Here is a 72,089-nt window from a genome sequence, read left to right on the forward strand (position 1 = left end):
ATTGCTATTCCTTTGAGTAGACTATTATAACAACCAGTGTAGTTACTGATAAAGAGACACGTTCATTTTCCTTCAGTTGCTTCCAACTATACAAACTTGTGTCCTCTATTGCTGCTTCTTTCTCAGGCTTATTCTCAACACAGAGGTCAAATCTGAAAAGGCATTTTTTAAAATTAAACAGTGAGGGTGATTAACCATGGAGACCAACTACCAAGAGAAGTTTCTCAATCTCTTGCTATCTCCAGGTCAAGATTGTATGTCTTTCTGTAAGAGATGCTTTCACCAAACTCACATTATTGGACTCAATACAGGGGTAACTAGGTGAAATATAATGTCCTGTAACATATAGGTTGTCAGACTAAATGATCTAATGGTACCTTCTGGCATTAAAAATCTATTAGTAAGTTTAATAAAATCCATTTGGTTGTTTTGTATGATATTTGAGCGTGAATCATAGAATCATAGAATCATAGAATATTAGAGTTGGAAGGGACCTCAGGAGGTCATCTAGTCCAACCCCCTGCTCAAAGCAGGACTAACCTCAGCTACATCATCCCAGCCAGGGCTTTGTCAAGGCTCAGCTTCAAAACCTCTAAGGATGGAGATTCCTCCACCTCCCTAGGTAACCCATTCCAGTGCTTCACCACCCTCCTAGTGAAAAACTTTTTCCTAATGTCCAACCTAGACCTCCCGCCCTGTAACTTGAGACCGTTGCTCCTTGTTCTGTCATCTGCCACCACCAAGAACAGCCTAGCCCCATCCTCCCTGGAACCCCCTTCCAGGTAGTTAAAGGCCACTATCAAATCCCCCCCTCATTCTTCTCTTTTGTAGACTAAACAAGCCCAGTTCCCTTAGCCTCTCCTCATAAGTCCTGTGCTCCAGCCCCCTAATCATTTTTGTTGCCCTCCGCTGGACTCTCTCCAACTTGTCTACACCCTTTTTGTAGTGGGGGGCCCAAAATTGGACACAATATTCTAAATGCGGCCTTACCAATGCCGAATAGAGGGGAATAATCACTTCCCGTGACCTGCTGGCAATGCTCCTCCTAATGCAGCCCAATATGCTATTAGCCTTCTTGACAACCAGGGCACACTGCTGACTCATATCCAGCTTCCTATCCACTGTTACCCCCAGGTCCTTTTCTGCAAAACTGCTGCCTAGCTCGTCGGTCCCCAGTCTATAGCTGTGCATGGGATTCTTTCTTCCTAAGTGGAGGACTCTGCACTTTTCTTTGTTGAACCTCATTAGATTGCTTTTGGCCCAATCCTCCAGTTTGTTTAGGTCCTTCTGTATCCTATTCCTACCTTCCAGGGTATCTACCACTCCCTACAGCTTAGTGTCATCCGCAAACTTGCTGAGGGTGCAATCTACCCCATCTTCCAGATCATTAATGAAGATGTTGAACAAAACCGGCCCCAGGACCGACCCCTGGGAACTCCCCTTGTGACCGGTTGCCAGCTAGGCATGGAGCCATTGATCACTACTCGTTGAGCCCTATGCTCTAGCCAGTTCTCGATCCATTTTATAGTCCATTCATCCAACCCATACTTCTTTAACTTGCTGATAAGAATACTGTAAGAGACAGTATCAAAAGCTTTGCTAAAGTCAAGGTATATCACATCCACCACCTTCCCTACATCCACAGAGCCAGTCACCTCATCATAGAAAGCAGAAAGTTGATCAGGCATGACTTTCCCTTGGTGAATCTGTGTTGACTGTTCCTGATCACCTTCCTCTCTTCCAAGTGCCTTAAAATGGATTCCTTAAGGACCTGCTCCATGATTTTTCCAGGGATTGAAGTGAGGCTGACCGGTCTGTAGTTCCCTGGATCCTCTTTCCTCCCTTTTTTGAAGATGGGCACTAGATTTGCTTTTTTCAGTCCTCAGGGACCTCTCCCTGTTGCCACGAGCTTTCAAAGATAATAGCCAATGGCTCTGAAATCACCTCAGCCAACTCCCTCAGCACCCTCGGGTGCATTGCATCCGGCCCCATGGACTTGTGTATGTCCAATCCTTCTAAAAAGTCTTGGACCTGTTCCTTCAGCACTGCAGCATGTTTGCCTCCTTCCCATTCTGTGCCACTCAGTGAAGCAGTCTGGGAGCTGATCTTGTCTGTGAAGACAGAGACCCTATATCAGGGTCCATCCAGTTTCAGCAGGGTCTAAAAGCTAACTGGATGTGGTGGTCTACCATACATATGAGGAAACAGATATTTTACCAACAAGATGATTTTATCACAAAAAACACCACCACAAATTCACAACAGACACACACAAACACACACCCCATTAAGGTACTATGAAGTTACCTCCACAATACCTTATCACAACACAGAACAACGCACACACACGCTTAATTAACATTTTTCCAATATGGTTTGTGTATGACTAATTTTAATCATGGGTTGAGCCTGAGCCCATTACCCCGTCTAACACTTTGTGCAGTTTGCCCTTCACAAGGAAAGTGTCAAAATAGAACAAATGTTGAATATAACTGTAGTAAGAAGTGAGAGCTTAAGGCCTGTAAAACAGGCTAAGGCCTAAATGGAAAAAGCTGAGTGAACAGAAGTATAAGGGGTCACTCAAGTTAACTGAGACTGGTATAGGAAAGTGCTGATTCTGCAAGGTTGTAAGACTGCCAAAATATTATTAAAATATGTAGTAGGTATAAGAGGTACCAAGATACTAACTCTCTGAAATGACACTTTGATGGGTAGAAATGATACATGGAGTGGCGGTGCCCAAATCAGCCAATCAACGGAAAAAGGTGGTATTAGACTACGTCGGGAGGGTGGCAACTACCTACGTGAAAGGGGGCAGACCGAAAGTGTATGTAACAGTGTATAAAAGAGGGTGTCAGAGGGAATACCGGTGTCCGGTCTAGGGGATAACGGAAAGTCCCGCCGTTGGGCCGAGACCATTGTAACGCCGCCAATATGAAACTGACCCAGAGATACTCTGTAAGTCATTTCTCATTGTGCCGCACGCAATAAACCTCGCTTGGGCGCCTTCGTTACTCAGCTAATCTGTGGTCGTGTCGACTCATTCGATCGTGAGAGCCGTCTCAGTTCCCTGGCCAGAGCTGGGACAGCATCTACACAGGGACACACGCACGCAGCCTACACTGATAAATACCGGTGACAGCATCTACCAACACACCGAGTACAACAATAACAATGAAAACTTACTTTGTACTCTCGACTAATTCAGACTTTCATACTCACCACTTATATCTGGTGTGTTACAACAGCATCTGAAACTAAAACAATACTTAGAAAAATGCATTATCTTTGCTCTAATTTATGGATGTTCTCTCTTACCATAAAGCCATTTCTTTTAAAACTGTTAGATATATTTGTAATACAGTATCATGAATAATTTAAAAAGTAATTTGTATAAACCCAGCTTATAAATGTAACAGCAGGTACAGTACATCTGATTCAAACAGATTGTGCTCTGATAAAGTTTAGCTATCAAGGGACAAAGGAATACTTGGACTCTTTCAGATCATGCTATGAAAACTTCCAGCAACCTGAGCTTCAGAAATCCTTCCCTTGTTTCTGAAAACACTGGAGTATTTGCTTCATCATGAAAAGATCACAAGTTACACAAACTTCCACTGAATAACTACATTATTCAAATAATGGAAGGTGTGGTTGGAGAAAATAAGGAAAGTCAGCGCACCACGAATTAAAGAAAAAACCCAACAGCACAGTCACACAAGTTTATCTCCAAAATTAGAAGACCCTTATGTGATCTATATGTTCCCATGTTTTAACACACACCCATTTTCCTCCTTCCAAAATAAAAATAGTACAGCATCCTAAGAATTTTTAAAAAATAACTGCTAAGAGAGGGGACTCTGATCTGAGCTGATGTTCCCACTTCTAAGTAAACAGAGTTATCTTTATAGCAAGTAATGGCACCAACAACAGGTTTGCAGATAACACTCTCCCTGACCGGTCACAGTGCTATTTCAATAAAAAATATTCTCTTTGCTGGCATCTTGTGGGAGATGAACTCATGCAAAAACAAGGGTCTTTAGAAACTAAACCATTACCACCAACATTAACTCTTCAGTAGCAAAAAAATTAAACATCTTAAGTAGTACTTATTTCATCTACTGTTACAGTACAGAAACATAGTAACAGCTTACGTTAATTCCCAATGGAAAGAAGCTTCTCCCTCTTTTGTGTAAGACATGCACCTTTATTCAAAGAAGTCTGAACAAAACAGTGTCTGTAGATGTGGTACTTAAAACACAAACTTGTCATCAAAGAAACATATTAACCAGTTCATTCCCCTAATTAGAGGAATAAGTTATATAAAAATGTGTAGTAAAATTATACCATGTTCCTACAAGGGAGTATTCTTGCAGCACTTTCAAGGCTTATTTATCCCTGCATTCCTGTTCAAGTATGATCATACTGCATCAATTAGGAGTAAGGGGCTTGCTGAGTGGATGCGTGAAAAATTCATAGATATTAAACATGCTGAAAGACTGGAAGTCATCAACAAAACTAGCCTGAAAGTCACAGAGACAATGATGCATACTGATGTACCTAATGTCTGAGCCAAACAACAAAGGCACAATTTGTTAATAGGAGAGTTTGATCTTTTTGAAAAATCAAAAACAGTGACTATTTAGATTAGATGAATATCCAGGCTTTAACATCAGGACTTCTTAACAGTTATGCCAAAGCAAACCGGCATGTTTCCTTTTGTAAACATCCCTATAAAATACATATCATCCATATTTTAAGTCAATTTTTGCTTTTAGATGACTAACATATTTTATGTAGTCTTGTATTTATACTCTAGAAGTTGCTTGTACCTTGATGCTTAAGAAACCAATCAGTGATTTAACGAACAGAAGATCTAGAAGGAATCGCTTTGATTTAGTATTTGTGAAGGTTAATTAAACCACCTGAAAAGTACTATTTGAGCAAAATTTAAAAAAACACTCAACCAGCGCCAAGTTTTGGTAAGAGATTTAGCCTCCTAATAAATTAAAGTGTTATCAAACTCACCTTTCAAACACCTTTAAAAAAATATAGCAGCCCTGTCTTGAACAACTTTTTAACCTTTTTATGACTTTTGAGGAGTTGGTACAGTTCTAGCCCATTTACAGAGCACATAGAACATTCATTAATATTATACATCTATATTATTATTCATCTGACTGTCTTCAAAGTCTGTCCCAGACAGTTTTGGATACACAAATTATACAGTACTATGAAATCTGTTCTGATCTTGAACTCAGATAGCACATGCTGCACCTTGGCTAAGAAAACAGTATCAAAGCAAGTTGGCTAAAAACCACAAATGTGCCTTCCTATGAATTGTTGATTTCTGCTTTTGTGCAATAAAAAGGTTTTGGATATTCCCTTTTTTAAAATGGTTTTCGGAGTTCATAAAAACCAATCCAACTAACAAAGAAAGCCTGTCTACACAACTTACGGTGTTAGGAAAATTATAAATGTCAAACACATGAAAACAGCAAAAACACTTCTACCTTTCAAAATAATCATTGAATTCCAAGTGTTTTTTGACTCTGGAAATATAGCAGAAAGTCTATCATCATCTAAGAAACCATAGAAAAATTCCAGTCTTTGTTAGAAAGACCTGCAATAAACTGATATCACACATGCTTGCAAACAACTAAACCATCACTCAAAACATTTTATATACAATGTTCTACAATCCAGCTCAGTTCCTTTTTTAAATTTAGGAACATACAGTCAGCAGGTTTTTTTACACCTAATTGCATTTGCCACAGCTGAAGTTTGCATTAAGCCAGCTGCTATTAGGTAAGACTGAAGTGTTTCCAAATACAGAGGATCTATACTAAAATTAAAAGAGGAGATTATTTATTAAGGTCAGACACCAAAGTTTAAGGGATGGTTTCAAAGGTTTGCAGTGTTTCCTCAGTTTAGGTGACATCTTAATATTACAAGAGAGGAAGAGATAAATAAGCCTTTAATGTCTTTAACACCTTATTGATGAAATTCAACATTTTGTGACAGGGTACAGAGAATATGTGCAAACTATTTTCTATTTTTTGCTTAGTAAATTCACAACAGATTTTGGGGGGAATATTTTGTATTGCTTTAAATAATATTACTCAATTTAGCTTGCAAACAGCCCTGCTTCATACATGACTATCTAAACCGTTAAAAGAAAGTTGCTTTCCTTGAAAGATCATGAAGTGATCAAAGAGTGTAAAGAACAGTTCGTTTTTACACAGTATTTGTACCTCCTAAACTTTAAGAGCAGCAGGGATGTTTATTACTATGAAGTTTCTGTTCACAAAATTATATAAACTCTCTGCAATATCATTGAACATTTTAATCCATCAACCATCTTCTCTCAACTCACCAAATGAAAACTTTCAATGGCCACAGTAAATTTGGAATCCACTGCAGAAGCATGAAAAACTGATTTTAAAAAGTTCCTAATCAACGCTACTGTAGTTTTAAAAGCACAATTACAATTTCAGTCCATTAAGATATATCCCTAAAAACATGGTACAGTATTTTAATCAAATCAAAATGATGCATACTGAAGAGACGTTTTATTAAGCAGAAGAGAAATGACTACGTTCTTAAATGAAAATTTAGTAAAGCCAAAAAACATTTGAAATAATTTAACTCCACCCTAAGTAAAGTACATTGATTTAAACTCACTATTTAACAGTGTAAAGAGATGTAAAAAACAGCAGGTTTTTCTTCATGTGGAAACTTTAAACCTATATGCTTTAAAGAACCAAATCTAGTGTACAGAAAATGAAAGGTAGAAACAAATGATCAGACTCGCATTTTAGAGTCATTCTGACTTTAGTTTTAACAATGAAGATTGAATGTTACTAGAAATATGTCAGACTTTCACTTGGTTGTTTATAGAATCCATACTATTCTATTAACAGCAAAGAACTCATTTTTTTCTCTTCCACTGAAGATAAAACCAGTTGATTTTATTCTTCACTCTTTTCAGCCTTTTTCCCTCCTCCACTTCTACTAACACAATTTTTTTCATTAATTATTTAGTCCAACTCTTTAGTTGGATTCCCTTTACTTTACAGGAAGAAAAACATTTTTCTCCCCTGAAATACTGGTTCTACAATTAAACCAGCAACTACGCATCCTCATTCCATAACAGTTCCTATGTTCACATTTTAACGCGTTCTGCTTCATAGTAACAGCATCATCACCATTTCCTAACCCTAAGCTAATGATTCAGACAACCCTTTGTCCTGATTCTGATACTAAAATGACGTAACATGTGACTTTACACTTTTTGTTTGTGTTAGCATAGATTAGCTCACTCTTTCTTCCTATGGACGCTAATCATAATCATCTGTTGATAACCTGTAAAATATTCCTTCTCTCTTATTTCCAGTGCACCGGATTAACATTAATTCCTTGAACACTGAAACATTTCATAGTCAGTACCTAAACTGCCCAAAAGAATTATGTAACTCACAAACTAATCACATATTCTTATCACAAAGCGTATTAGGAGACATTAATGTTCATGCTACACATGTACAGTGAGTACATTCATCAGGATTTTTACTATGCATCCTGAAATATGAATCCAAAGATGCCAGCATGCACTATTGTTAATAAACATTTGAAACGTAAAATGTGGGCTGTATGTATGGAATAATGCTCAAAGCCAAGATAAACAGATTCATTTACATAGTTATGGGTCCAAAGCAGCATTACACCAGGTATCATACTAATGGTATTTTTATTTTGGGTGTCTAATTTTTAAGGCATCCCTTTCAGCTTTTTTCCTCCATTAAAACCCTAAATGTAAAGAAACTACAGACAAATTTCAATATGCTCAATATTGGTGATCTTACACAGAAAAACAAGGACATTCTAAGATGCATTAGGGTGCATCTTAAACCTGCCTCAAGGTTTGAAGGGTCTCCCCCAAAACCTGGCCATCTTACATACTACAAAAGCTACTACACCCACGCACAAAGTTTCTCTCAGTAATGGATTTCTTCGCTCTTCTGACAAAACACTGCTATACTGTGAATATCTTTTCCCTGTGTGTTGATGATCAGAACTTTTCCTTTTAAAGTACTTGCATTTTAAAGATTTTTTTTTGTCATTAAATCTCATCTCTTACTGATTTAATTAATTAGTTTTCTTCCTGTTGTAACTCCTGTGTATTCCGATTTAGGAATGCCTTGCTTGTTTGACCAGAAATAGAAGTGCCTTTTAGCTCTGACGTTATATATATAAAAAAAATAAAAATAAGATTAACCTTCCTTCCACTATTGTGAGTAGAGGAAAGAATATGAAGTGATGCAAACCATCTGTCTGGGGGTCATTTTTTCCCTAACATCAAACTTCTTTCAGTAATAATGGGTGAAAACAAAGGCTATAAAACTGCAAACTACAAAGCCAACAAAATTAGAGGCAATATTCAACTAAGACAAACATCTCAGCGTGTTTTGTCATACTGAAATGCCTGGATCTTCCTCAGAATAAAATATTTCATGCAAGGTGTTAACTGAATCATTTTAGCTAGATGGCCCATACAATCATTTCAAAGGAGGGAAAACTAAAATCGAATGTGTTGCTACTGCCTGCATGCAGAGAATGTTTCTCCTCTCAGCCACTTTTATTTGAAAATGTTCTGGACTTGGTAACAGAAATGATTTAAGAACACAGGTCCAGTGTTTTTTTCTTAAACTGATAGAATAAAAGTTTAATTTTGTACCCCCATCATTAATCATGTTTTACCTTGATTCTTCTAGCCACCACACCATCTCACAGGAAAAAAAGCAAGCACTGACTGTTTTGTTTTCAATCCTAAGGATCAATCGCCTCTCTCAAAAGCAGTTCTAGCTAAAAGGGTCAACTTATCCAAGAAAGAAAACTCCCCCAACCCTTGCTGGCCCAGGATTGACAATGTTAAAGGCAAAGCTGTGCCCTGACTTTTAAAGACTTAATTGGCATTCACTGTCTAACAAAATACAATATTACTTAACATGCCTGACAGATTCCATCTCCCCTATCCTTGTCCAAAACATTTCTACAACTGGTTTAATTGCTGGTCCATCCAAATAAGTTATTTTCCAATCTAAAACTACTATTTAATCGTTTGTAGGTATGTTTTTGGTTTTTTAAGTCTCAGGAATTTCCTCACAGTGGAATGGATGAAATGCATTCTCTCCTCCTCACAGCTTTTCCAAAACAACAGCTGGTTCTGTTGATCAGTGGGTTAGAGATGTTTAAAAGAAAAGTTAAACCATTCAGCTAGTAGGAATGGATCTAGCAGGAAGGAAACCTTCTGTCTGCAGAAACACTGCAAGGCGAACAGAGGGAGACCGAGCACAATGTTAAAACGGTTGAACTAAAAAGGCCCATTTAACGACACCCTCAAGTCTCCCCACCGCCCATTGTCAAAAACTGAAGGGAAGGTTAAAGGTAAAGTTAGGGAGCCAGCCATCCAATCTAGACAACCAAAGAAAAGAAAACGGATCAGCAGCACCTGATTCCTATGTTGCTAATTGCAATCTAATCCATTTCAGCTTCCACCGCTTCTATTTTGCCCTACAGCCAAAGGGGGCCGGGAACGATCTCATCATCATCCTGGGTTTGAAATTGGGGATTTTGCAACTATCGAACAACACAGACAGAAACAGGGTTACTTACCAGTAACTGTTGTTCTTCAAGATGTGTTGCTCATATTCATTCCAATATAGGTGTGTGCGCGCCCCGTGCACAGATTCCTGGAACTTTTTTCCCTTAGCAAGCCCCGTAGGGTCAGCTCAGGTGCCCCCTGGAGTGTCGTGCTCATGCCGCAGTATATAGGGTACCGCCGACCCTGCGGGCCCTCAGTCTCTTCTTTCTGCCAACTCTGACAGCGGGGACGGAGGGTGGGTTTGGAATGGATATGAGCAACACATATCAAAGAACAACAGTTACTGGTAAGTAACGCTGTTTTCTCTCTTGGAGTGATTGCTCATATCCATTCCAATATAGGTGATTAAATAGCCATACCTTGGAGGTGGGTAGGAGTTACCGGCAAGCTGCTCTCATCAGCATGGCCCTGTCGAAGCCTGCGTCCTCTCTCGCCTGCTGCACGATGGCGTAGTGGGACGTGAAGGTGTAGACCGACGACCAGGTCGCTGCTCTGCAGATGTCCTACAGGGGCACTCGCTCCAGGAAGGCCGCGGATGAGGCCTGGACTCTAGTTGAGTGCGCTGTCACAGCTCCTGGAAGAGGCACCTTTGCCTGCTCGTAGCAGGTCCTGATGCAGGCGGTGATCCAGGTGGAGATGCGATGGGTGGAGAGAGGTGAGCCTTTCATCCAGTCCGCCACTCCCATGAACAGCTGCGATGACTTCTGGAACGGCCTGGTCCACTCGATGTAGAAGGCCAAGGCTCATCTGACATCCAGCAAGTGCCATCTCCGCTCCTCCTCCGAACCGTGTGGTTTAGGAAAAAACACGGGGAGGAAGATATCCTGGTTATAGTGAAACTGAGACACCACCTTAGGCAAGAAGGCCGGGTGGGGTCTCAGTCGGACCTTATCTTTATAAAAGACCGTGTAGGGGGACTCCAACGTCAAGGCTCTTATCTCAGAGACCCTCCTAGCCGATGTAATGGCCACCAGGAAGGCTACCTTTCAAGAGAGGACTAGCAGCGGGCATGTAACCATGGGCTCGAAGGGGGGTCCTGTTAACATGGAGAGGACGAGGTTCAAATCCCAGGGAGGCACCGGGTCGTGAACCTGCAGGTATAGCCTCTCCACCCCCTTAAGGAACCTAAATGACATGGGGTGGGAGAATAGCGACCACCCTTCCATTGACTGGTGGAAGGCCAAGATGGCTGCCAGGTGTACCCTCAGGGAGGCCAGTGCTAGACCCTGGAGCTTTAGATGGAGGAGATACTCCAAAATTGCCTGTATGGGCGAACAGCTCGGTTGGATACCCTGGGACTCCGCACAACAGGTAAAACGCTTCCACTTGGCCCGGTACACCACCTGAGTGGAAGGCTTTCTGCTGCCCAGCAGAACCCTTTGGACTTATACAGAGCAGGCTCTCTCTCCCTCTGTCAGCCACAGAGTCTCCATGCCATCAGGGGAGGGAGTCCAGGTCCGGGTGCAGCAGGCGACCCTGGTCCTGGGAGAGCAGATCGTAGCACCTCGGGAGCGGGAGCGGCATGGCGATGGACAGGTCGAGCAGCATGCTGTACCAGTGCTGCTGCGGCCAAGCTGGTGCAATCAGTACGATGTCCGCTCTGTCCCTCTTGATTTTCAAGAGGACTTTGGGCAGGAGAGGGATGGGGGAAATGTGTACATGAGAGTCCCCGTCCAGTCTAGAAGGAAAGCGCCGGAGAGGGAGCCCGGCTCGTGACCTCGGTCCAAGCAGAACCTCAGTCACTTCCTATTCCAGGACGACGCGAACAAGTCCAGTTGGGGAACACCCCACTTGTAGAAAATGGAAGTCACCACCTCCGGGTGCAGTGACCAGTCGTGGAGGGGTAAGAACGACCTGCTGAGGTGATCCACCTCATCGTTCCTGACCCCCGGGAGGTGAGAGGCAGATATGTGGAAGTCGTGCCTCACCACAAGTCCCAAAGTCGAGTAGCCTCCTGGCAAAGAGCTGAGGAGCGCGTTCCCCCCTGCCTGTTCATATAGAACATGGCCGCCGTGTTGTCCATGAGGACCTGACCCACTCTGTCCCTCAGGAACCTGAGGAAGACTCTGCAGGCCAAGCAGACTGCCCTGAGCTCCCAGACATTGATGTGAAGAGCCCTCTCATCTGGCGACCAGAGCCCCTGGGTGCTCAGGTCGCTGCTGATGTGGGCCCCCCATCCCACATCTGAGGCATCCTGAAGGAGTAAGTCTCTGAAGGGGACACCCCTCAGAACCTCCCCCGGCTTCCTCCACCAATCCAGGGAGGACAGTGCCTGGGTGGGAACAGTGACCACCCTGCTCAACGAATGTCTGGCTGGCACGTACACCGAGGCCAATCACCCTTGGAGACACCTGAGTTTGAGGCGAGCCAGCCTCACCACATACATACATGTTGCCATATGTCCCAACAGCTGAAGGCAGTGCCTGACTGTTGTCGTGGGGGACCTGTGTAGATCAGCAATTATGGTGGCCATGGCCTCGAAGCGAGGCTGTGGGAGGAAGGCTCTGGCCTGGGTGGCATCCAGGGTGGCCCCGATGAACTCTATGCGCTGCACCAGGGTGAGTGTGGACTTCTGCTCATTGATGAGCAGCCCCAGTCTGGTGCATGTGGTGCAGGTGAGTGCCAGGCTGTTCCTCACATGGGTCCTGGACCTGCCTCGGATCAGCCAGTCGTCCAGGTATGGGAATATCTGGACCCCTCTGCGGCGCAGGTGGGCTGCTACCACCGCCATGCATTTTGTAAAGACCCTGGGGGCGGATGAAAGGCCAAAGGGCAGGGCTGAGAACTGGTAGTGGCAGCCAGCTACCACAAACCTTCTGTGACCGGGGAGTATAGTAATATGAAAATACGCATCTTTGAGGTCGAGGGCAGCTTACCAGTCCCCTGGATCTAGAGCAGAAATGACGGAGGCTAGGGAAACCATGTAGAACCTGATGCGTCTGATGAACCTGTTCAGACTGCGGAAGTCTAATATCGGCCTCAGGTCCCCCTTAGCCTTGGGGATAAGGAAGTACCATGAGTAAAATCCCCTCCCCCTTTCCTGTGGAGGAACCTCTTCCACCGCACCGAGCAGGAGGAGGGAGTTGACCTCCTGTATGAGGAGTTGCTCATGAGAGGGGTCCCTGAAGAGGGACTGGGTAGGGGGAGAGTCCAGGGAGAAGGCCGTAAGCTGAAGGGCATAGCCCCTGAGGACTACGCCGAGGACCCATTGGTCCATGGTGATGGTTTCCGACTCGGCATAGTATGGTCGGAGCCTGTGGGCAAAGGGCCCGGAGAGATCCAGGGGGAAAGGAGGAGTGCCACCCTCGTGCGCACCATCAAAACCTTTTATTGCCAGCATTGCCCTTGCTTGGGCCTTGCTGGGGCCCCACCGAGGGCCCTGGGCAGTCGCGGCGGTTGGGCGCCCGGTATTAGTCCCGACCCCTCCTGGGCTGAGCGGGTCTGGGGGGCAGCCTGGGTGGAGGCTGCGGCAGCCTCTGGGCCTGAGGCCGAGACTGGTGCCTCAAGGCCTGCGTTGTGTAGAGCCCTAGGGACTTTAGAGTGGCTCGCAAGTCCTTCAGGGCATGAAGCTTCTCATTGGTTCTCTCAGAGAAGAGGCCAGCGCCAACAAATGGGAGGTCTTGGATGGCTTGCTGGACCTCATGGGACAATCCTGAAGCTTGAAGCCAGGAGCAGTGGCGCATGATGATGGCCGAAGCCATCGCCCTGCTAGCGGTATCCACCGTGTCACTGGCAGACTGCAATGCCGCATTTGCCACTGCTGCGCCTTCCTGGGTCACAGTGGCAAAGTCTGCGGCCTGGTCAGGGGGCAATATCGACTGAAACCTCTGCAGCGAGGACCACAGATTGAGATTATACCTCCCGAGGAGCGCTGAGTGATTAGTGACCCTCAGCTTCAGGGCCACATTAGAATAGACCTTGCGGCCAAACAGGTCTAGTTTTTTACTATCCTTGTCCTTTGGGGTGTTGCCCTGGCCGCCCTGGCAGTCCCACTGGTTAGCGGCATCCACTACCAGTGTCCCTGGGGCAGGGTGGGTGTATAGAAAATAAAATCCCTCCTTAGGGACATAGTATTTTTATTCGGCGCCCTTGGAGGTAGGGGCCACTGAGGACAGGGTTTGCCAGAGGGCCTTGGCTATTTTCATTACCCTCTTGTGCACTGGCAGGGCGACTCATGACGGCCCTGCTGACCCAGATACCCCAAAGAGGGGGTCCTCCTCCTCTGACATCTCCTTAAGTTCAAGGTTGAGGTTGCCCACCACCCTCTTCAGCAAGTCTTGGTAGGCCCGGAAATCAAAGAGGGGGGCCTTATGGTTCCTGGCAGCTGCCTCATCTGGGACGAGGAGGAGGACTGCGGAAGCGGCCGCGTGGAGGGACCTTCCTCGGGGTCTGAACCCTCATCCGAGGGGTGGCCCTGGTCTGGGTGATTCGGAGGTGGGGACGCTGACTGGGCCACCGAGGAGTGGACAGACGTGGTCCCTTGGACCATCTGGGTACCCCACAGCCCCCAGTATGGCCACTGCCAGGGGCCTTGGGGCCACGCCATTGCCGGCATCGGTGCCTGCTGGGTCATGTCTGGATGGCGCCCGTGGGACCCAGAGCGGCTTGATAAATACTTGCAGCTCCTGGGAGGTGAATGGCCCCGAGATGACGATGACGAGGATGGCCGACGGTGTCGACGTCTACGGTGCTGACGGGGGACGAGCTGCTGGAGGAGCTGTATGTAGATCGCCTTCTCTGCCTCGACGTCTTATGGCGACATTTCCCACCTCAGGACTGGGAGCAGTGTTGCCTATGTCGCTGCGGTGCCGACCCCGAACTTGATCGATTCCGTGGTACCGAGGCGCTCGGTGCCAGAGCTGTTGGTGCCGAGGCTGTCGATGCCATGGCAGTTGGTGCTGAGGCTGTCGGTGCCGGAGCAGTCGGTGCTGAGGTGGGCTGCATCGGAACAGGTGGCACCGAGGCAGTAGGTACCAAGGCAGTTTGTGCTGGAACAGACAGTGCCGAAGCAGGCAGTGCCGAGATGGTCGGTGCCGAGATGGTCGGTGCCGGACGATGCGTTGCACTGATGGGCACCGTCACCCGCGGCGGGCTGTATGCCGGGGATCTTGACCGGTGCCGCCTGTACTGCCGCACCGGGCTGCACACCAGGGTCAGGGATCGGTGCCGAGCAGGGTTCTATACCGGGGTACGAGAGCCGGAGCTGCAGCCCCTGCGCCAGGTGGAACTGGAGCGGCATCGTCTTGCGTGTGTACCTCTCGACCGCCCCCGGTGCCACGGTGTCGAGGAGCTCAACGACTCTGAGTCGGAGCTAGGAGGGGAGCCCGCACTCTTGACCCTCCTTGACCGTCTGGGGGGAGACCTCGACTCCTGTCTCCTCCACCCACCAGGGCCACCCAGCGCGGGTTTACCCCGAGACGCTGGTCCCGGAACCCTCGGCCAAGGGGGGGGATGGAGGCGTGGGCGCGCCCAAGAGGGCGTGTTCCTCTGCGAATGCCTCTGGCATCGATGGCCCTTGCATGGGCACTCCCCCACCCCCAGGAGTCAGGGGAGGCTTCCTGCGAGGAGATTCCGGTGCCGGAGTACTCTCCACGGCACGTGGCTGGGGCATCTCCTGAGTCACCCCCTGCTGTACCGGTCGCAGGGGGGAGTCCATGTGGGCGGCCTCGGGTTGCTTCTTCTTTTTCTGTGCCGAAGGCTTCGGTACCGGTGCCAATGGAGCGCTCCACACCGAGGAGACACTCAGTGCCACTGGAGAACACGATGTCTCGGAGTCCGGGCGGAGTGTGGACTCCATCAGGATTGCCTTCAGCCGGGCGTCTCTCTCCTTCTGGATACGGGTCTTGAAGGGCTTAAAAATAAGGCATTTTTCTTTTCTATGCTGCTCCCCGAGGCATCGGAGGCAGCGATCGTGAGGGTCACTCACAGGAAAAGCTTTTACACATGGGGTGCAGGCTTTAAATCCAGTGGAGCCAGGCATGGCTCAACTGTAGCCTCTAAGGGCACTATCTAACTTATTAACTTCTCTACTATCACTAACTATCAACAACTATTAACTCAACAATGAAACGCACTAGAATTGCTAAGGGAGGCTACTTGCGATATGCAAGAGGCAGACTTTCCAGTAACCGTCACAGGCGGAAAGAAGGAACTGAAAGCCCGCAGGGTCGGCGGTGCCCTATATACCATGGCATGAGCATGGCACTCCAGGAGGTGCCTGAGCCGACCCTATGGGGCTTGCTAAGGGAAAAATGTTCCGGGAAATCTGTGCACGGGACGCACACACACCTATATTGGAATGGATATGAGCAATCACTCGAAGAGAGACCAGTGCGATCCCGGAAAGAGAAGCAGCAGCAAGAATCCAGACCAGACTTTTCGTGCACTGGAAACGTAACCCTTTGCAGAGCGCGCGCACACAAGGATCCGCCTTTTCCACAAGGCGGAGTGTAAACACACACAGAGAAGGGAACAATCCATGCTGTGTTAACGTAGCAAGCGCAGAGCCTCAGCTCTAGGTAGAATACAGAATCTGGTTTACAGATCACTTCAGTTTTAAATGGCCAATCCTTCCAATCCGCCCCCCCCACCCCCCGCTACACACTGCATCTATCTGTGATGTTTGTGTGTGAACACAAAACCCTTTTACCACAGTGTATCCCACGCTTTGCAAAACACACACACACACACACACATACACACACAATGCAACCTGCTTATGTACAGCATTCCTTCCCTTCTTAAAAGTGGATGATTCAAGTCACCGTGTTCCCCTGCACACAAGTGCTCCTGCGCCTTTACACGTTTACACACTTGTGTGCTTGAAATCGGAGTATCAGGAGGAGGGGAGAATCTGAGGTGGCTTTAAGAAATTCACAGTTGCGGGGGAAGCAGCAATGGCTGGAAATGGGAAAGCGTCTCCACCCCGGCCCAGGGACAGACGGGAGAGCGGCATCGCCCTCCAAGGGAGGCGAGAGAAAGGAGCAGCCTGAGCTCAGGGCACAGCCTGGTCAGAGGAGCGAATAGAATGGCAGGCTGGACACGAGCAGCAGCAAACCCCGAATCATCCCTGTCGAGCCCCCGCCCCGCCCCGCCCGGAGCTTGCCGCAGACCCGCCTTCTGCGTGTGCTGCCCACACACACCGAGCGGCAAAGTAGAGCAGGGACCCGCACAGCGAGACCGGCGACGCTCCTCGGACACCAGGCGGCATTCCTCGGGGTGTGCGAATGAGGCACAAAAATCCCCTGGTCTTCCCCGCTCCCCCAAAAGTGCAAAGTTCTCCCCCCTTCCACTCAACACAGACTGGAAACAGAAACAGGGTGAGAGCTAGGCAGAGAGGAGGAAATCACTCCACCCCCGCCCCACACACACACAGAACAACACAACCCCTGTGCGTTTGAAAACCAAACGTTTTTTCTCTCCCTAGCCACTGATGTGCCGGGCAAAGACTACGGGGACAACGGTGCAATTCCGGGAGGGGCTCCCCCACAAAGGGCGCTCCTTGGGGAGGGAGGTGGGTCTGTGTGTGCAGGTTCCATTTGCAAATGCAGCGCGTACACGCACACACACTGGGTGGGAAAGCGGCGGGGCAGGGGAGATGCAAAGCCATCGTAGCGGGGGAAGGCAGAAAAACTTCCCAGCACTGCAGAGGGGCTGCAATTCCTGCACCTGATGATGCTCCAGGAGCTCGTCTATTGCTGTTCCCTGTGGCGGGCCTTGCACCGCGGTGGCGGCAGCAGCCAGGTCTCCCGCTTCTTGTGCGGTGTGTTGCAGAGCTGCCGCTGCTGTGCTGGGAGTGGAGATCCGGGTGTGCGCGGGAAAGGTGCGAACGCAGGCATGTGCTCCGTGGCGCCTCGTGCTCAGCAGTGGGATGCGAGGGGGGTGGAGCAAGCGCGAGGCAAAAAGTTTTTAATATTGTATTTTCTTGGCTTGGGAGTACAAAGTATAATTATATTTAGATAGGTGTTTACGTATATTATATTTGCAGAGGGATTTATTAAAATGTATTGTGGATAGTATATTTTTAGTTCAGTAATAGGTGTTTTTCTTTTATTAGACAAAATATTTTTATGTAGTAATAGTTAAAATTGGTTTTGTTGTAAATTATTTTAGACTGATTTTGATATTATAATAGTGTATTTGGGGGGGTTGGTTTAATTTACTTTGTATAAATAAACAAAATTATTTAGGCTAGTTTTTTTGGCGGGGGGTATTTATTTTGGTGATATTAATTGTGAGTTGTCTCTTAAAATTACAAAAAGTTATTATTTTAAGTTTTAAAGGTTGTTTTAGCTACACGGTAGTGGGCAGGGGTATTATTTTATAATATTTGTTTGAGATTGCATTTTTTGTTTATATTAATCTGGTATAGCAAATATATATAGAAAAATAAGAATAAAATTATATAATTTTTATATTGTATATTTTGATTTTGTGGTTTTGTGTTGTGGATTTATGTGATATTTATTTCTAAATAAAACATAAAACAAAAGTGGGATTTATAGATTTTAATTAGTATTAATTATTTATTATATATATTTAATTTTTATATTTGTTGCTTTTTAGTGGTTTGTAAAATTAGATGGTATAATAAAGGAATTGTATTGTGGTATTTTATAAATTGTTTTGTTTGTAAATTGCATTGGTTTTGTGTTAGGAAGGGTCGGTTTTATTAGAGGGAATGGACAATTATGTTTAGGGTTTTTAATTATTAGGGCATATGGGGTTTGGTTGAAAGTTGTAGGTGGTTGGATTTTTATATTTTTATTTATTAAAGTTATGGTTTATTTAGTTAATTTAGGTTGGATATATTTTTTTACTTTTTTTTTTTTTTTTAGATATTCTGTGTTTAAAAGGAGTCTGGGTTGTTTGCAAAATAATTCGGGCAGAACTTGAAAGGTATTGCTAGCCCACAAGGCTTATATTAATGTTAATATTTTTTTTATAAGGAGTAAAGGTGATTTTTGGTTTTTTTCAGTGAGAGACAAATGCCACTGGCTTTTGATTAGAAGTTTTTTGGGGGTTTTTTGGCTTTAAATAGTTTTTATTTTTAGGGGGGAATGAGTTAATTGCAACACAAATGGTTTAGTGTTATTTGGGTATGCTAGTGCGGGGTGGAGATTATTGTTTGTTTTAATTTTAATAGGGTTTGATTTTGTTTTAGGCGTTATTTTTAGGGTATTTTTTTTAGTAGTTGATACAGTGGCTGTACTTTTAAGGCAATTTTTTTTATATGGTTGCGGAGTCATTTTGTAAGAATTGAGAAGAAACGTAATGTAGAAACATTAGTGGGTGTTGGCAGTTTACAAATTTTATTTTTTGTTGATTAGGAATAATTTATTTTGTTTGAATATTGGTATAGGTATTGGACCTTTTGTTGACACAACTGGGCTTTTTTAAAATTAATTTGGAAGCCTGCTTGCTTAATTAGGAAGATTATTTTATTGAGCAAAAGCAGCTGGGCTTTTTGGGTTACAGTTTAAATGAGAAAACATTTATTGGTGCTGTGCACCTATTTTATAATTTAATAACATGGGCATGGCAAATTATGAGGGAGCAGTGTAGCTTTTGTGGAATACGTGTGAAAGTCAGTTGACGATTTTTGTAGGTAAAAGTAAATGTATATTAGCAGTCAGGATGCAGAGTAGCAAAGAATACATTTGATATATTTAATATTGAAAACTATTTAGTTTTTATATTTATTGCAGTCATTTTTTCTGGTAATTTGGCTATTACAAGGGCTGTTTTAGATGTATATGTATTTAAAGCTTTGTAATTTACTGTAAGTCATTAGGTTTTTTGTTTGCTTTACCGACTGGTTATATGGGGGAGTTGTTTATGCTATAAGTTTTTATTAATATTATTTGCTGCAAGAAAGCAGTAATTGTGGGTAACAATTTTTTTTTTTTTTAAGCTTTTTTGGGTATTTGTATTGTTTTTGCGGTGGTGGATTAGGTTTTATAATAAGAACACAGGCGTTTACTTGGCCACAATTTAATTTATTTTTGGTTTATTCTTGTGGGTGTGCTTGTATTATGTTAGTAATATTTAGGGAATATTGTTTTGCTGTAATTGATCGTGGCTTTGGTGCTTTAAGAGCTGTGACTTTGTGTGCAGCTGTAACAATTTTAGGAATTTTTAATTTATAATATTTAACTAGTTAAATTAACAACAACCTTCATTTTAAGCATATAATATTTATGTCCAAAATAGCTGCTTTTTTAGCATGTGCTAAACTAAAAAAAATTGTTTTTCTTTATAATGGTGTAAGTAAAGGGATGAGAGAGGGGCATATTTATGCTAGAATTTTAAAGAAGTCTCTACCGTTTGCTGGTGATTTTTTAAAATTTGACCGTTGCAAGAACTAAGCGGTTATTAATTAATAAGATAGTGGCACTAGTATTTACAAGCATATGCTGTTTGAACACCCCATGTTTAAAATTTATTTAAATTGTGGGTTGTTTTTATTTATTAGATGTTAAAGGTGCCTCATAAATCAGGGGATTTACGGATGTCCGGCCCTACCCCTATGCCTTTGAGAGCTTTTTTTTTAGGAGGCGGGGTCAGCTATTGATTTTTATTAACACCTTTTTTTGGAGTATGAGGTTTTTGTGGGTTTTTTTGACAAATCAGGTTAGTTAGTTGATTATTTGATTTGCTATTAATTACAGCTTGATTTTACAGTATTTAGTGCAGGGGAATGAATTTTTATGGTCTTGTTTTTGGCCGCGCCCTCTGTTAACTTTTTTAGGACCTAAATTACCTTTTTTGATTTTGAAAGGTGATTTGAGAAGCTATTTTTGTTTTGTTTTGTTTTGTTTGTGTAGCAGCTTTTTTGTGTGTTTATTAGGGAGGCTTGGCTTACTAGTAAATGAGCTTGTTGAACTTTTTGTAACAGTGTTTTATACATTATAGCTCTTAAATTTAGAGTATTTAAAGCAATTTTTATTTGCGGATGTAGTTTTTTTATGAAATGCGTTGGAAAATTTGTGTTTATAAGGTTTTTATTTTTATTTTTTTTTATGATTTATAGCTTGCCATAAGATTTTTTTATGTTGTAAGTAAGCATTAGGGCGTTCCCCTAGGGCTTGCCGTTTTAAATGAAAACGTATTTCAATGTGCTTGTTAGGATTTATTATTTTAAAACTATTTTTATAAGGGTATTTTTTGTGCTTCTTTTTCTATATTTACAGGAAGTTTTAAGAAGGTGTTTAATGGGAGACATTTTTTTACGAATAAAGCATCATTATTAAAATTTATCTGAGGCAATGTGGTAAGTTATGGAAATTATGTATTTCTATATTTAGGAGTGATGTTTTTTAAAGTTTTTTTTAGTGCCTGCGCTTGCTTAGGTTTTAGTATTTTATTTATTTGGGTGGTCGTGTGTGTGTGTGGGGGGGGGGTTGGTTTTTTTAATAGTTTTTTGTTTTCATTTTTATAATCACAGGAGCAGTAGCCTGCAGCACTTTTTTTTTTTTTTTTTTTTTTTTTTTTTTGTTAACTGTTTTACTATTTGCTTGATGGCAGATCTTGTCACAGCACATTTAATGCAATGATAAATAGAGAGGCATCCTTCATTAAAAGATATGGGGAGATCTATTTGAATACGATATTCTATAAATCTGAAATAATAACATAAACAGTTAATTACCAATCAATATTAACAATTCTTTATTTCGCATTTAAAAGAACTCCTATTCTAATGAATATACTCTGATAACATGTATCACAGTCACATTCCATTCAGCTCTATTTCCAGTGGGCTCAATTGTGTCACTTAGGTGCACTCTGCAGTTTGGACAGAGAGCACGGGGCAGAAAGGCACCAGGCTTTCGGAGCTCCCTGGTTGGGCAGTGGGGACTGCAGCATACTGTTGCCAGTGGAGGATGGAGCCATTGGTCCCCCTCATCATCGGATGATCCCTCTCTCCCCCCTGTTCAGTTAAACACTGTTCCCACAAACTGTAGCAGCCCCTCTTCACATTACAGCCAAGTGATTCTCTCTGTTAATACAATTATAAATCAGGAGTAGAAGCTTATCTTGCATTTGAGTCTGAAAACTGCAATCACCGTGGCCTCAGACTCTCTCACATCCTTTCTTCTTCCCTCTTCCCTCCCCAGTGAATCCACTGACAATCCTTGGCTGTATGAACTAAAAAGGGTCCTTACAAGTAAAGTACTCCAGGAATCTCCAGAGATATTTTTCAATTGAGAAGGAAAGAGTTAATACTTTCTGTCAGTTGAGTGCCTAAGTCTCTCTTTGTTGAAATAATAGCCTTTCTGTAGTAAAAGCACGGTGAGCCTGCTGCTTTTAAGTGGAGCCAGACACCGCTCTTCCACCTATTTGAAGTGTTTTGTTGCAGTATTTTGTTTGGACCTTTCCCATTGTGGAGGAGCATGTGAGGAAGGCAACAGGAGAGATTCTGTTCCAGATTTTTATGGTAAACGGGCTTCTCTAACTGCCAGGGCTTGTTTCTGGTCTGGACCCTTGGTCCTTTTGCAGGGATAATGCGGACTTGGGTTTCATTCCTCTAAAGCTGCAGTGGAGCTTCGGTTCCTGAGCCGACTCCAGAAACCACTGGGGTCAGCTCACAATGTCCTCCATGGAATGAATTTCTTTGGGTTCAGCTCAACACCCCCAAAGCCTCCACTCCCTGCAGTGACTAGCAGCATGCACTTGTGCTATTCACCTGCAATAATGAGGTGGGAGAATTGGTGCAAATGAGAGCTGGGCCCTTGTTCTCAAGGCGGGGCAGAAGGGATGGTCGTTCTGACTTGGGGCCCATCTTTAGTGTACGTGGAGTAATACTGAGAGGCGTGTTTTGATGGCGATCCTGGAGAAGGGGCTGTGCGAAGTGCAGGGCCGGCAGTGTCCCAGAAAGGGGATAGGCATGAACCTCCATCTGAATCGGAGCTCTCCTGCCTTGAGGTAGCTCTGTACAATGCCCTGTAACATAGATGACTCATGCTTCCTGATATGGGGAGGGGAGGGGCAACAATGTAAAGGGGGAACAAGTGACCGCCTTGGGTGTCGCCTCTGGGAGGAACTCCCATCCCCACCTCCCTGGGCCGGGCCAGGCCAGCCAATCCCACTGGCTCCTGGGGGGCTAGGGCCACAGGAAGGGGGGAGAACGTGCCTCTGGGCCCAGCTGGGGGCCAGCCCCACGCAGGGAGACTCACAGCACCAGCATCTCCCCAGAGCTCGTGGACACGTCAGCTGGGGACCTGGGCAATGCTTCTACCCCAGGCTGAGCAGAGGCTGCAGCACCTGTTCCCGGCGCCTTTCCCAGCAACCCCCTGCCCTGCGGCCAACCCGGGAACTGCTGTGCTCTCCCCACCCCACCAGCGTTACCTCTGGGGGGGAGGGGAGTTCTGGACTCCCGCTGCACCTCCCGCCGGCATGTTTCTGGACCGCTCAGCTGCTGTCCCTGGCAGCGGGCCCAGGTGGGGAGCAGGCCGTAGCCACGTTTCACGCCAACTGAGGGTGGCCGCTCCAGGTCGTTGCCTCCGTGCAGCGCAGCAGCTGTCCAAGAAAGACTCTGGCTGGGCAGGTGGCGGGTGCCCGACCCTTCTGCTCCCCACCTGAGCCCGGCTGCTGGAGTCAGGGGCCAAGTGAGCTGGAAACGTGCCGGGGGGGAGGGGTGAGGGTGGGATTCAGCTTGCTTAGCCCCTGTCCCTGGCAGCCAGGCAGGGCGGGGGTTATGCTGCCACTGCCTCCCCAGCCGGGCTCTTGCAGGCAGCCACACGCTGCACAGAGCAGCCACCTTCAGCTGCCTGGAGAAGCAGCTCCATCCTGCCCCTTCCGCTCTCTGCCCGGGCCTGGCTCCTCTCCCTCTGCAGCCCCGCAGGCTGAGCAGAAACCTGGGGCCACTTGACCCTGCATGCCCCCCTCCGCATCACCTATGCCCTGTAGGTCAGTGGAAGCTCTCTCACATGGGCCATTTATTTCCTAGCCGTCTTCGACAGCAAACTCAGCTGCCGTAAATAGCCGCAGCTGGGGGGCTTCAGTAGAGCTGTGCGGATTTACACCAGTGGGGTGTCTGGCTCGGTTTGTTTTCACAGTGCTCAGAGCCCAGGACTGTCCTCGGGGCGGGGAGGGGGCTGGGAGGGTGAGAGTCTGGGACAGCCACGTAAGTCTCGTGCATAGCAGCACAGGTCCCATCGTGACTAGCGTGATAGCCAGCCACTTCACCCCGGGATTAGCCCTGAAACTGTTGCCATGTGAACAGCCCCTGCCCTGCAGCTGTGGAATACATCCCACTCACAGCCTCCCCCGCCCCCCTAACCCCCCGGCCAAGGGCACTGCTCAGTGCAATGATTTGAGGAGACGGGGCAAAAGGAAACTTTGCCAGGACGCCCATTGGCTCGTCATTTCCAAGACTGCCCATGTGAGGGGGCTGGGCAGGGATGTTTCTCCGTCTCTGGCTGGCCTGTCTCATGAGCTTGATGACTCCTTAGGTCCCTTTAAGCTGCTAACCCCCTGCCTTTTCTTTGCTGTTTCTTCTCGCGAGATGCCAAGACCTTGTATATGAACATGGCTGCAGTACAGCTTGATATTCTGACAGCAAATACAGGGACCATCCCAGCAAGTTTAGTCAGCCCGGAAGGGACGGCGCACACAGAAGGTGTGGGGGGGAGAGGGTCATTAAACGGCTGAGACAGAGTGTCTCAGAGACCAGGGCCCAATTCTCCTCTCACTCACACAGGTGTAACTCAAGAGTTGGCCCTTCTAAATCAGTGGGGGCTACACCAGTGTGAGGGGAGAATCGGGCCTCAGCTGTGTGGGGCCAGCCCGGGGGGGGTTGTGGATGGATGGACATGCTGTTGTGCTGCATAAGTGGCTGGATGCTGGAGGGTTCTCGATACAAACCTGCCTCGCATTAACACCCCTGACAGCCAGATCTTGCTGGTGCCACTGGACCACTGTGATTCATGGCTCTGCCTTGTTCTTTCAGAGGAAGGAAGAAGCCTGGAATGATGAAGACGGCTCCTCTCCCACGCCCTCAGCCTTCCTCTCCCTACTCCTTCCTCTTGGGCTGCGTCCATCTCCCCTGCAGACCCTGAGAACTGGATGCAGGCTGTGAAGATGTCCCCACCCACACACACGGTCGGGTCTGCAGCCTCTGGATTCGGTTCCTGTCAGTCACATCAGCGAACGTCTCCCTCTGGGCTGCTATTTAGAACCCGTGTGGCCTGGCTGCCCTTATAACCTCTAGGTCCTAACCCAGTCACTCGTTTCCCCTTTGTGTCTACGGTATTCTCCAGCAGTTCATCAGTCACCCTGAGCATAGGGCGAGTCGCTCTTGCCCTGGCAGCATCTCTGCATGCTCTGGCTCTTCAGCTTGTATGACTCTTTTGTCTTTTATTAAAGATTTCTCTGCGGAGGAATGTTTGTATCTAATTTTCTGAGGCTTCACTCTGCTGAAGCTAAAATAAGAGAGGGGGGAAAAAAACGTCACAGTCTCATGCCTAGGAGCTGTTGGATGGGGATTAGTGTTGCTTTTTGTTGCTGGTTCTTTTCGAAGTGCTTAGATGTTTTGATGTTTGCTGGGTGTAGATCACTGATGTGAGGCCCTAAACCTTGGCAAATGCCTGAGAATCAAAGGTGTGAAATCAGTGGGAGGCTGCTGGGAGGCAGCGCTCCGGTTTAGTGGGGAGTAACCGGCAGCAAGGAGAGATGGGTGGAGGAAGGCATTTCAGCTGGGTCTTTTTCTCCTGGAAAGGGGCAGTGCAACAGGCACATCCACCCGGAAATACAAGCTTCTTCAAAGGAAAACTGCATAGAGACGTGGACTTCACAACCCGCTCTCTCTACACAAGCCACAGTGCCCCTCCTGGGGTCTGTCCCCTTGGTGTGCCTATACAGGAGCTCTTCCCCAGATGAGCTGCCGAGCAGGGGTCTTCCTAGCAGTCACCTCCTCTTCTCCTGTCAGCCAAGGGCCCAGTGCTGCAGGCTTTGAGAGCAGGGGCAGAGGTCTCTTCGGGGCACTGAGAGTGAGGGACAGAAGTGGCCTTGCCTGGATCGGCTTCCCAAGCAACCTAATGTGCATAACGCCAGTGATTGTCACACTCCAGCAGGTCCCTGGACAGAGGGCTGCTTGCAGGGGCTTGAAGAGCTGCTCTTTGCTAACAGACAGCGATTGTTCTTCTACATAGCTTTCTTCATGACTGCAGGTAGCCAGCCGGCCCTGGCTCACCCGACTCAAGCTGGGGGCTGCTTCACTGCTGTGTAGGCCTCTGGGCTCGGCCTGCAGGACCTGGGAGAGTCCCCAGCCGAGCCCCAGCTCCATACAGCAATGAAACAGCCCTGCAGCCTGAGCCCTGCAAGCCCCAGTCGGTCGGTACGTGCCAGCCGCAGCGAAGACACACCCTAGGTAGCTCAAAAGTGGGTCTCTTTCATTAACAGAAGTTGGTCTGATACAAGATATTACCTCACCCACCTTGTCTCTGAAGGAGAGGGTCAGCTGTCAGAAAGCGAACGCAAGCCATGTTTGCTCTGTAAGGGCTGGCAGAGGAGCAGGAGAAATGGTTTGACACGGTCGGTTGGCTGCACGTTAACTACAGAGCCGAACCAGCTCTTGCATGTCAGCAGCTTCATCTGCCCCCAAACTTCACATTGACCATCACGTTATGACAGTCTCTTATTTACATCTCCAAGGTGCATTGCGCTTAAGACTGGTTTCCATTTGTCGGTCAACTTTTCTAGGCCCTATAGATCCGATTGGTTGTTTTGTGACAAAAGCCTGATTCTTCTCCTTTCTGCAGAGAATTATTACCTTCTGTACAGACGTTGCTCCTTCTGTGCTAAGGGGATTGGGTACGCTGCTTGCTCCTACTCAGATGATCGGTTTATTGCAAGTAAGAGAATTCTTGTGGACGGGGCTATATTGAAGTGTGCGGTTTCTGTGCAGAGAGATGGGGCCTGAGTGAGTGATCTCCGTCCTCGTTAATTCCCAGCCATTTGCTAAAACTTGCCCCCATCCTCCTAAGCTTCAGGACTGTGTGGGGTCCAGACCTGCCCTCCCACTCTACAGTCTCGTGAAGTGCAGGGTTTCACAGCCCTAGCTCCAGGGTGCATGGCCCAGCTGAGTTCTTCCTCTCATTTTCCATGACTGCGCTTGGAGCCTCCTTTTAGACTCACCTGAATCCTCTCTTGACTCTTCCTATGTAGATCTACTATCCCCTGCCCCTGTCTCCACGGACTGGGAAAGAGGGGAGCCTTGCCCCCTCCTTCCACCAGACTCCTGGGCCCAGGCCCTTCAGATGCCAAGGCTCAGATCCACAAAGGGATTCCGGCTTAGTAATGGTTTTTGAAGCACCTCCCGTCTAGGTAAATCTCCTCCACATTAGGCGGCCCTGCGGACGCTGCTCTCGTGCACTAAAAGTTCCCACTGCTCTTTGATCTACCCTGTTTTGAAACAGGAACAGATTAAAGCACACTGCAAACTTTTAGTGTGTGCAGCACGGTCCCCATGGACATGGTGCATGGCCAGCTAGTGCAGGTAGATTTAGACACTGGCTTGTTACAAACTGCTGAAGCACTAGGCCCTGGTCGCTGCTAGAGATGAGCAGAGCTCGACTTGATCCCTTCCCCTCTGAGCTGTGGCTGAAGTCTCAGCATTTGCGGCTCACCGGCACCATTTGCATGACCTACAGCAGCAGAAGTGTGTTAATTTCTAGATCTTTGCTGCAGGCAGCTCTCTCTTAATCAAGGCTGGAGTTAAGATGAGAATTCCAGCCTGGCCGTTTTCGGTGGTCATAAGCTACTTGCTGTAATAGCTTACACAGGGACGTAGGGCTGCCCCATTCTACCACCAGGAGCTCGTTCTTCTATACGCATGTTCAAATGAAAACTTTAGATCAACTCTTCAGAGCTTGCTCCAAGTCTTAACACCCACCCCTGTACCCAAATTCCATCTTTTAGATGTACAAGCCCCTGAGCAGCCATACTAGCTAAAATCAGAACTGGAAGTTCTGGTCAAGTCATTTGCTCAACTGCCCACTATGGTGTTTGTAAGGAAAGTGCTATCAAGAGGATTTGAGGTATTAGGGGCTGTAGCCGACTCTTTGTTACAAGATTCACTAGTCCAAGGAATTACCCCCAACTGCCCTTCCAAAAACCAAGAGACAAGAAAGATACTTGATTTTAATTTATTTTTTACTTAAATACAAATATCAAGATTTTAATGACCAACCAGTCCCAGAAGCCAGTATCTGCTACAAAGGCCAGTCTGTTTTGGACGGACGGTTTTCAGAGAATTTCATAAAGAAGTGACCGTTGACAAGAAATATTCTAGTCAGAAGTTAATAAAGCCAGGAACATTTAGCTGTCAGCCAAACTTCTTAAAAAAAATACGGATTTCATTAGGTTCTTTTTACAATTAAGTCAAGTCCATTTCCTTTCTAAAACAGCTAGACTTGCAGGTCTGCACCATTTCACAGTACACTAGAAGCAAACATTTCTGTACACTAGAATATACAAGTTTATCTAGTTACATCAGAGCAGATCATTCTGTCACAAATGAAGGGATGGGCATCTAATGACGGGAAAAAAAGAATTACGTTTCCTCTCCCCTATTGTAAAGAAGGCATTCCCAGAACAATTACCGCCAAGACCCAACAAATACTAGGTCCTGCAGAGTGAAAGGCTGCTATTCTGATTTGTTGTCTTTAGGAAGGACTGAGTTAAGTATACTTTATTGTCTGACATTTACAATAGGAAGAGTTAACAGAAACCACAGACAGATGTGGCAGACAGAGGAAAAAGATGTTTGTGAATCAGGTCTTGGTATATTTACTGAGGCCTTCTGTTACTCATCTGCTTGCTGGCTTGCTCCTCCAGCTGCATGGCAAGAGCCATGGACTCCACGATATCTGCAAAGATGTTTGGGAGTTAGGTGGCAGATTGACATGGACACATGAGGACATCAGCTTTTGAGACCGTTTCAATTTCATGTTTGGTCACAAAACCCAGATCCCAGCACCTGGGACGGAGGTTGAAGAGGGGGCGGAGAGGCAAGAATACAGCAGGAACTTGGGTGGCTGGTGAGAGCCTGATCCCTCACTCCTATTCCCGCCTCCTTGTTGACCAAATGCAGCCCTGTATTCACCTCCCCCCACACACACTATTGTAATAACCTTTGTACAAAATATGCCTTGTGAGGCATCGTTTGAAAACTAACAACTCACTGGTCAATAATATGGTGAAATGTGTATAGCAAGCCTGTGGGTAAAGTTACAGAATTCCCTCTGTATAATGTTAAAGGCACCACGTAGCCCTTAGTAGGCAGAACTGGTCAAGCAGGCCTGACAAACAAACAGTTTGCATCTACACTATGAACAGAGTCCTCAGACAGCAAGTGTGTGTGTGGGGCGGGGGGAGAAGACAAGGAAAATCTGCATTTCAGGACACACAGGTGAGATGAAGCAGGATGAAGCCTCCTTCCCCTTCCAGACTTCGCTGGAAAGAACTTGAACTGGCGGTCACACTCAAGAAACTGTTGTTCAAAGAGTGACAACTATAAAATTAAGGGGCAAAAAACACCAAGTTCTCTCTCCCTATGCATCTTTTTTTTTTCACTTCATGTAACAAAAGGAACAGCCTTTGGACTTTGGGAGCAGATTTTGGCCTCAGAGTTTGGTCAGCAACATACTGCCAACATGTGGTAAGAACTTCACTTTGATCCATGTTTAATTTGTTACGTTTAGAAAGAGTTTTACGTTTATTTTTCTTGTAACCATTCCTGACTTCAGTGTCTCATTTTACTTGTACTCACTTCAAATCTCTATGCAGTTAAATAAAGTGGTTTTGTTCTTTAATCAAATTAATCTGGTTTAATCAAATTAATCAAATTAATCAGCTTCATCTCCCAGCTGCAGTCTACATTAGGCTACATTACCTTGTGCTGCGACTTGCTCTCCCTCTGCCTGACAAAGCAGCCCCCAGTATCCACACCTTTCCAGCCCCTCCAGGAGAGGAGACGGGGCGGTTCCCACCAGCCACTGCAGGTCACTCTCTGCCAAATCAGCTCCACTAGCTGACTATCAGGATCCTGCCCTACATCACAGGGCTGAATCTAGGGATGTGGGGCCTCTGAGGGGAGGATCTTTATGTTCAGCAACCACCCTGCTCCCCCGATGTTTAGCTTCCAATCCCGCATGGTTTTAGCCGGCAGCATTCCCATGTGCTCCTGAACAGAGATGAATGCCTCGTGCCCTTTGGAACAGTCTGACTGCCTCTTGGATGACATTCAGGGTTTGTTGTAGCCCTAGTGATTCCAAATAGGGACCATTAAAGTCAAGTCTGTAGCAAAGTGGAGGCCAGAAGTCAAGACAAGAATATTCCAAATACTGTTTAGCCAGTTTGACACTCATCTGACCTGGGTACAAACATGGCTGAAGCGTAAATAGTTTCTCAACATCACCATGTGCCAGCCAGCCAAGCGTGTACATTCACACTGTGCTGCCTTGGTCACGGTCTACTAGGGAATTCTACGAAAAACCAAGGTAGCTGAGATCGCTCCCAGGAAATGTGCAGAACAGTATCAGAACACACAAGGCAACGCACAATGATGTTCTACTGCAGAGCTGGGAAGAAGGGCCAGCAAGCTGGCTTATACAGGCATAGTGGGGGGAGGGGGGGAACTGAGTCCCTACAGCAAGTGTTGTGGCCTGGATTAATAAAAGTATGCAGGCAGCCCTGATGCGGGCAAGACACGTTTGCTGCCATGGTGACGAGTACTGCCTTATGTAGATGGCCACAAGCCATGTTCAGAACCCACCTGTCAGCAACTGTTACAAGTTAGTTAGTTTAGACTGAGTCTCAGTCCGATATTTCAGTAACTCCCAGGAGTAGAAACAAATGGCATACATCAATGGAAGGCAGAGATGCCAGGCTTTCCAGGGATGTGTGGCATCCATTCCCATACCTTGAAACAGTCTCTGATCCCTTTGGACATGGGAAAATGTAGAGATCATGCACCAGACAAGCCAGCGTTCTGTCAGCCTCCTTGGCTAGGCTTTGCTGGGTACTGCAGCTCATGGAGTTACAGAAAAATCCTTTCCAAGGGTGCAGTGTAATTACTGGTTAGCAAGAGGATGAAATCACCCAGAACATGGCTTAGGAAAACGTAGGCAACAGGACACTGTCATTTGCTTAGACAATCATCTCAACTCTGCCCCCACCACATGAAGTGTTGGAAGCGAAGGAGTTGCATCCAGAAGGATCCAAGGTGCAATGGCCTTCTCAGCCTGCACAAGAACTCCACTAACAGTGCTTTGAAGGTATGCACTGACAGAACGCTCTGAAGAAGCCCCAGCTTACCTCCCATACTGATGACGTTTCTTGATCCTTCTTGTATGAAGCATCTGGCTCTGTTCACAAATGTCTCCAGATCATAGTCTGGCTGCTCCGTCATTTCCAACAGTTCAGTCATCTTCTAGATTTAGAAAAGGGACATTGATTAGGAATTGGCTTTTTGCAAGTTTGGAATTTTTCACGGCTTATCCTACACTTCTGTTAAGCAGATCTGAGCTTCTGAAGACAGCGTTGCCAATGCCAGCAACAACCATATGAAGGCTGTAACTCGTGGGGAACAGGCATTACCACAGGCCAGTTATATCTGGAGAGGCTGGGAAAGAAACAGCTAGAAGATGTCAGTAATGAGCAGAAGGTGAATGTTGTTTAACATTTAATTCTCCATGTGCATCACAATCCCAGTTCCTAGGACATCTAGATAGTTTACTCAAACTTGGCAAGTTGCTATCAATATGTAGAAGGCAACTTGGGCTTGCTTGCATCTTCAACATACTTGTCTCATTTCTCTAAGTTCTTCTACAGCCTTCTCCTCTAGCTCGCTAATACAAGTCATGGCTCACGGAAACTGGACATATGGGGAGACAGCGCTTCTTCTTTCTTCTCCTCCGAGAGCTAGTGTTTATGGGAAGAAACAAACCTTTGATGAGTAGAGAGAAATTGTTCTTTGAGCCTCTAAGTTCTGTTCCCAAAGCAGGTTACTCCCAGCTAGTTGGCTACTGTTCATTTTCTGATGCTTAAAATACTGTGGTTATTTTTCATATTACCCATTTCAAACATATTTCAGATCTAAATAATTCTGAAATGTAAGAAAGAACTTTAGAATTTGAAGTTTAGTTTGAAAATACTAGACTGCAAAGTAGTTTTTTGCCCATCCACTGTGTTTGGTGCACATTCCTGATAAGATGCTATTATATTAACAAAGTACACAGTAATGAGAGATTTGCTTTTACACAAAAACCAAGTTTAGCCATACTTTACTGGGAGATTTATTACATAAACTGATTTTGCTTAATGTACAGTTTAATAACTGTTAGACCTGGCTTGGCTAGCAGTCTTTAGAGCGCCCTTTTAGTCAATTGCATGTCAGTTATCTGTATATGGTAGGCTGAAATGAAGTTGGAACAGTTCTTAATTTATAAACACTTTTTTCATTTCCATGCCCAGGGATTTATTTTTTTAAACTGCACTGATATTTTCTGGTGTTTTTGTTTGTGGGATGCAGCCTTACAAGTTTTAAGCTGGTTACCATAATAACAACAAAGTTTATTTTACGTTTCTTTTGTTTATAAGAGCCAAATTTATAGACAGATGAACTTTATTTACAGCATAATAGGGGCCACCAAATCATTGATCATACAAGCTATGGTTTATTTTTATTTTTCAGCACTAGCACAAATATAAACCGATTAGATGCTTTTGCAGTTTTTTGCATCAAGACATGAATTTTTACTTTAAAATGTGCATTACTAGCTTTTCGTAGCAGAGTCCTACTAACACAGGTTATTTGGTCTCTGAAGTATATTTCAGAACAAACCAAAGTCTGGGCAAGCCATTAGCTATACAGTTTATCAACATACGCCGTGCTGAAGACTTGACTCTTCTACACTGGTCTCCAGTTCCTAGTTCTCTGTTTCCATACAGTTCTGCATTTCATCCTTCCCGCCGTTGTGAGGATTCAGCTCTTTCACTCTGGACAGGAAGACGATGGTGTTATGCCATAGTCTGCTTTGCTCCCAAACAGTTGCTTGGTAAAGGTCACCTTTAATAGCTACTGCTACTTCTCCAAGTGAGCATTCAGTTCCAAGAAATGTGCCAGGTTGACAGCCCTGACAGTCGTCTCACCAGAGCAGACACACGGGTAGCAACAACCCTCAGAGGAGGTGCTAGCCCACTGGGGGCCCTAAGAAGGAATATCCACGCCCGCTCCACAAACCCAGAATAAAAAGCAAACAGGGGCCTCGTCAGCTGCTCGGGGCCCTCAGCAGTTGTTTAGTCTGCTTATGCCTAGCACTGGCTCTGCTCAGAGGGGTGTTGTGAAGTTAAATACATTAGAAATTGGGCAGTGCTTCTCCCAAGGTGCCCCATCAGCACAGGTCTATCTGACTTCCAGGACCCATGTCTAATCAAGCCAAACTACCAAGGTGGTTGGCAACACTGAAAACTGTCAGCTGAGCTTTACGTGGAGACTAACTTCTCACAGGTCACCAAACTGAACTGTCATTACCACCGGGGACTTGAACCAGTCGTTCTGAGGTTAGCTGGCCTCAGTGCTAAACATTTGCTTTATGAGTTGCTTCTAGACAGAGGCTGGGACTTGAATACTCAGTGCTGCATTAGCTGTAATCTACCTGGTTAGTCAGTCCCCCATTATGCCTTTGCCATTTAGGGCAGCGACGAAGTTCCTCCACTCCTGTCTCTCGCAATCTACCTGGAGGGGGTCACTAAATCAACCCACCAGCTCCTTTTCCCAGAATCACGAATAATCTGAGCAAGGGACACGTGTAATTATTGGAACCATTTATCCCAGTGTAATGGATCCAAGGTGGAACTCTGAAAAGCATCATAACCCTGCTTCTCTCAGTTCCATGCCATGAGTTTCCAAATCTAGATATTTCCTTTAAAGCCTCTTATGGCAGTTGAAATTGCCATGGTAGATGTCATATTGCACGCCCTCCCTCCCTCCCTCCCCACCCCCCCAGGCAGGGAATTGGACACACAACTGGCATTGGACGGCTATAGTGCAGTTACCTTTTCGCAGCATTACACGTAGAAGTTGTTTGAATGGAAAGGCTAGTTCAGTTTCCTTATGCCAACGCAATGTTAAGTAAGGTCAGTAAGAAAGAGGATCCCATCTCAAAGCAGCTATAGCCGCTACCATCACCTCCCAACACCAATATAGGCAACACAGGAATTTAGAGACTGGGAAAAAGCAAGTATTATGATCAATGACCAGCAAGTGAAACATCAGATTCGGACCCATGTAGGAACACTTGTCAAGATTAGCAATATTCAATTTTTACCAATCGAAGAGATTATCCAAGACAAAAAAGATTTCTATTTAATGCCCCAGTAAAAAAAATGATAGCAGCAGATTTAACTCCATGAACTAGAGACCTACGGGTTTGATAATGAATGGCCGTTCATGGGGCACTGTGGAAAGTTGTAGAAAGTGTGGCGAACAGCCAGCTTCTCCCTAGTGGGTCTCACTCTTCAACCCCTTGGAGTGGGTCAGGGAGTCCCCAGTAACCCTGTCTCCCCTTGGAGGTACCTTGTTCCAGCTTCTTTCTGCTGGCTGGGGCAAAGGGTTCTCCTGTAGCTGCTGAGAAGCACTGCCTCCTGGCCTGGGGAGAAGTTTCTCCTCCAGCTGCTACCAGCCTTCTGGCAGCTTCCTCCTCCTGTGCTTCTCCCTCTCACTTTAGGGAAGGCAGGGTTTAAGTACACCTGAACTAGCCCTTCATTGGGTCCAGGTGTCTCTAATTGCCCTGCAATCATCTCTCCCCTGCTTGCAGGAAAAAGGGTTTTTGGCCTTCTAGTGCTCACACTCTGGCCCTGGTATGCCCTTTTGAGGCCCTCTGGCCTGACTGTCACATATCCTCCCCCCCCCCGCTCCACACCATGGGGTTGAGCTACTTGGGTCGGATAAACATTGGCATCCTCGCTCCTGTTTTCTGGGTCGCTACCCATTGGGGAGTCTCCCACAAGGAGTAGGGACCCAAATCCTGGGAAGTCCTGGCCTACGAGGATTGGGGTAGGGAAGTTTCGGGATGACACCAACCGTTACCCTCGCGGTCCGTCCCTGAAACCCAATCTGGACTGGAGCGGTCGGGTACAAATTGACCGCACCGTGCACACAGGTTATTCCAGTGCGTTTGGCCCGGGACAGCTAAAACCTCCTCTATTGACACAATCTGGGACGGTTCCCTCAGATGTGTCACCTAAAAAGACTAGCTCAGGTGTAGGACTCTCCCTACATCCTCTACAGGGAAGGCTAATATCTCTGCAATGACTTTGTCACCCTTGGGTGCTCTTTTGGCATCTTGACCAACCAGCAGCCCACTGTCTGTTTGGGAGGCTTCCCGGTTCTGATGTACTTAAAATGGCTGTTCATTTGTGATTTTTTCTAGTTACTCTAGAAATTCTTTTTTGGCCCATCTAATTATACTCTTACACTTGACTTGCCAGAATTTTGCTCCTTTCTATTTTCCTAAGTAGGATTTAACTTCCTACATGCTCCAGTTATACTAGTGGAAGAGAAGAATGTTATCACCATATGATGAGACCACATCATCTTTTTTCCCCAAATACAGAACAAGAAATATTTCTATTTCTTGAACATTGGCTTTTCTGCATTGTTATTAAGTCTACCATTTCCATTTATTAATGGACCAATACCATTGTCAGGATTCTTTTTGTTCTCAATATATTTTTAAAGCTCCTTGCTGTCCTTCACTCTATTGGCCATAGATTTCTCCTTGTGGACAATTGATACGGGAAAAAAGGACAGTTCCTACTATGTGACTTATATTAATTACTACCAGCTTCCCCCCTTCTTCCATTTGTTATATATTTTTTATAGTTGACTTCATTTCCCACTTAAACCAGGTTGGTTTAACCAGTACAGCCTTCCTCGATTGTGGCTCTTTGTGCATATATTACTGTTATGGATTTTATTCTGCTTGCACAACATAAATGCGATCAACGGACGATCACTTGTATCTGAGCTACCATTAACTTTTACTTCTGTGATCAGTTCCTCTTTATCTGTTAGGACTTTACACAGCCAAGATTGAACGTAGTACAGACTAGAGAGAAGTAAAAATTCAACTAGTCACTGAACTGAATGGAAGAGAGCAAAGATAGTCTAACGCTAGCTGCTGGACTGACTCCTAAGACCCAGGTTCAATTCCCTGCTCTGCCACCAACTTCCTGTATGACCACGGGCAAGTCCATCTCTGTGCCTCATTTTCCCCTATGTGAAATGGGAACACCACCACCTCTATGGGGCATTATGAAGACAAGTACATTAAAGATCGTGAGGCAATCAGAAACTATGATGAGGGCTGAAAGTATTTAAGTTAATGTGAACCCCGCAGCTCAAACAAGTCTGAGACAATATCTACTGTTTAAAAGTCAGCAGCATTCAAGACTTGAAGTGGTTTGATTAGCTATGCTGCCAACATCAATCACCATCTAACTACCGATCTTTTTACCAACTACGTCTCCCAATCTAACTGGGGCTGCCGAATGCCGAATATCAGCAATTGAGGTTTAAAACAAAACCAAGAACACCCAAACAGCTTGGCAAGTTAACACATTCCAATTTATGGGCTACACACAACCCTTTAGCCAGCTTCCCAGGGGAAGTGACCATTCAGGAGATTTGGCATTATTCACATGTGTGTATCTAGAATACTCCAACACAACTTGTCTGGTACATTAAATTTAATGTCATTTGAAATTGGATAGTTCCTCTGCAGTTTGCCTTTGATGACCTGCAACAAGGAAACTCTAGAGTTTGTGACCTTTTGTTTCTTTATGACCATCTAGAAATGGCCTGAAATATTTGGGTTTTTCCCAAAAGAATTTGCTTATTTTGTTACCAGAGAAATTCGAGTCTTGTGCACCCTGTTTTTCCTCTGTAAATCAGCCTGAAGGGCTAGTTGGTACAACACTGGGTACCCGGTGAAGCAATTTGTATCCAGGCAGCTTAAAATTAACACTGATTTTACTCAGACCTGACAAAATAGTTGGAAGAAAAAGTACAATCAAGCATGGCCTGAGCATTTCTGAGTTCTCCAAGGCCGCTATTAGCAGGACAGGGAAGGCAAGACTTCACATTCCCAATCCTTCTAAGGTAAAGGCAGGCGAATTTTAAAAGAAATAGCCCCCTCCTCCTCCATTGATACAACTGCAAGAATCCTGTTCTCCCTTCTCAGGTTATTTTTGAAGTGCAGTTCTACCAAAAAAGGTATGAAGCCTGTTAAAGGTTTCTTTCAAGCATTCTCTTTATTGGTGATTATGCCCTAGCCAGGAAGAATCCAAGCTGCTTTCAGACACCCATTTTGATTGAGCAGATTTGGCCCAGATAGAAAACGAAGATGCCCTGAAGAGTGACATAAGGCAGGCAACCAAAATGTTTGCTCAAAAGTTAATGAGTCATGATCCCCATTGCAACGGGAGAAGAAATTCTCAAGTGAGAAAGGCCATTACCTGTCAGCATCTCTCAGGGTGTTTAAGGTGTACTCACACGAAGTCATGCCTGGGGAAATCATCGCAATCTGAAAACACATGGGAGATAGTAAGCACGTGTCAAGCTTTGGCTTGCTGTTAAATGCTTTGCCTGACACCTCATCCAAACTGTTCAAAGATGGATTAAGACAAAGGCTCTCTAGAAAGCAGAAAATATTTCTAGAACATTGCACGAAGTCTTGACAGCTACAGAAAGTCTTGACACTGGGGACCCGGTTCCTACTCCTAGATCTGCCACTGGCTCACTGTTGTGACCTTGGGCAAAAGGCATGCCTGCCTTTGAAAAAGCATTGAGAGGTACATCAGTCAGCATTCAAGTGCTAATCTACTCAAGCCCTCCTCCCAAGCATTATTCAGAATCATCATGGACTTTGACTCAAGAAAAGTTCATCAACTTTTATTCCTGTAATCGCTGAGAGCTATGGAATGGGGAGCTGGTTTTGCTGACTTTCTGGTTCATGCATTAATAAAAGCAATATCTAAACCCTGAATGCACAGCCTTTCTGGCTCATCACCAGCCAAGAATCAGCTTTCTGATGCAAGGAAAGAAGGTAAGCATCTTTTCACTCGTGAAGTGATCCGATTTGATCTGGAGTCACCAAGACAAATACGAAACCACAGAGGCACCTAGAAAGTCACTTGTCACAGTTGGTCTATTCTTTAAGAATTATGAACCCCAGAACTGATCAATTGAAGAAGAATAGGAACATGTATTTAAGGTGCCCGTAAAGCATTTCTACTTACCATACACGTCCTGGAGTTTGCCCCTATGAATGAGTCTCTCAGCACCTGGGTCAGCTTGCTCTCCCTGAAAGGTGTATGAGATTTCTTCTGGCCTAGTGCTCTGTTACATTCCTGGAGGGGTGGAAATAGATCTCATTAAAGTAACGTCTGTCATCTTGGTTGGCAAGGCTCCACAGAATAGTAAGCTATTGTAGCAGCACCTAGAGGACTCAATCAGGATCAAGGCCTCATTCTGCTAGGTGCTGTACAGACACAAAGGAAGATATGGCTCCTGCCTCAGAGCTCAAAGTTATTTGACACTTACAGGTACTTCTTGATTGTCTAACTGCTTGGATTTTTAAATAGGCTACTTGGGCATAGCTTCAGAAAATTGTTATAGCAGACTCTGTGCCGACAAGGTTTAAGCTATTAGATGCCTGACAAAAGGATTCTGACTGGAAATTCATGCATAACTGTCAATGGCCAGAGCTGCACTTTGGAGGACTGTACAGTTTTTAAAAATATGGAAGAAAAGCATCCTATAAAGGAACAACCTACATGGCAAGGAAGATGGGCTCAATAATCCTATAGGTCATTTCCGTCCAATCTCTGCTGATTAACAGTGATGTTGCTCTCTGAGTTATACTCTACCTTCAAAGCCATCAGGCTCTTGTTTATTTCTGCCCCTTCCATGTGTGTCTGCTGATCAGCACTAGAAGTATCCGCCCCTCTCTCGTTTCCAGTTAAGTCAACCAAGGAAAATTTGCCATGGAGTTTCCCTCTTCTGCATAATATGATTTGGAAGCAGGCATGCGATCGTGAGGCGCTCGAGTTTGCAAAGGTCTGCCCAGACGTCCTATAGCAGAGATATGGATGAAGTTTATTACAATTTAAATGTCACAAAACATCTTTCATGGCTAGCTCCCCTAGCACTATACAAGGACATTCATAAGCTATTCACAACTGAAGCCAGTGGCAAGTCTAGTTTACTGGCTCGGTTTTATTCAAAAAAAATTTCGGATACAAATACAATTGAGTTAAAAAAAACCATGTCATAATTCCAACAGCTTGACTTAATAAAGCAATAAAACTTCTCTGCTATTCTCCTTTCCAGACACTCTCATAATTGGCTGTACTTTGAGACTCAAATCAAAACATCTCTTTAAGAGACTCTACAGCCGTATATGGAGGCGGGCACTAGCCCTAAGGAATGTTTTTTCTAGATTGCAGGAGAGAAAATGCTTCAGTTTACCACCAACCTCAGCAGTTTGTCTCTTAGAGATATCTCAGGGTACAGAATCAGCTTTCCTGGTTAGAATGCCGCTCTGTCTACATTCAGATTGCTTACAGACATGTAAAGCCTGGAATGATATTTGCTCTTTTTACGCCTTATAGCTCACATTCAATGTCCCCCACCATTTATATCCTGGAATAGACCACACACCATGTCATATTATGTTTTGCATCTACATTATAGCTGAAATTGTACCAAAATAAGGAACCTGTTTACCCACTGTTAAGTACCATTTCTGCTCATGTACCAGACCCCAGCCACGTCAGTTCAGCAGTTAATGTCTCCCAAACTGCTGTCTGTTACACTGTAGATGCGCCCAAATCCTTAGAAGGATTTTTGAAGTAGAGGCGAATTAATGACCCCCTAGAGGGTTGACAGGTCTAGATTTGGTTTGCTGCAGAGCAGCAATACATGCTGTCTGCTAGTATCTGGTCTGACCCTAAGACAATGGTCCCCAAACTTTTGATCTGTGTCCCCCCCTTACCTGGTCTACAGCTGGGGGCCTGGATCAGGGCTGGTTGATGCTCACTCCCTGCCCCACATGGGGGCTGTCCTTTATCTCTTTTCCCAGAGCCACATAGTCTGCAGTGATCCGCTAGTGTCATTGCCCACTGGAGAAGCAGGGAAGGGCTGGCACTTGATGTCTTCCAGGCAAGCAGCACACCCACGTGGGATGGATGCTCGGGCATGCCCCTGAATGTTCTTTCGTCCCCAGTTTGAGGATCACTGCCCTCAGACCACTCCATGCCAGCTGGCAGAGGACTCCCTGTTCTGTCAACAACTCCTATCGGGCCTGACAAACTCACTACATCTAACATTGCTTTCTAAGCATTCATCCAAAAAGTGTCTTGTGAGGTACCAATTGAAAGCCGATAACATACTGGTCATTAATATCATTGTGCAACGTATGCACTGACACTACGAGGAATTGTGCATGCCTATTGATTGGGGCTCTCAAAGTGATTAAACAAATTAATCATGATCAATCACTCTGTTAAACAATAGAATACCATTTATTTAAATACTTGAGGTTTTCTACATTTTCAAAAATATTTATTTCAATTACAACACAATACGAAGTTTACAGTGCTCACCTTATATTTATTTTGATTACAAATATTTACACTGTAAAACGAAACAAAAGAAATAGTATTTCAATTCACCTCCGACAAGTACTTAGTGCCACCTCAATCAGGAAAGTGCAACTTACAAATGTAGAATTATGTAAAAAAGAACTGCACTTAAAAATAAAACAATGTAAAATTTTAGAGCCTATAAGTCCACTCAGTCCTACTTCTTGTTCAGCCAATCATTAAGACAAACAAGTTTGTTTATATTTACGGGAAATAATGTTGCCCGCTTCTTGTTTACAATGTCACCTGAAAGTGAGAACAGGTGTTCACATGGCACTGTTGTAACTGGCATTGCAAAACATTTACATTCCAGATGTGCTAAACATTCCCCTTCAAGCTTCGGCCACCATTGCAGAGGATATGCGTCCATGCTGATGACTGGTTCTGCTTAATAATGATTCAAAGCAGAGTGGATCCATACATGTTCATTTTCATCAGCTGAGTAAGATGTCACCAGCAGAAGGTTGATTTTCTGTTCTGTGGTTTGGGTTCTGTAGTTCCTGCATCTGAGTGTTGCTCTTTTAAGACTTCTGACAGCATGTCCCACACCTCGTCCCTTTCAGATTTTGGAAAGCACTTCATATTCTTAAACCTTGCGTAGAGTGTTGTAGCTATCTCACATTGGTACCTTCTTTGCATTTTGTCAAATCTGCAGTGAAAGTGTTCTTAAATGGAAGAACATGTTCTGGGTCGTCATCTGAGACTGCCATAACATGAAATACATGGTAGAATGTGGATAAAACCAGAGTAGGAGACATACAATTCCCTCCCAAGGAATTCAGTCAAATTTAATTAATGCAATTTTTTTTTTTAAACGAACATCTTTACCATGGAAGCATGTCCTCTGGAATAGAGGCTGAAGCATGAAGAGGCATACAAATGTTTAGTGCATCTGGCATGTGAATACTTTGCAATGCCAGCTACAACAGTGCCATGTTCTCACTTTCAGATGACATTGTAAATAAGTGTGCAGCATTATCTCCCGTAAATGTAAACAAACTTGTTCAGCCAATCGCTAAGACAGACAAGAAGTAGGACCATGCGATTAAAACGGATTAGTGACAATTAATTTTTGTAATCAAGTTAGCTCAAGTGATTAATTTGTTTTGCATTAACTGCGATTGACAGCCCTACTACTGATCTTATGCTTTGAAGTCTGTAACCAAAGGAAAAAAACAGAGTCTCTTCCAGACAGGATGGAAGATAATTCTGTCAAATGTAAATTAAACGTGGTAAACCTGTCACAAAGGAAGCCCCATTTGCATGCACAATCAACAGGAAACAGGTTGATGAGGAGGGGATGATGTGAACTTAACATAGCACCAGCACACGAGAGAACAAGCAACTGGGGAGAAAAGTCTTAGTGGGGGGGGCGGAGGGGACACTTCAAAAGGATACATTTCAAAGATTTACTGGATTACAGAGGAAGGAAAAGAACCCCTTTGTTATCCATTTCTTGAGGGAACCCCTTGTCCGGTGTAGGAGTATTCATGAAAATCTGTACCCTGGTTAGAACTGAAAAGCAGAACCTTTGAGGGACTGAATTCTGGAGAAGCCCTCTAGTTGATTGAATGGGAAAGAACCCTCAATCTGTGTAGATTTAGGATTGTGTTTTATGGTTTTATTTGTAACCTGCTCTTAATATTTTTACTCACTACTCATTTGAAACTCTGTTCTTTATTAACAAACTGATTCTTGTTTACATTATAAATACTTCTCAGTGGTGTGTTATTAAGCAAAGGGAAACCCCTCCACACCTGCCGAGCACCTGCAGCTGATAAGAAAAACGAGCACAGAGAAGCAAAGAGGAGATGTTCCAAGAACTCTTCCAGTCCCCTAAGGTGGAAAAAAAAAGAAAAAAGGGCATGGAGAGACACAGTGTCCAAAAAAAATCAGCATATTGAGGAAGGAAAACCAGGAACAAGTGATAGCAGGTCACAAGCACATGATAAAAGCCATGGAGGAGCAAATGGAGCCGCTAAAGTCACTAATAACACTGCAGAACTGAATTCATGCATGCTCACCCCTCCCCCTCTTGCAGCCAATACAGAACTGCTTTCCATGCCCCCCCCAAACTCCACCAACACATTCCTACCACCACCAACCCCCCCCCCCCGGCATGTCTCGGTATCCAATTCACTCCACCCTTTCAGAAAGATAGCTGGACTTACACCCAGCTGTCATAGCTCACACTGACTCTCACTCCTTTCTCCCCTCCAGACCAGCTTTTCATGTGTGTTGTGAATACTTGTTATTTAATAAAGACATACTTTGAAGAATAAGCAACTTTTATTGGTCTCTTGCACAGAGTGGTTGCGCCTCACACTGATACACAATGCAAGCGGGCTAGCAGTCATATCATGGCACAGTACTGTTTACAAAGACACCTTATTGGTGCTCATTGTCAAAATAGTTTAAGGCCTCTCTGATTTGAATGGCCCCCCATTGTGCCCGTCTAATAGCCGTGACAGCTGGTTGGTCATATTCAGCTGCAAGGTGATCCACCGCTGCGCTCAACCCAGGGGGAAATCATTTCACTCTTCGCTTCACAAAAAATATGGCACAAACAGCAGGCAGTTATAACCATGGGACTATTTTCCTCATTCAACCTGCCATAAAGGTATCGTCAGTGAGCTTTTAATCTTCCAAACAGTCATTTGGCACCTGCTCAGCCTGTTACTGGAGCGTGCCTTGCTGCTGTCCAGGTTGCCCTCATAAGGCTTCATGAGCCATGGCAGTAAGCGTAGGCTGGGTCTCCCAGGATCACTCTGGGCATTTTGACATTCCCCCATTGGAATCTTTTGGTTTGGAAAGGAAGTCCCCACTGGCAGCTTTCTGTTCAGGCCAGCGTGCCTGAAGATGTGCGCATCACGCACCTTCCCTGACCAACCCCCAGTGATCCACATGCATCTGCAGTACCATAGAGAAGTACCCCTTCCTATTGCTGTACTCCAGCACAAGACGATCCGTGGCCAAAATTGGGATATGCATGTCATTTATCGCCCCACAACAATTAGGGAATCCCATTGCTGCAAAGTCATCCACCATTTCATGCACATTTCCAAGACTCTCAGTCCTTCGTAGCAGAATGCGATTAATGGCCCTGCACGCTTGTGATAACAGCTCCAACAGTGCACTTCCCAACTCCAAAGTGATTAGCAACCGACTGGTAGCAGTCTGGAGTTGCCAGCTTCCACACTGATTGCCACACGCTTCTTCATCGAGAGGACAGCTCTCATTCTGATGTTCTTGTGCCTCAGGGCAAGAGTGAGAACCACACAGATTTCCATGAAGGTGGCTTTGTGCATTCAAAAGTTCTTCAGCCACTGCTCGTCACCCCGGACCTACATAACTCTGTGATCTCACCACTCAGTCCTTGTTTCATGTGCCCAAAAGCAGCGGTGCGCTGTGTGCAGATGCTCCGTGAATGCAAACGGTAATCCAGCGTTGTTTGTTTGCATGGCACAACAGCACAGGTCAGGCACCTTGGATTCCTGTTCCAGTTGGGAGCTCATGATAGACTGCATGAGCAGCCGCATTGTGTTCAAAACAATGACAACAGTGGAGAGCAGTGCAGGACCCAACCTTTCAGATAGAGATGGCAGGTACTCAGAAAATTGGGGCCATTGAAAAATGTCACAAAATGCAGCTGGAAACCTATGGCATGATGGGACGGAAATCACCGCATCATGGGATGTTGAGCCACACCCATTATGTGCTGCAATCCTCTCCACCTTCCCACAACTCCTTGCGGCACAAGATGGCGAGTCGCACACTGGGATAGCCGCCCACCGTGCGCTGTTCTTTATGTCGATGCTAGAGCACCAAGTGTGGATGTGCGTTGGCAATAAAATCAATGCTGTGTGGACAGGCACAAGCATCGTAAATATAGCGTTTTTTGATCATCGCTGTAACTTGCGTTGACAAAACTTTCTCGTGTAGACAAGGCCTAAGTGTCACATATGGGTGTGGACTGTTAGCATGGAGGCAGATAAGTTACCTTCATTACCCTGCCCTCCTCTGACCTCCATTACCATTTACTACCTGAAAAGGCTGGCAGCTTCCCTTCCCACCTTTAGGGAGATGAAGAAACTCTTCGTAACATATTGCTGTGGGAAGTATTAGAGTTTGGAAAGGTTTTAAAAAAAGTAATTGTCAGCCTAAACTGAATGCGCTTTGGGAGTTTTAGACAAAGAATGGGCTGAGGTGGATCAGTGCAGATATTTGGCGTGAAGGTGCTTTAGAGAAGGGCTTGTGTAAGTTTTGCACTGCACTTTCAGCTTCCTCATAGTCATGAAGATACTGCTTGTTACTGAAGTCTTATAAGCTGGAGGAAAAGCTTCTCAAACTCAACTAGCTACTGGAAGGGAGCTTCAGAGAGAAGCCTCCACATCTTGTGGAAGCAGCAGCATAAAGCCATGTGGGCACCACGGTTTTTCAACCTTAGTACAGGAAGAGCCTCCAAGAGTTCTGATTTGTCAAGTGACCTGTTTATACAGCAATTAGTGTCAGACAGTCCTTGCCTCCCACTCAGAACCTGTACCGTACAGGTGCTGGGCCAGACATTTGCCGTGGTTCTGTCAACCAGACTGTTACCTTTCTAGATTTTGCATATGACATAGGAGCTAGCCAGATATAAAACCTACTGTAGGACACCAATGCTTTCCAATCCCTGGCATTTAGTCAGCTGGCTGATTTTCTTTCTCTCCCTTAGAGTCAAGGTGCAGAGGCAGTCGTGGGAGATGTGCTTGTTACTGGGAGACCCTGTTCATTGCCCCTTATTTTAAAGCTGGTTATAGATATCTTATACAATGTAATAAAGGCTGGAAGGCTAAAAACCATCAAGGAAGCAGAAGTGGAGGGGGACAAACCTGCAGGCACTGCCCATCTCGATCATTCTGATTACATCCTCTGCACAGCTGACTTCTCTCTCTTGGAGGCCAACTACTTGGAGCTGCTGCTTTCCATCCGCAAGCACTCTGAGCTTTGCCTTCTTATTCAAGGGATCAAACACCTGTATTTGAGCAAGGAAATGGAGATGCACAAGTAAGGAACCATCCCTACACCAGAGGTTCTCAAAGTAGGAGGCACAAGATGGATACTGGGGGAGGGGGCACCATGGGTGCCAGACTGAGAGCAGGGCCGGGTGGCGGTGAGGACCCCGGTGCCTCACGCAGGCAGCCCCGGGCAGGTGTTGGGGGTGGGGGATCTTTTGGAGAGGAGCAGAGGTGGGAGGAGGCTGCTGGCAGAGCGGGGGACCCCCACCACTGCTGGGCACACTCCCCACGCCTCACACTGCTGCTGCTGCTCCTGGCAGCCGCTCCCAGCGCTACCAGCACACCAAGCTTCTTGCACTTCTGCACAAGGGGCATGCACAGAGTCCCTGCTCATCCTTCTGGTGTGCTCACCTTTGCTTCCTGCTGGGGAGCAGGACAACCTGGCCCTGGCCCACTCCTTACTGTGGGGGAGGGGCAATCTGCTCCACCTGAATGGATGGGCATGCATGGGGAAGCCACTGCCACCACCCACCTCCCTCAGCAGCAGCAGCCGCCACCCCCGCCGCTGCCAGGTACGCTCCCTGCGCTGCTGCTGCAGGTGCTGCCGCCCCGCTCCCTGTTTTTTTCTGAAAGTGGGGGAGGGGGGTTGGGGGAAAAGGGGGCATGATTGTGACACAAAGGTTCACGGAGGGCTCCATTTAAGAAGGTTGAGAACCAACCACTGCCCTACACCTATTTCATGCAGTTTCGCTATTTAAAGGGAAGGTACATAGCATGGAAGGTACATAGCATGCATACCAGAAATAACCAACCCAGACTTGCGCATTTAATTCCAGAGGTGCGAGGGGCCCATGATCCAACAACCACGTGCAGGTAGCTACATAAACTGTACCACGCAGCAAATGCAGAGTCCAAACAATTCAGGCTAGAATCAAGACATAAGCCCTCGCCTTTCCATTATATGTTTCAAAGAGTGTCACGGGAACCTCCAGGTCTTGATTCCTGTACCTGGGTTCACTCCGAAGGAGGAAGACATCTCGTGCTGATGGGGAAAGGAGGGGAAAAAAACCCACGAGCTAACTAGATTTTAGAACAACAATTTCAGCTGCCTCTGGGACTCCGCCCCTTCTAAAATGCCTTACAGCAAGACACAGAGTATCTAGTAGCTGGAATGACAGTCAGATAGTAGAGATAGCTGTACAATAAGATACCTCCACATGAATATGATTTTCTGCAGGGACCTCATTAGGACAAAAATCAAAGATTAGGGGAGCTGTCACATCTGAAATTACCAGTGAGCAGCGATATTTTCTGGCTTGCTATATACAGACAGACAAGTTTTAACTTGGCATAACATTACACCCTTCTACAGCTTTGAATGACTTGTGTAAAAAAAAAAAAAAAAAAAGAAGTTATTAGTCGGTATTACTATATAAGGAGACTTGCATGTAGCATTCAGGAGATTCTAGTTTTGAATAGGAGAGTTCAAAAGTAAATCCAACTCCTTTTCTTCTCCCTCCCCTTCTCCCCCGAAAAAGAAGAAACATTCCTTCAAGTCCAAGCTATTACTAATTTGTTAGGCACATTAAACAGCAAAGAACATAGGTCTCTGCCTCAGTTTGTTTTCATCCTGACTAGTTTTCTTTTTGCGCTGATAAAAGTTATTCTTAATTACCCAATATATAGTTTCTGGATATAATGGTTATGTCTACATTTGGTGATTTATATAAATATTGCAACTAAATTTATCACTGCTTAGTGGTGACAACACATGATATTCAGGGTTTATAGGAATTGTTTAAATATTTATTCATAAAGAAGAAGTTTTATTTTAAAGCCTTACGGAGAGACATTTTTGAAGTTTTAAGGAAAAATACTACACACAACTCTGATTAAAAACTTAACAAAGAGTCAACTTACATGCAAAAGCATATATCCCCTTTGAGATGTTCTGAGTTTTCCCGGAGAAGTCTCCTCCCAGAGTCTAGGTATAAAACAGGCCATTATAGAAGTGCAGTCCAAGCAAGTCAGGCTATCACTCAACTATAGTTCCAACAACAGGAAAAGAATAACCATGACTGCAACCTCAATGGCCTACCCAGACGGAGTGCTACGCAGTGTAATTCAGGATAAAACTACAGCTTGACGTAATTGGGTTAACTCATTTGGAGTGTTTGGAATTAGTGTGACAGCCACGTGTTTTTTCAGCACCTAGGGCAGTAATTATCAAACTGGGGGTCGTGACCCCATGAGGTCATGTCCTCAGCAGATGGGGTCAGAGCAATCCCTAATGTGTGGACGACACCATTTTGCTCTGCACAACAGGGGCTCACGTGTACGGTGCATGCAAAGTCACAGTGTGCCGAGGATGCCATTTTGCTCTACAAAATAGCGTCCTCCATGCCCTCTGGGGTCCCAGGAAGAAATAATTCATTAAAATGGGGTCATACCAGCAAAAACTTTGGGAACTCCTGACCTGGGACAATTTTGCCCTCTAAGTGCTACTGTAATGGAAGTGGAAGTCACATGGGGTTAATTGCGGGGGCGGGGCTTTGAGGGGGTAAGTGCAGGGGCGGGGCAACTGCCCCAGCCTTAAAAAAGGCAGCCAGCTGCGAACCAACTGAGCAGCGAACAGAGGGGCGGCTAACAGAAGGAGAAAGAGGGAGTTTGCCTGGGAGCTGTCCCAGGTGAGTGCTAAGTGAGGAGAGCTGTGCTAGAGGGGGGAGTATCTGAGAGACCAGGTGTGTGACTGGTGCAAGTTACAGCTGACTGTGGGTGGGTGCTTGTGACTGGTGCAGTTACAGGCACCATTTTGGCAGTTGGGGGTTTGTCTGTTTGAGTGATTGATTGGATCCAGTTGGGGTTAATTGCGGGGGCGGGGCTTTGAGGGGTAAGTGCAGGGGTGGGGCAACTGCCCCAGCCTTATAAAAGGCAGCCAGCTGCGAACCAGCTGAGCGGTGAACAGAGGGGTGGCTAACAGAAGGAGAAGGAGGGAGTTTGCCTAGGAGTTTGCCTGCAGAGAGAGCCCACTGCAGGTTTTCGCCTTTCAGACATTGCTGAGCAGGAAATTGAGCATCTGAGGAGGCTCACATAGCAGAGATATGGAGAGGGAGCAATCCGTTGTTGTCACCTGCACTGGGTGTGCTATGTTTGTCTTCCTCCCACAGGACAGAGATGACTTCATCTGTACCAAGTGCAGGCTGGTTTCCTTATTGGAAGAGAAGGTTAAAGGACTAGAGACCCAAATATCAACCCTGCGTTGCATTACAGAAAACGATGTCTTTGTCCATCAGGCACAGGCAGAGTGTAAGGAAGATTCAGAAAAGGCCGGGCAGGCGAAACTGAAGAACGGGGAAGGAAATTGGCAGCATGTGACCTCCCAAAGAAAGAGAACCCATGTGCCCACCATGCAGATAGAAGTAAGGCATCGTTTTCATCCTCTCTGCACAAGTACTACGGCGGAGAATGATTTGGAGGACCCTTCGGAGGAAATGGATCAGAAGGAGACCCGTTTGATCAGAAGGCAAGGGATGCATTCTCCTAGGGATGGGGGTTCCACGACCACCATTCTGAAGAGGAAGAGAAGGGTGATGGTGGTCGGGGACTCCCTCCTAAGAGGGACAGAGTCATCCATCTGCCGTCCGGACCGGGAAACTAGAGAAGTGTGCTGCTTGCCTGGAGCTAGGATTAGGGATGTGACGGAGAGACTGCCAAAACTTATCAAGTCCTCAGACCGCTACCCCTTCCTGCTTCTCCACGTGGGCACCAATGACACTGCCAAGAATGATCTTGAGCGGATCACTGCGGACTATGTGGCTCTGGGAAAAGAGATAAAGGAGTTTGAAGCGCAAGTGGTGTTCTCATCCATCCTCCCTGTTCAGGGAAAAGGCCCAGGTAGGGACCGTCGCATTGAGGAAGTAAATGCGTGGTTACGCAGGTGGTGTCGAAGAGAGGGCTTTGGATTCTTCGATCATGGAATGCTGTTCCAGGAAGAAGGATTACTAGGAAGAGACGGGATTCATCTAACGAAGACAGGGAAGAGTATCTTCGCAGACAGGCTGGCTAACCTAGTGAGGAGGGCTTTAAACTAGTTTTGACAGGGGACGGGGACCTAAGCCCGAAGGTTAGTGGGGAAGAGGGACACCACAAGGAAGCAGAAGGAGGGGGGTGCAGCAGGGGAGGCCTCCCGATTCATACTGCGAAAGTAGGCCAGTCGGCTACTTATCTCAAGTGCCTGTACACAAATGCAAGAAACCTGGGAAACAAGCAGGAAGAACTGGAAGTCCTGGCACAGTCAAGAAACTACGACATGATTGGAATAACTGAGACTTGGTGGAATAACTCTCACGATTAGAGCAATGTCATGGATGGGTATAAACTGTTCAGGAAGGACAGGCAGGGGCGAAAGGGGGGAGGAGTTGCACTGTATGTAAGAGAGCACTATGACTGCTCTGAGCTCCAGTATGAAACTGGAGATAAGCCAGTTGAATGTCTCTGGGTTAAGCTTAGAAGCAAGAACAAAAAGCGTGATGTCGTGGTGGGTGTCTGTTACAGACCACCAGACCAGGAGGATGAGGTAGATGAGGCTTTCTTTACTCAACTAGGGAAAGTTTCCAGTTCACAGGACCTGATTCTCATGGGAGACTTCAATCACCCTGATATCTGCTGGAAGAGCAATACAGCAGAGCACAAACAATCCAGGAAGTTTTTGGAGAGTGTCGCTGACAATTTCCTGGTGCAAGTGCTGGAGCAACCAACTAGGGGCCAAGCTTCTCTTGATCTGCTGCTCACAAACAGGGAAGATTTGGTAGGGAAGTACAAGTGAGTGGCAACCTAGGCAGCAGTGACCATGAGATGGTCGAGTTCAGGATCCTGACGAAAGGAAGAAAGGAGAACAGCAGGATACGGACCATGGACTTCAGAAAAGGACTTCAGACCTCAGGGAACTGATGGGCAGGATTCCTTGGGAGGCTAATATGAGGGGGAAAGGAACCCAAGAGAGCTGGCTGTATTTTAAAGAGACCTTATTGAGGGCACAAGAGCAAACCATCCCGATGTGCAGAAAGAATAGCAAATATGGTAGGCGTCCAGCTTGGCTTAACAAAGATGTCCTTGTCAAACTTAAACGCAAAAAAGAAGCTTACAAGAAGTGGAAGCTTGGTCAGATGACTAGGGAGGAATATATAAACACTGCTCGAACGTGCAGGAATGAAATCAGGAAGGCCAAAGCACAATTGGAGTTGCAGCTAGCAAGGGAAGTCAAGGGGAACAAGAAGGGTTTCTACAGGCATGTGGCCAACAAGAGGAAGATTAGGGAAAGTGTGGGCCCCTTAGAGAATGAGGGAGGCGACCTAGTGACGGAGGATGTGGAGAAAGCTGAGGTACTCAATGCCTTTTTTGCCTCTGTCTTCACAGACAAGATCAGCTCCCAGACTGCCGTACTGGGTGGCACAGAATGGGAAGGAGGCGAACATCCCGCAGTGCTGAAGGAACGGGTTCAAGACTATTTAGAAGGATTGGACATTCACAAGTCCATGGGGCCGGATGCAATGCACCCGAGGGTGCTGAGGGAGTTGGCTGAGGTGATTTCAGAGCCATTGGCTATTATCTTTGAAAGCTTGTGGGAACAGGGGGAGGTCTCTGAGGACTGGAAAAAAGCAAATATAGTGCACATCTTCAAGAAAGGGAGGAAAGAGGATCCAGGGAACTACAGACCGGTCAGCCTCACCTCAATCCCTGGAAAAATCATGGAGCAGGTCCTTAAGGAATCCATTTTAAGGCACTTGGAGGAGAGGAAGGTGATCAGGAACAGTCAACACGGATTCACTAAGGGAAAGTCATGCCTGACCAACCTGATTGCTTTCTATGATGAGGTGACTGGCTCTGTGGATGTAGGGAAGGCGGTGGATGTGATATACCTTGACTTTAGCAAAGCTTTTGATACTGTCTCACACAGTATTCTTATCAGCAAGTTAAAGAAGTATGGGTTGGATGAATGGACTATAAAATGGATAGAGAACTGGCTAGAGCATAGGGCTCAACGAGTAGTGATCAATGGCTCCATGTCTAGCTGGCAACCGGTCACAAGCGGAGTTCCCCAGGGGTCGGTCCTGGGGCCGGTTTTGTTCAACATCTTTATTAATGATCTGGAGGATGGGGTAGATTGTACCCTCAGCAAGTTTGCGGACGACACTAAGCTGGGGGGAGTGGTAGATACCCTGGAGGGTAGGGATAGGATACAGAGTGACCTAAACAAACTGGAGGATTGGGCCAAAAGAAATCTAATGAGGTTCAACAAGGACAAGTGCAGAGTCCTCCACTTAGGTAGGAAGAATCCCATGCACAGCTATAGACTGGGGACCGAGGAGCTGGGCAGCAGCTCTGCAGAAAAGGATCTGGGGGTAACGGTGGATAAAAAGCTGGATGTGAGTCAGCAGTGTGCCCTGGTTGTCAAGAAGGCTAATGGCATATTGGGCTGCATTAGGAGGGGCATTGCCAGCAGGTCACGGGAAGTGATTATTCCCCTCTATTCGGCATTTGTGAGGCCGCATTTAGAATATTGTGTCCAGTTTTGGGCCCCCCACTACAAAAAGGATGTGGACAAGTTAGAGAGAGTGCAGCGGAGGGCAACCAAAATGATGAGGGGGCTGGAGCACAGGACTTATGAGGAGAGGCTGAGGGAACTGGGCTTGTTTAGTCTGCAAAAGAGAAGAGTGAGGGGGGATTTGATAGCGGCCTTTAACTACCTGAAAGCAGGTTCCAGGGAGGATGGGGCTAGGCTGTTCTCGGTGGTGGCAGATGAGAGAACAAGGAGCAACGGTCTCAAGTTGCAGGGCGTGAGGTCTAGGTTGGACATTAGGAAAAAGTTTTTTACTAGGAGGGTGGTGAAGCACTGGAATGGGTTACCTAGGGAGGTGGTGGAATCTCCATCCTTAGAGGTTTTTAAGCTGAGGCTTGGCAAAGCCCTGGTTGGGATGATATAGCTCAGGTTAGTCCTGCTTTGAGCAGGGGGTTGGACTAGATGACCTCCTGAGGTCCCTTCCAACTCTAATATTCTATGATTCTATGACACAAGTGACAGCATCAGTCGCAGAGCTGCAAAAGGCACTCCTCTGAGTACGTAATGCGGTATCATCCATCACGAAAGGGAAGTATCGCATCGCTGGAGGGCCTGAAAGGACCGTGGCTCAGTGTTGCCTGCAAGGTGCATACGCCATTGCCAACCACATCTGTAGAGGTCTGAGGTGTAGCCTAGCAGGTTGGACCACGTAAGTACAGGACCCCAGAAGCTGGAGGAACACTCTCGCTGTAGTGAGTGGGTGGGCTGACACTTGGCTATAAGCTCTGACATTGCTGGAAGACAGGATCTGGGCAAGTGTGGGGAACCTAGGCACACTTGCCAGTGTGGTACCTAGGACTGTGCCTATGAACTCTATCCTCTGGACTGGGATGAGAGTTGACTTTTGTCTATTTATCAATAGGCCCAGCACTTGACAAATGAGCTAGACCAGTGTTTTTCAACCTGTTTGATACCAGGGACCAGCTTCCTATAACTGTGTCAGGGAGATCTCAGGGACCGGTGCTGGTCCAGGGACCGGTCGTTGAGAAACACTGAGCTAGACGACCTGGATGCCGTGATGGACTTGCACCCTTGATCGACCTCTCGACGAGCCAATTGTCCAGGTAAGGGAAAACCTGAATACCTCGCCATCTGAGGTAGGCCGCAACCAGCACCCATGCACTTGGTGAACACACCAGGTGCGGTTGACAGGCCAAAGTGAAGTACCGTAAACTGATAATGTTGGTCAGCGACTGTGAAACGCAAGAATCTCCTGAGGTCCATAAAAATGGAGATAGGCATCCTTTACATCGAAGGCAGCGTATCCGTCTACTGGACCCACACAGGGGATAATAGAGGCTAGGGAGACCATCCAGAACTTTAGTTTTTTGAGGTACTTGTTCAGGCCTCACAGGTCCAGGTTAGGCCTCAAGCCTCCCTTCGTCTTTGGTATCAGAAAGTACCAAAAATAAAAACCTATCCCACTCTGATCTTGAGGAATGATTTCCACAGCTCCCATTCATAAGAGGGCTTGCACCTCCTTGGCAAGAAGTTGCTCATGAGAGGGGTCCTTGAAGAGGGATGGGGAGGGTGGGTGGGAAGGCAGGAGTGAGTTGAACTAAAGGGTATACCTGGAAGCTATTGTGCTGCGGACCGAGCGGTCTGATGTTTTTGTAGCCCATGCTGGCAGGAAGGGGGCAAGACTGAGAAAACAAGCAGTCTGGATCTCAGGAAAACGGCTGGTAGGCCATCCTTGGGTGCACCTTCAAAAGGAATGCTTTCCCACGGCTGGTAATGTCTTGAGCCTGGGGGGGTGGGGGGACGGGGGGACGACTGTAGCTGGAGACTTGCTGCCCAATCTACCATGTCTGAAGCTGCCTGCAGAGAAGCCCTGGCTCCTACCACAGCCTCGGCCATGATCACCTCAAAGTCCTGTCTCAAGGCCTGAAGCAGGGAGTCAGCAAATGTTCCCAACGACTGCCAGATGCTGAAATCATATCTACCTTGCAGGGCCTGCTGGTTAGATATGTGTAGTTGGAAGCTAGCCATGGAATAAACTTTACAAGCAAAAAGGTCGAGATTTTTTGCATCCTTATTTTTTGGGGGTAGAGCTCATGTATCCTTGTCTGTCCCGTTCGTTGGCTGCTGTCACTACCAATGATCCTGGGGAGGGGTGGTTGTGGAAGTATTCAAAGCCCTTTGCAGGAACATAGTACTTCTTCTCCACCTGCTTTGATGTCGGTGGCAGGGAGACGGGTCTGCCACAGGGTCTTCACCAGCTTCACCACACCCCCCATGAACCAGAAGGGCCACTCTGGCTGCAGCTGCCATTGCTAGGATGCCGAACAGATCATCCATGGGCTCCTTAAGCTCTTCCACCTTGAGCCCTAGGCTGGAGGCCACTTGTTTGAGGAGCTCTTGGTGGGTTCTGAAATTGTCTAGCTGGACAGCTGTTGACAGTCCCACTTCGGTCTCGTCAGGGAATGAGGAGGAAGAGATTGGCAGAGGTTTGGGGTCTGGATCTTCCTCCCTCGGCGGGGTAGGCCCTGGCGCTGACTTGCTTCTCTCTCGGTCTGAATCAACGTCCAGGGATGGTACCGGGCAAGCTGCCACTGATATCCTCAGTACTGAGGTCCCAGACATGTAATGTCCTTGTGAATCCCGGGCAGGTGAAAGCCCTACAGTCACAAAATTGCCATGGGATAGCCCATTTGCCCACGCTCCCAATGGGAGTGCCATGGGGAAACCTACAGCTGCAGCGGTAAACTGTCCTTTTGGCAGGGTAACCTCCCCTGTCTCTAAGTCCAAGCTGCTCTGTGACGCCCACAGTGGAGTCGATGCGGACAGTCGTTTTGCCCCATAAGGGGAGTTCGACCACTCTGATGATGGGAAGCAGTGCTGAGCTCAAATGTCTCATTCTCTTTTCTTATTTCAAGAAGGGTCTTGTCCTTCAGTTTCCTGTACGGGCTTGGAGACCAGGGCTGTGAAGCGAGGGCTCCGTGCCGGTACTCCGAAGGCCGGTGCCAGGTCTTGGTGTACCAATGAACTTCTGGGATTAGTGCCTTTTCTCCACAGCCCAGTTCTGGAAAACCAGAGGCCGGCGGTTAGAGACTGATCGCTCTCGGTGCCATGAGTCTGGAGAGCACTCAAGGGCCGGACAATGGTGCCTTGGCATTGGAGAGCGCCACGGTGGTCTTGTTGCCGGCTTCCCTCCCGAGGGCACCACAGCCGGCGATGATGGTGCCTGGTCCTGATTTAGGGGTCTTCCCTCTTGGGGCATCTGTGGCACCGGTAAAGCCAAGAGCTCTTTCATGGCTTGGAAGGCCTCTGCCAGTTGTGGGGACTGCCAGATGGTGTGGCCCTTTGCTGCCCCAAGGAGTTGGCAGTGGGTGTGGGCCAGGGTTCGGAACCCAGAAAGTTGACTCTCTGGGAGTCTTTGGGGACCGTTGGCCCAACTCGGGTCTCACCTGGTCTGCTGTGCCTTCTTGTCCCTCTTCAGCACCAGTGAATGCTTCTGTTCCGCTTGCATCTTTTTCAGTTTCTTCTTTGGCACCAGGGATGTTGGTTGGTGCCAAGACGATGTCGGTGTTAGTGGGGCACTCGAGACAGAGGCTGATGTGCTCATACCTGAGTCGGACAGTTTGGGTTCCGATGCCAGTCTAAGCACTGACTCCATCAGGATAGCCTTCCGCCGAATATCCCTGTGATTGGCAGTGGCTTTTTACACAAAGTGCAGGGTTTGACCCGGAAACCAGGGCATGCCCCACCTCTGGGTGACTAAATTTACTCTAACACACTAAGAACTTCTTTACAGCAAAAACTTGAACTATACACACTGTCACGCTGTCTGGGTAAGGGGGGCCCCTGAGGTGTATTCAGGAGCTCCGATTGCGCCTTTCCACACCAGTCTCGCTTTGGGGGTGTCACGTGGGTTGGCTTGAGTGGGGGGGCATTTAGTATATTGTGTGACATCAGTATGGCAGAATCATGATAATGCGTCTGAGATACTCAGCACGATATATTCTTTCTAACGGTACCTGACGTGATGTAAGATACTAATGCTTATGTTCATGTATTATTTGTAAAATGAAAGTTATGGATGTATTGCTGTTTCTGTATGTCAATTTGGGCTGGCTGGGGCACACCCCAGACAGAGAGACGGCAAGACAATAGCATGCTAAATGGCCCATTGAGGCACTCGGATGGGAGGGGCCCAAGCACACCTGAAGAGTCATCAGGAGCGGCCCATGTGACTCCGGACTCCAGTTTGGGTCTTGTGACTGTCCACAGGCCGCATGGCTGGGGGAGGGCTTTTATAAGATCAAACCATGGAATCCATTTGGTCTTTGCTCCTGTCCAGTCAGCAGACACACACCGACCTCTGGATCAATTCATCTTGCCACTGAACCAAAGGACGGACCTAGACCCACCCACGTACGTACTAGATGTGAACCAGAGGGAACTATACAAACGTGGAGTGGCAGGCTTCTTTCAGAAACCTGATGTGTATGGACTTTTAATCATTTGTATATCTGTGATTGCTCTAATCTTTTAACATTTCTCTCATGGTTTCTTTCTTTCTTTTTACAATAAACCTTTAGTTTAGTTACTAAAGGATTGGCTGGCAGCGTGGTATTCTAGGTAAGATCCAAACTTATATTGAACTGGTGCTGTGGCTGACCCCTTGGGGTCAGAGGGAACTTTTTTAGTAAAGAGTATTGAGTTTAAGTAACTGGTCTCTTTACTGGACCTAGTGCTGATTTGGGAGACAGGAACTGGAATGCAGTAAAGGGGGCTGTGGGCATTTGTGGACTGGCTTCTTGATATCCAGTGTGGGGAAATCAGAAGCAGTTCATGGCTGGTTGGGAAGCCGGGCTTAAGTGTCACCCACCAGCGCGCGGAGAATCTGCTCTCCTTTTGCAGCCTGCCCTGACCTTGGCATTTTCAGTCGGCTACCCTGGGCACGGACGGGTCACACACACGTAGATCAAAAAACCACTTGGTTGAACAAGGGATCTTGCAGAGCAAAAGAGCGTTCCAGCACCATCACAGGCGGTAAAAAGGAACTGAGAGGTAGAGGGGACTGGTGGCACCTATATATCGGCACACGTGTTCACCGCTGCAGGAGGCGCTAGAGCCGGCCCTATGGATACCAGTAGGGGGAAAATTTCCTGCACCACTGCATATGGCGCACCTACACCTAATTTGAGAATGGACATGAGCAAGCTCTCAAACAATAAAAAATTGCAGACAAAAAAACTTCTTTTGCATGTCTGGGTAATACCAATGGAAAGTAACAAGCCACAAGGGAATTCCTAAACTGCAATTTGGACCTTTATCTCCCTTAGCACCGATGTTTTACATCAGGATGAGTCCTTTGTCTAATCAGCTGGCACTAACAGATTAGAGGTTGGACTAGACCACTCTGCTGTATGCCCTCGGGAAATTCATTACCAAAAGCAGTAAGGGGGCATTTTAGTTACACTCTGACAGATGCCCTGAAGGGAGAGAAATTCAGACATAGCTTCCAATAAGATAAAAGCTACAGGGAAAGAAAACAGGTTCCAGTTACTGAAAATCTAGTATTGAGTATCCTGTAGGGAGAAGTGTCCATACTTGCAAGCTATCCCCAACCTAAAAGCTAGCGTGATGCCATAGAACATAAGCAGAAAGTCTGAAGTGCAAGAGAAAAGCTTAAGATACCTTCATTGCTGTGAGTTATATCTGCCCACTCTGAGTAATATGCAGATCAGCAGATGTCCATGTATGAGAAGAGGCTTATTCTTGTAAGAGTACAAAGGCTCTCTGAACTCTTCTAGAAACATTTAAAAAGTGTACATCTTCAAAAGTAGGATGCAAACAATCCTTACATGCCCTGAGAAGTAGGTTAGTATCCCTATTTCAGAGGCTGGGGAACTGAGGCAGAGAGATTGAGACTTGCCTGAGGTTAGTGAATTAGTGACAGAGTCAGGATTAGCAGTCAGTAAAGTTTGGTCTTCAACCACTAAACATTGCTGGAGTCAGCTTTATTACTTTCTCTGCAACACTGAAAGGAAGCAGCTAGTCTCTCGCGCTGCAGTTTTAATGGTAACTCACTCTTCCCTTATCTTACCAAGAGATCTCTTCATTATTTCAGAAGACAATGAAAAACCAAGATCTAATTTCTGGATGAAAAACTATTTACCGCAAATATCCAAAAGTACTTTAAAATCAGTTTATAAAAGATATTTGAGGCCTTTAGAAGACAGCCAGTCACTTACATGTGTTTTGCCACTGCCTGTTTGGACGTATGCAAAACATGTAGCCTTTCCACCCTCAAAGGTGGTCTGGACAAGGGGCCTTGCAGTGAACCTAGGAATTCAGAAAAGAAGAATAAGGCACAAAGAAAAGAGGCAGACTCCCGACTAGCCCATACCCGGGCTTCAGCGATCACTATACTTCTGGAATTTTCAAATAATTACCAGGAATCCCAACAAATGGAAGTGGATCCAATAGTAAACATTAATATCAGACAAACTAAGCTAAGGGCTTCTATTAGATGTTTCACAGTCCACTGGTTTCTACTCAATGTAAATTGCCTGTATTGCAAAATACCAATCCCTTTAAACTAAGAGAGCATTCTGAAGTAGTAGCCCTTTAGATTTTTGTTCTGACCATGTCAATCCTGTGTAGCTCCTGCCCACTATGTAAGAAGATGTATTACCTATAAACCACTTTCATCAAATGAAAAGTCAAATCTAAATGCCTGGGTCTCGAGATATTTTGTTAGGTCCACTTTCAACTTCGGCTCATGCACCGGCAGGACACACTTGCTGGGAACCGTAATCACATCACATTCCTTCTTGTGACGTTCTGTTGATGGACAAATATTTGTTTGTAACATGAATGACTGCATGTCAAACTGGCCTCATGGTTTGCCCCACCCCAGCCCCTGAGTTCGTTTGTTCCCTGCCCCACCCAGCCTCGGGGGGCATCTGCCCCTGAGCCTTCCCAGCCCTGCTCCTGCCCCGAGCGCCACCGTTCCCCTGCCAGCAGCAGTTTCCCTGTTGCCCCTTCCCCTGTGACCCTTGTGCTCCTAACCCCCTAGTGCTCATGGCTTCCCTTTAATTCATCCCCCCTTTTAAGTTACCCCCCCCCAGCACTGCACTCCTCTCCGTTGATTTAGCCCCTGCCCTCCCCCCACCCCACTGTGCAGCCGGAGGATCCGGTTTCCATCTGCGGGCTGGTGAGTGCGTTGCCTCTGCACCCCAGCCTGGCTTAGGCCCCCGTTCTCCCTTGTGCTGGGGCCTTCCTCCCCTGCTCTCAGCCTAGCGGGGAGGAGCGGTTGCCCGCCTTTCCCCCTCCCCCACTCTCGCCCCCCTCCCCTCCCCTCTCAACCCCCTTCTTCCTCCTCCACCACTTTCTCCCCCCAACGGACCCGTCCCTACCCCCTCCCAAGATGGCGGGTGTGCCAGGAGCCAGGACCCCCTCCCTGGGTGCTCCCACCCCTCACCGCCTCGTCACCTGCCACATCCGTCACCTCCAGCACCATCCCTGGGGGCCAGGCCCCTTTCCCACCCTCAGCAGGAAGCACAGGGGTCCGGTGCTCCCTCGTTCCGCCTCACCCCACGTGGAGACCGTTGGGGGGAGGAAGAGGAAGGGGGAGGGAGGGCAACGGCTCCTCCCCGCTAGGCTGAGAGCAGGAGAGGAGGGCCCCAGCCCAAGGGAGAACGGGGGCCTAAGCCAGGCGGGGGTACAGCGGCAACGCACTCACCAGCCCACAGATGGAAACCGGCTCCTCCGGCTGCACAGGGGGTGGGGGAGCAGGGGCTAAATCAACGGAGGGGAGTGCAGTGTGCGGGGGGGCCAACTCAAAAGGGGGGGTCAATTAAAGGGAAGCCATGAGAACTGGGTGGGGTGGCAGGAGCACAAGGGCTGGAGGAGAAGGGGCAACAGGGAAACCGCTGCTAGCAGGGGAACAGGTGGCGCTTGGGGCAGGAGCAGGGCTAAGGAGGCTCTGGGGCAGACCCCTGAGGCTGGGCGGGGCAGGGAACAAACCAACTCTGGGGCTGGGGTGGGGCAAACAACCAAACTCAGGGGCAGGGCAGGGGGCAAAGCAACTCAGGGATAGGCTGGGGCAAACAAACAAACCAGAAGGGGACCAAAGCAAGGAGGGCGGGGCAAACAAACTAACACAGACAAACAGGCAAGTAGCAAGCCCGGGGGGGGGGGGGGGGCAGTGAAAAGAAGAGGGGGCAGCAGGGGCAGCTACAGGGAAAGAGAGGCAAAGAAGGGGAGGGCAGGGGCACCCCCAAGGTCAGGGGCCAGAGGGGTAGGAGGGCAGCAGGGAGGGGGTGCTCACAGCAGTAGCAGGAGGAAACAGCAAGCCAGGAGAAGATGTCCTACTGCAGCCAGGGCGGGGGGTGGTAGGGAGCCCCCCACCCACTCCCCTCTGGCCAGCCAGGGGAGGCAGAAAGGCTAGTGGGGGCCCCCTAAAAGCAAAAGGGGAGGAGCAGGAGGGGCTCCCCAGAGCAGCAGTAGGAGAGTAGATGAAAGAAGATATATAAGCCCTAGAATGATCAAGGCTTTATTCCCTGCAGCCTGGACAGAGTCAGGAGAGGGCAATCAGGAGCAGCTGAGGCCAATTAAGGCCCAGCCAGCTGCCTGTTGAAAGCCCACTGCTCCAGAGAAACAGGGCATAAACTGCAGGAAGTAGCAGAGCAAAGGAAAGGAAAGGAAAGGAAAGGAAAGGGGAAGGATGGAGACACCCCAAGAGAGGTACTGAGCCCAGGAGAGGGGGGAACCTGCCCCTGGCCAGACTGAAACCCTTCCCCAGGCACAGGGGCCTGGGTCAGGAAGCCTAGCTTGGGGCAACAAAGAAAATGGCCTGAGAGGCCAGAAGGACTGAGGGGGGGGGGAAAGTAGCCCAGGGGAAAAGGCTGCAGCTGCAAATACAGAGCCAGCAGCTGACAGCTACTACTCGCTGGCCCCGGGAGGAGTGGGAGAGCCTGGGTCCCTACCTCTCTCCCCAGGGAAGATGGGGGTGACTGGCAACTTCCTGGCCCACTACGAGGAGTAAAGCATGAGACCCACTAGAGGGAAGCCGGCCCTCTGCCCCACTAGTTATAACACATGAAGCTGAAGTCCTTGACTCTAAAGACCCTTTGGGCATAAAGCCAGTTTTCTTACATGTATTTCATAGAATTCCTTGGCTCATTAAACTTAGAATTAAAAATATAACTTTCGTATTTGTCACCTAGGCTAAGGAAAGCAACTTGGCCAGTTCACTTTTTGCTTGTAGTATGTTCTAACTCTTCAGATTAAAATACATAAGGAAAATGTTCTTGTAACATTCAGTTTGGAAATGAGGCAGGTGAAGATTTATCTATTAAACTATTTTCATTGGAACAAAATGTAATGAAAGGTTTTAGTGGTTTTTGTAAGCATATTTTTACAAACCCTTAATTTTGGGCCCTGTTTATCTTTGCCTCTTTAGTTTGAGGGCAGGAAATCTGAAAACATTTTATTGCTTGTAGCTGTAACTTGGACCACTATAATGTTCCAACTAATCACAAATAAGGATTTTTACAGTACTCTTGCTGACACCCAGCATCTCAGCGAGCAATGTTTTTTCTAGTAAGAATGTACTTGATTCAGAAATCAGTAAATACATAAGTATTTAGTTTTATTCTTTGACTTTAATCACTTGTTATGACTTCTCCATTAGGGCTGTTCTGTCATGCTGTTAACAAAGCCCTTGTTTATGCAATCTTGGCAGCTCTATATTGGTATTCAGCACCTTTAACCATGTCTTAAGAGTTGCTGGAAGAATTCCCTAACATATTGCAAAAAAAAGTGAGATTAGTTGGATACTTTTGACATCCTCTACACAGTTGTGCATTAAAACTATACTTAAACTTAGTGATCCAATAAAATCTCTCCATCTTTGAAAGACAAGCGGATAAAGAACTGGAGTTATTTCTAATAATTCTGCCGGATATTGTTTCACTCTGTTGGCTGTAGTAGAGGTTTTTTTGTTTCACATTTGTTTTGGCATCTGATTTTTGTAAGTCTCCTCCCAGCTTGCATAACTTACCCCATTCCTTTCTTCAGTTCCTCCTCCTTTATTTACACTCAGGGAAACTGTGGCTTTTCCTGAAACTTAGTGTGTTTATAGTGAGGAGTTTGCTCATGAGATCCCAGACAAATAGATGGAGAATTCACCATGAGGTTTCGGCTAGAGTCCAACTACTAATTGCATTGTCTGACTTGAAACTCTTATCAGATCCATGCTTGTCAGAAGACTAAATATGTACCAGCAGCTAGAGGTAGCTTTGAAAGATGTGGGGCTCTGATACTGAAGCTCTGTATCAGGACACAAACAGGACACAAACACTTGCTATGCTGATATTTTTAATAAAGTTGATTCTTAAACTATAGTCATAAGGCATTCGGAGGCTTTTCTACATCTTGGAGGGTTCAGATGCCTTGCGTACCCTAAGGCGGGTCTGCTGCCAGCACACTGTTTTTGTGCTTCTATTAGCTGGCAAGTTGATAATCGTAACTTGTCCTTTACTGTAGCAGGCCCCCCCACCATTCAAGTTCTACGGGCTGCCAGGGAATACTGCTAGTACTAGTCATACTAGTACATTCCATAGTGCAAATTCCACCATCCAATGGAAAGTGAGTGAGTAGAGCGGCTCCAGAACAGGATCAATGGTTCTTTTGTCAAGAGAATAGAAGGTTTTGAGCAAACCTAGTGGGGGATTAGGGTGTTGCAAAGGAATGTGGGGTCCTTAAGAGGTTTTTCTCCTTGTGCCGGCAGGGGTGGGCTAGATGGGAAATAGTTCCCTTCCCATATGTAACTTTAACGTTCAGAGTTTAGTTGACTGACTAATTTATTCTTTGGGGCTTCTTGTGAGTTTGGGGAGCCAAGATTACTAGAGTGCATCTGCAGTTTGAATCCCGTTGATGCTGAATGCTTACAAATCTGAGTAACTCTCCATAGAATTCTAAGCTATGACCAAATATCCTGTGTCAGTTATGGTGTTCTTGCCCCTGCCATGTTGGCTCCGCCCTCCAAAAGGATAACAAGCAGGAAGCTTGCTACCCTTTGTCCTGTCCAGCATAGTAGTGTTCTAAGCTCTGGAACAGGAGGCTTCCATCCCTAGCTGCTAATGGCTTTCTGAATGCACTACCTCTGAGTTCCCTGTGATGGTGGAGATGGAAGGCAGTACTGATCTTGTGGCAGGTCTGACAGGAGCAACCCAGGAATCCCAAACCCGCACAAATCCATTTCCCTGTCACAGCATCTGCAGTTGCTACCATCAGACCCAGGGAGATCTCCATAAAACGAGTAGACTGAAAATTGTCCCAGGAGTTAAGCGGTGATTGTCTCTAGGCCGGTCATTCCCTGGCAGTGAATGGCCAGCTGAACTATCAAGTGCTCTTAACCCAGCCAGTCACTGACAGATGGGCAATGCCTTCCCTCGAGGTCACTGGTGTACTCCGAAGCGCACAATGCGGGTGAAAAATCTGCAGTGCTTGTTCCCCTGGCTATTGTCCCAGTCTCCTAGTGCATAAAGACCAACTCAGAATCCAGCAGGAAAGCAAGGTAGTGTTCATGTTCCCTTTCGCTAAACATCTATGCTACAGCAACAAGGAACAATATCAGCTTATTTTGAGCCTGGCATTACATTGGTGAGAAAGCATAACACCTCCTTCAGGTCCTCCAGGCCTCTCAGACTGAGCACATAGAAGGAAGTAGAAGGTTTCTATCAGTGTGTAATGTGCACTACTGTATCAGCTCCTGAGGGAAGCTAAAATAAATGGTAACTTTTTCCAAAGTTAGTTGTAAAGCTGGTTTGCCGAAATTCCTTAAGGCATTTTAATCTTTCCAGTCTTATGTCCTGCTAGGGAGCAGTGGGGAGTCACTATTTTGCATGCTATTCCTTCTGTAATAAAGTGATCACAATGCTGGAGACTCTTTCTGGTGAGCTGAGGTTTGGAAATGGTTACCTTTCACGAAAGGACACAGCATTTAATTCCATCTCCAAGCATAATGAAAATACAATTATTTTTTTGTTTCTGAAGTGGCAACAGTGACCCCTCATGTCTGTGTGTCCAAGCAGCAGCTGCAAGGTAAAGAATTCTGGTGTGATCAGCACTGAGCTTCCTGGGCACAGTTACAATCCCTATGCAGAGGGTTTATCCAGAATTCTGATAAGACTTCTGCTACACAACAAGTTTTTATCTTCACGTGAGACTACTCAGTGCTCTATTCTGGATAAGTTCCTACAATTGGTAGAGGTGATAATAGATCCAAGTTTGATATTGCACGTTTGATATTGCACGTTTGATATCAGCATAGCAAGTGTTTAATTAGTACATTTTATAGCATTCTGTTGCCTAAATTAGAGTGAACTTCCAGCATAGCTGTCACTTTTGTCTTATGACTTGAGAAAAGAGTGAAAAGAGTCGTGGTGCAGGCATTTTTGAAAGGGTTCTTCTACATTTGTGTTTCTGCAAGAAGTGAAAGTCAGCCGTCAGTATCTAAAGCACCTACTACATTATCCTAACTATATATTGCAAACGGTGTAACAACTACAAACAAGTGCCTGCTCTTTTATAAAAGCAGCACAGGAAGCTCAAAAAAATCCACATGGAACAAGATATGCATAGCCAGAGACCCCAAAGTTTTTAAAACAGAAGACAAGTGAAAGAATCAAAGCAGTTTTAAAAATAATCTGCGCTTGTTTTGCAATAATGATGTTTGTGTCCTGACATGCTGCTGCTGGAATTTTAGTTCCATGGCAAAAGGTTGAAGAGTTCAAGGATTACATATCTGTACAGTTCCATTCTCCAGCAGAGGTAGGTTCTCTTTCACCTCAGAAGCAGAAGAAATTCCTTCTAAAAGCTCTGGATTTGTTGTTTTCACATCCTCAGTCTACAAAAGCAAAGACGAGATTTAGACAGAACAGAAATTGTCTACTAAGCTTAATAGAAGACAAAAAAAAAAGCTAGACAAGCCTTAAATAAAAACAAAACATGAGCAATCCAGTTGTTGATGTGAAAAGTTGAGTTGTCTTGACATAGCATTTTAAATTCCACTTGAGCAATCTTATCTGATTACAAAATAAATCTGTTCGTTAGGCCATCTACCAGTGTCTGCCAACTGCCACAGTTCTGCAGGAGCCATTGGGCACTTCTAAGCACACTGGCAATGTACATTTGTCACTGTTTTAATCTTTTGCGGCTAATCCTAGTAAATCTGTCACTCCATGATTTCTCCTTTAGGAGAGCATTACGAGTTTACTGCACAGTGGTGCTTACTGAAATACGAATTTTAGTAAAGAGCTACTCACCCTGATGTAAATACAGCGTCCAAAACAATTAGGGGGCTGGAGGACAGGACTTATGAGGAGGGGCTGAGGGAACTGGGCTTGTTTACTCTGCAAAAGAGAAGAGTGAGGGGGGATTTGATAGCGGCCTTTAACTACCTGAAAGGGGGTTCCAGGGAAGATGGGGCTAGGCTGTTCTCGGTGGTGGCAGATGACAGAACAAGGAGCAATGGTCTCAAGTTGCAGGGCGGGAGGTCTAGGTTGGATATTAGGAAAAAGTTTTTCACTAGGAGGGTGGTGAAGCACTGGAATGGGTTACCTAGGGAGGTGGTGGAATCTCCAGCCTTGGAGGTTTTTAAGCTGAGGCTTGAGAAAGCCCTGGCTGGGATGATATAGCTGAGGTTAGTCCTGCTTTGAGCAGGGGGTTGGACTAGATGACCTCCTGAGGTCCCTTCCAACTCTAATATTCTATGATTCAATTCCTGCATTTTTTTCCCCTGTATTCACCCTCCTGCTATTTGCAAGTGGGAGTGAATAAGTGATTTCAACTCAGCCCTCCTCCAACCCCCTGCTTTACCCTGCAGTGAAGTCATAATCCTTTATCTACAACATTCTGCAGCTCTGGAAAAGTGTGATGTCACCAGTGTCGGGGGGCGGGGGAGGAATAAGGAGTTGGGCTGTGAAGGAGAAAACGTGGGCACAGTCTTATTTTGAAACTTATTTTGACTGTGTAAGCATAACCTTCACTGAGTGAACCTCCGAACACTGAGTTTGTATGCAAAATAGATCTATAATTATCACTTCAGCCTCCACTGAAACTTAGCTGTCTTTGATATTGAAATAGCACCTATGCTGCACAAAAGTGTGTGTGTGTGTATAAAATATTAACCTTTTAGAGGCGTTAGGTAAAGATAAGCATGGCATTTAATCCTCTGTAAAATGAGCAAAAATACAATTAACTGTAAAAATATTCAGATTTCTAAAAATAGATTGATAGAAATGTGATTGTCCTTGGTTTCCATAATCCGTGGGGAGAATCATCAAGTTTACTCACTTCCATGTAAGATTGTGTTAAATGCCAGTCCCTCATACTCACCTGGGGTCTGACTGTCATGGTTTCTTTCCGTCTGATGCAGGTCCAGATATTATGATACCAGATCTTTTTGGAGGTTCTGCAAACCAAAAAAACTAGGCCCTCATCATACCTGTGCAACTTTACTGATCTTATGCCCATGGGTTTGCACAGGTAGAACTCAATCTATTCATGGTGATTATGCATGAGATATAGAGTACAGAGCTTCAGTATCAGAGCCCCACATCTTTCAAAGCTACCTCTAGCTGCTGGTACATATTTAGTCTTCTGACAAGCATGGATCTGATAAGAGTTTCAAGTCAGACAATGCAATTAGTAGTTGGACTCTAGCCGAAACCTCATGGTGAATTCTCCATCTATTTGTCTGGGATCTCATGAGCAAACTCCTCACTATAAACACACTAAGTTTCAGGAAAAGCCACAGTTTCCCTGAGTGTAAATAAAGGAGGAGGAACTGAAGAAAGGAATGGGGTAAGTTATGCAAGCTGGGAGGAGACTTACAAAAATCAGATGCCAAAACAAATGTGAAACAAAAAAACCTCTACTACAGCCAACAGAGTGAAACAATATCCGGCAGAATTATTAGAAATAACTCCAGTTCTTTATCCGCTTGTCTTTCAAAGATGGAGAGATTTTATTGGATCACTAAGTTTAAGTATAGTTTTAATGCACAACTGTGTAGAGGATGTCAAAAGTATCCAACTAATCTCACTTTTTTTTGCAATATGTTAGGGAGTTCTTCCAGCAAGTCTTAAGACATGGTTAAAGGTGCTGAATACCAACATAGAGTATCTTCTGAGTGATTTTCAAAAGCAATCACCCAACTCCCATTGACTTTCTATAAGATTGGGATACTTACTTCTATTCAAAATTTCATCCTAGATAGATTGAATTTGATGACAAATGTGCCTTTGATTTCATTGTAAGACGATCAGGCCTTTGTAATCTATGTGAAATAAATTCCTAATAAAATTTGAGCTGCTCTTCTTTCCTAGACCAGCAGCCACAGTAACCAGCTTTTCCTTGCAGTTGCAACACAAAGCACAGTTAGTCTGCCAAGTTGAACAATTGCAGAATCTATCTACTGTGACAGGGCCAGCCCTGACAGCTATAGGAGGGTGCCGGAAGGCATATATATCAGCCCCAGGCTTAGCAAATCTTTGTTCCCTGGGTGATCCAGCTGCGGCCACTCCAGGGCAATTAGGCCAATCAGGCCAGCTGCAGCCACTCCAGAACAATTAGGCCAATCAGGCCAGCTGGGGCCAATCAAGGAACTTGCCCCAGCAGTTAAAAGCCTCCCAGTGAGGCAGATGGGGGCAGCTGAGAGGGAGTTGAGTAAAGCTGCTATAAGGTGTGGAGTCAGTAGAGGAGCGGAGCGGAGCTGAGCTGAGCTGCTGCTGCAAGGTGTGGAGCCGGTGGAGGAGCTAGTGTGGGTGTGGCGAGAGCACCCAGCCACGGGAGGTAAGAAGGAGCCTGTGCAACTAAGACCGGAGGAGAGCCTGAAGGAGAGCCACAAGCCGGGGGGGCTACAGAAAAGCAACCCAGGGAAGGTAGTAGCCCCTTGGACTAAGCTGTTTGAGGCCACTCCTCGCAGGGTCCCTGGGTCGGGGCCCAGGGTAGAGGGCGGGACCGGGCCCCCCCCCCCCCCCCGCTCCCACCCAGCCACACCACCAGCATAGCCGTAAGGAGCGCAGACCCACGGGGCAAAACAGGCCCACCTTGCCACAACTGGTGTCAGGAGTGGGATTTGTGCGCAGCGGCTAGAGAAAGAAGAAGAGGGAAAAAAAAAAAAAAAAACCCCGTCCATAATGGAGGACATCGTCAAGGCCCTCATACAAGCCACGGCGGCCCAGCAAGAGGCCACCAGGGCTCAGATAGCCTCCCAGCAGGAATCAATGCTGCTCCAGCAAGAGACTAACCAGTTGCTGATCAGCCAGGCCAACCAGGACCGGGCCCTCTTGCGAGAAGTAGTGACCCACCTGAAGATCCTGACCTCCCACGGTCCTGGGCCAGAGGGGATGCGAATACTACAGGCCACCAGCTATTTGCAGAAGATGACTGTGGAGGATGATGTGGAGGCATACCTCCTCACCTTTGAGAGGGTCACCACCCGTGAGGCTTGGCCCCAGACCCAGTGGGCTGGTATCCTTGCCCTCTTTTTGTATGGAGAAGCCCAAAAGGCCTATTATGACCTGCACACAGTAGCTGAAGCAGACTATCACCAGTTAAAAACAGAGATCCTGGCTCGGGCGGGAGTAACAATGGCTGTGCGGGCCCAGAGATACCACAGCTGGAGGTACCAGGAAGACAAGGCCCCACGATCACAACTATTCGACCTTGCCCATCTCGCACAGAAGTGGCTGCAGCCAGAGATCCACCGGCCAGAGAAGGTCCTTGAGATTCTCGTCATTGACCTGTATAGGAGGGGACTACAGTCAGACCTCCGCGCCTGGGTAGGCCAGAATGACCTGTCTTCCTACGATGAACTAGTTGCTTTAGTAGAGAGACGGGTAACAGCCAGGGGTCTTACCCGACCCACCAGAGAGGACTTACCCCGGATCAAAAGGCCTACCCCAGTTCCTGGGATCCGGACACCCGAGAATCCGGGGAAGACTGGGTGGAAGATGAGGGAAACGGAGGGCCCTCTGGAGGCTACCAAAGGACGGGGTGATGTGGGCAGAGAGTATAGGGTCAGACTCCTTAGCCCAAAGAACTAAGGTGTGCCTAGGGCCTCCTACCAATGCTATGCATGTGGGGAGTGGGGACACATAGCTGCCCAATGCCCCAATTTGGAGGAACCCATGCAATGTAACCTGGGGACCTGGGCAGACTCCTGCAGCCTAATCCACCTGGTGGGAGTCGCCCTAACCCCGCATAGGTATACGAGGCCTGTGAAGTTAAACGGAGTTAAGACCCTGGCCCTGGTAGACTCCGGGAGCGCCATTACGCTCATCTCTGGGAAATTTGTAAAGCGCAGCCAATTTACACAGGCTAAACGCACAGGAGTAACTTGCGTTCATGGGGCCGTTAGTTACTGCCCAACCGTCCCAGTGGATATCGAAGTTCCGGGAACTGTCACCAGGTTGACAGCAGGAGTAGTTCCTAGGCTTCCATATCCGGTACTCATAGGAAGAGATTTCCCAGGGTTTGGAACCCTACTTCCCCTGAGGGGTCCGGGGAAGGAGAGGGCCTTGAAGCTAATGGACTGGCCTCCCTAGATAGCCACCCCCCGATGTTCTCCGAGATTGCTGAGGATCTGTTCCCAGCCCCAGGGAAGGGCTGAAAGACCAGGGCCGAAAGGAGGGTGGCCAAGGCACTGGGTACAAAGATCTTGGCCTACGGTTTGAATCCAGCCATGGTAGGCAGGCAGACCCGGGCCACAGCTAGAGAAGCTGCCCTGAGAGAGGAAGGGCCCGAAGCGGACCCCGAACCAGATCACACCAGATCGGAAGCAGAGGTGGAAATGGGTCCCTTGGATCTTGAACAACCCGGATCGGCACCAGGGAACTTTGGCCGAGACCAGGCTGAAGACCCGAGGTACGTCAATGCCAGAAAAGACGTGGCAGAGATAGATGGAGTGCCTGTGGAGGGGAAAACTCGGGGTCCAAGGCCGTATTTCATGCTAAAGGGGATTTACTGTATCGGGCTACGGAAGTAAATGGAGAGAAGGTGCTCCAGCTCCTGGTGCCCCAGAAACACCAAAGAGCTGTGCTGAGTTTGGCCCACAGCCATCTCTTTGGAGGGCACTTGGGGGTAGAAAAAGCACTGGCCCGAATCTTAAGGAGGTTCTTTTGGCTGGGCATACATGAGGAGGTTCGGCGTTACTGTGCCACATGCCCAGAATGCCAGCTACACAGCCCCCAGCCTCACTTACGGGCCCCTTTAGTGCCCCTCCCCATCATTGAAATCTCATTTGAATGGATTGCCATGGACCTAGTGGGTCCCTTGGAGAAAACGACTCGAGGCCACCAACACATACTTGTCGTCCTCGACTACGCCACCAGGTACCAGGAAGCTGTCCCCTTGCGGAATACCACCTCGAAGGTAATTGCGAATGAGCTAGTGAAGATTTTTGCCCGGGTGGGGCTACCCAAGGAGATATTAACGGACCAAGGGACCCCATTCATGTCAAAACTGATGAAGGACTTGTGTACTCTCCTACATGTGCGGGCCCTACGGATTTCCGTCTACCACCCTCAGACAGACGGCCTTGTAGAAAGGTTCAATAGGACCCTCAAGGCCATGATAAAGAAGGTGGTAAGCCGAGATGGGAAGGACTGGGATGTCTTGCTGTCGTACCTCATGTTTGCCATCCGGGAGGTTCCTCAGGCCTCCACAAGGTTCTCCCCTTTTGAATTATTGTACACACGTCACCCCCGGGGAATCCTGGACATAGCCCGGGAAATATGGGAGGAGGAGCCCACACCAGGGAAGAGCGTAGTTGATCATGTCTCCAGATGAGGGACCGGATAGCTCAAGTCACCCCCATTGTACGGGAACATTTGGAAAAAGCCCAGCAGGCCCACTATAACCGTCAAGCCACAGTGCAACAATTTCATCCAGGGGACCAGGTAATGATACTAGTCTCCACCGCTGAAAACAAGTTGTTGGCCCAGTGGCAGGGGCCCTACGAAGTGGTTGAGCCTGTGAGGGAGACAAACTATAAAGTACGACAACCAGGGCGTCGCAAACAAGAACAGATTTATCACATCAACTTATTAAAACCCTGGAAGGCTCGGGAAGTATGTGTGGCCTTAACCCAGGACGTTGAACCCCTTGAACAAGTGAAGATATCCCCGGACCTAACACCAAACCAGAAGGCTGAGGCGACCAAAGTGGTAGCCCGAAACCGGGATATCTTCACAACTAAGCCAGGATGAACAACGGAGATTGTTCACCCCATTATCACAAACCCTGGAGCCAGGGTTACAATGAGGCCCTACCGACTACCTGAGGCCGAGAGAGAGGAAATTAGGGCCAAAGTCAGGAAAATGTTGGAGCTGGGGATCATAAAAGAATCCCATAGTCAGTGGTCTAGCCCAATCGTGCTAGTGCCTAAACCTGACAGCACGACGAGGTTCTGTAATGACTTTCGCAGGCTCAATGAGGTTTCTCAGTTTGATGCATACCCCATGCCCTGAATAGATGAGCTCGTGGATCGATTGGGCAAGGCTCAGTTCTTAACTACACTTGATCTGACCAAGGGCTATTGGCAGGTCCCTCTAGCCGAAGAGGCAAAGGAAAAGACCGCGTTCTCTACACCAGATGGGTTGTTCCAGTACACCGTCCTCCCCTTCGGACGATATGGGGTCCCAGCTACCTTCCAGTGTCTAATGGATAAGCTGCTGCGCCCCCATGCCAACTATGTAGCACGACATAGTCATTCACACCCCAGACTGGGAAACCCACCTGAGGAAGGTAGAAGGGGTATTGAACACCCTGTGGCAGGCCGGCCTCACTGCCAATCCCACCATGTGTGTCATAGGGCTAGCTGAGGCTCGATACCTCGGTTACATCGTAGGGAGGGGTGTGGTGAGACCCCAACTAAATAAGCTAGAGGCTATCCAGAATTGGCCCCGGCTTAACCGGAAGAAGCATGTCCGAGCATTTTTAGGTGTGGTGAGGTACTACCGGCGATTCATCCCGCATTTCGCCTCCAGAGCCAGCCCCCTGACGGACCTGATAAAAGCCCGGGGCCCAGAGATGGTACGATGGACCGCTGCAGCCAAAGAGGCCTTTACAG

The 72,089-nt window shown here is 46.8% G+C and overlaps 1 long non-coding RNA gene and 1 pseudogene across 1 annotated transcript; one reads left to right on the plus strand and one right to left on the minus strand.

The window, feature by feature from the left end:
* The first annotated feature begins 19,194 nt into the window (after window positions 1-19,194).
* Window positions 19,195-25,037, plus strand: LOC137161886 (uncharacterized). The gene is made up of 3 exons (XR_010922204.1): window positions 19,195-19,267; window positions 20,857-20,936; window positions 24,618-25,037. It is a non-coding gene; the product is annotated as an uncharacterized lncRNA (long non-coding RNA).
* Window positions 25,038-28,456: 3,419 nt separating this feature from the next.
* LOC137161897 (kinesin-like protein KIF2C) lies at window positions 28,457-59,446 on the minus strand (annotated as a pseudogene).
* Window positions 59,447-72,089: the final 12,643 nt, after the last annotated feature.

Source organism: Emydura macquarii, unplaced genomic scaffold, assembly GCF_026122565.2.
Source record: "Emydura macquarii macquarii isolate MOO-44397 ecotype Brisbane River unplaced genomic scaffold, CSIRO-AGI_Emac_v2 contig_2403, whole genome shotgun sequence".
Taxonomy (NCBI): domain Eukaryota; kingdom Metazoa; phylum Chordata; order Testudines; family Chelidae; genus Emydura; species Emydura macquarii.